Below are 72,089 nucleotides of genomic sequence, written 5' to 3'. Positions count from 1 at the left end.
TGTTTAAAAACTGAAATGACACTCTTGGGTTTTTTGCATCTCTATCACTACCCCACCCCTACTCCATCTCTCAAAACTCTCACCATCAAAAATAAAAGCCCTGCCTTGTAACAAATAAATATAGCTAAGCAAAACAAAATTCAGACTCAACAAATTCTGTTTGATAGATGTATGTATGTGTGTGTGCATGTGTGTGTGTGCATGTGTGTATGTGTGTGTGTGTGTGTGTGTGTGTGGGTGGGTGGGTGGGTGTTTGGGTGTATATAATTCTGCATCAAAAGTCCAATCATTTCTCTGCCAAGAGGTAGGAAGCATCTCTAGTCTTATGGAAACTTTGTTGGTCATTGCATTGACCAGAGTTGAAGTCTTTCAAATTTGTTTTGCTTTATAATACTATAGTGAGTGAATAATTTGACCTCTTGGTTCTGATCAATTCACTGCAAAAGTTCATACAAGTCTTCCTAATTTTCTCTAAGTCCATCCTTTTCTTTATGTTTTATGGCACAATCATATTACACTGGATTTATTTCAGTTATTCTCCAATTCATGGGCATTCACTTCACTTCCAGTTCTTTACTACAACAAAAGTGCTGCTATAAATATTTTCACATATATAGGTCCTTTCCTTTAGTTTTGAAGGTACTGCATATGCTTAGTACAGATATTGCTGGATGAAAGAGTATTTAGTTTAGTGACCTGTGGGTATAGGTCCAAATTGCTTTTCAGAATGTTTGAACTGCTTCCCAACCCCATATTACTGTTCTTGTCCTCCTACATTTCTTCCAACAAGGGCAATTTTCGTTTATTAGTCACATATGCCACTCTGAATGTATGTTTTTAAATTTTACATTCCTCTTATTATTTGAAGAATTTTTTCCTTATGTTTCGTGATAGCTTGTATTTTTTTGTTAAGAACTTACTGTTCATATGCTTATTTTTCCATTGGTAAATGGCTCTTATTTTTTTTAGCAGTTCTCTATGTATTTTAGATATCAGTCCACATCCACAGTTAAGTGAAGAAAGATTGATTTCTATTTGAAGCTAAATTTCAATGACAGTAAGGAAATGGGTAGACCAGTTGATGCTGAAGCTCAGATTTGAAGGTTGATGTTTTTCCCTTGTCTCATTTCTTTATGACTGAGGAACCTAAAGGAAAGACTGACCTAATAACTAGTTTCATTCTCATTTCAGGATACTAACCTACCAAGACTTAAAACCAGAACTAGGTTTCAATTTCCTCTAACCTCTGACAACATCACACACACCATCAGAGTTCTATAAAGAAACCCTGTACTTCTGAATACAAAAAAATACAGGATATATCTGTTCTAGCCAGTAACAAGGTACAAGCAAGCAACAAGCATTTAATGCTTACTATATGCCAGGCTCTCTGCTACAGACACTGAATCACCACGATGTGTCTAGCAGCACACTATAGTCAGGATTTCTCCATGGGCCAGGTACAGAAAAGGTGTATTTGCAATCAATGTTCCCCAAAGTTACACACAGACACATGCACACATACACACACACACTCCACATTAAAGAGGAGTTGGTGAAAACAAGAATCAGACAGAAGTAGGATTACATTGCTGGATTTTACAGGTAATGGCTTTCTGTGCTGCTGCATGGTAGCAAGCAATAGCTGGGAAGGCAGTATGAAAGATCTTACTACAAAATATTAATGATAATATGCAAAGAGTCCTCCAAATCACAAATAATAATAAAAATACAAATCAAAACAATTTTATGTTTCATATAAATAATAAATTAGCAAATACTATAAATAATAATTAATGTTATAGTGATCCTAGAAAGGCGTGCTAATATATTTGAAGGTCTTTCTCTTGGTTGCTTGCAGAATTTATTGTTTCTGAATGAAATTGTTAAATTTAACCATTATGTGTCTTGGAGTATGCAGCATAAGATTTTTATTTGGAGATGATCTGTGGATTTTTTTAGCTGGCACTTTATTTTCTGTGTTCAGAAGTTCTGGGCAGTTTTCTTGTATTATTTCTTGCATTATGGTGTTCAAGTGCTTTGACTTACCATGTTCTTCTGAAAGACCATAATCTCTAGGTCGTTTCTATATATCTTGTCATGGAGATCAGTATATTTTGTTCATATAGAGATCAAGCTTTCTTTCAGTGTTATTGCTTTTTGCTTCTTTTTTTCCAGATTGTCCGTCACTTCCATGTATTTGCATTCCTAGTTATTTTCTTTTGTTTCTTTGATGAGGCTGGTCACCACTGGTTCAAGATTTTCTATTGTGACTAATTTCTGCTGTGCAGTCTATAAATTCCGCTTTCACAGTTCCCATTTCTCTTTGAAACCACTCAGGACCATCTTGCTGTATCCATGCTGTCTTGGGAATCCATAGGGTGTTCTACCTCAGCAGGTGGCTAGGTGACACAGTGGATAGAGTGTTGGACATAGAGTCAGGAGGACCTGAATTTCAATCCTACGTCTGACACTTATTAGCTGAGTGACTTTGGGAAAGTCACTTAACTGTCTAAGTCTATTTCTTCAACTGTAAAATCAAGATAATAATAGCATCTACCTATGAGGATCAAAGGAAATAATATTTGTAAAGTGCTTAGCACAGTGTCTAGCACATAGTAGGAGCAACATAACTACGTATTCTCTTCCCTCTACTCAGAATGCACTGTATTAGATGAATTTGGGAATCTTTTTTTTGGTCTGGACTTATGATTTCCCTGGTCTAGGGAACTAAGAGTAGCTCCCCCTCTTATATAACTCCCCTAACTCGTACAAACACTGGCAGGATGAATTCCCCAAAGGGCAACTGACTATTGCTCCCCTCAGGGTTTGAAGTATAACCCTGCACAGTTGAGGTTTCTGCAAGGGAAGTATTTTGTAAATTGTAGAGTGCTGTGTAATTCAATAAATCAGTAAATATTTATTAAATATCTATTATGTGTCAGGCACTATTCTAATTGTGAGCCATTACCACTTCTACAAACAGAACATAATGAGGATAAAATGCTCATCTTTTATCTTCTTCTCTAACTTTCATTCATTCATTTCTGCAGCACGTGTAACAGGAACTGGCCCAAGACCATGCCCATTAATTTCAGCCTGATACAACTCCCCACACAAACTTTGTAGCACATGCAGATGTTCTGTATCTGTTTCCTGTCCACTTAACTCAGAGTAAAAAAAAAAAAAAAAGGTCTTTGGATTGGTTGCTGAATCAGAACTGAAGAACACTACCCAGCAAAAGCAATCCTTTATGTCCTGGTGGGAAGCAACGCTATAACTACTGTAAGCCTCCAGGTAGAGAAAGAGGCAGCAGCAGTGGTGGTAGCAGCCCTCTACTGCCAACTACCTAACTCCCCATGCAGACTGTCATGTGTCAATGAACATGGATGGTCCCATTTCTTTGTCTCTTTGTATTTGCCCTCTCCTGGTCTTAGGTGAAGTTGGTTTGGTTATAATTGTGAGCTTAGAAAAAACTGAAGTCCATGGCAGAGTTTTCCAACAATTGACCCTGCTGAGAAGCTAGAGACATCCTTAAAGGGCAAGCCACCAAAAGTCTGAGAACTAGTGTCCATTCTAGAGTTTCCCAGAAGTCTATACTGATTGAAGCCAAGAAGGAAGGACTTGTCCTTTGGCCATTCAGAAGTGATCTTGGTGGGGCAAGAGCTATGTAACAAACACATTAAGTTTAAGTCCACTATTCCAGGGACTGAGGCAATAAAAGTAAGAATGTGCCCCCAGTTCAGAGTGAATGTATGTCTACTTCTTTCTATATCTTCTCAATAACTGAAGCATTTAAGTGGTTAAATGATACTGTGGTGATAATTGCAGATAAAAGGGAGTCAACAATATAAGGGAGATAACTGTAGTTGGTGATTAATTTTGGGGGAAAATGTCTGGAGCCAATAGCTTTAGAGATACAACCCAATCCCTCAGAGGAATCCCTAAAGTCCTGTGGAGGAGGGTTAACAGTGAGAGGGTGAGTTGGGATGAAGACCTCCATACCTTATGTAGGCTACAAATACATTTATTGTCTGTAAATACATTTGCAAATACAAATACATTTATGTCTGCAAAAAACTGGGAACAAAAAAGAAAAATATAATTTCATATAGTTAAGATAGGTAAATCTAACAGGTTATCTCAGGATGGGTCTCAAAAGGTTGCAGCATATTACAACCTGTACTGCTATTAATTGAAATACGGGTTCTTCATAGAAGTACAATGTGATACTTAGCTTTGCAGATTTAGAAATGGATTTTTTATCAGTTTAACCAGGGGCAATCCATCTCTCCCACCAACTAGACTCACACAAAAAAGCTGGTATAAAATCCAGAATGTTGATTTTTTTAAAATTTGTAATGGGAGTTAAAATTTTCCAACTTCTGAAATGCTCCTGTCTCCTATCATAAAAATTGCTTTCCCCATATCAAGGTACCCTGGAAAAATCAAATGGCTACTATGGCAGCTATTTGAGGAGCAAAGGGAATTGAATGACCTTGAGGAATATTTCACCTAGGCCACCATAGAATCCAATGAAATATCAGTATTTCAATTAATAGTGATTGTTCATGATATGCAGATGTGAGGACAATTTTGATTCTGAAACATATTTAACAGTTATTCTCACCATCTTGTTTCAGTCTTTACAATAAAGTAATATTCCAGTAATACTTTATAATAAAGTAATAAAGTAATATTCCAGTAAAGAAATATAATAAAAATAAAATACAATAAAGTAATAATTTATGAGAATGTCAGTCCTTTGCAGAACTTTTCTACTAATTCATTCTATATAACAGATATCAGCACATAACTGAAAATATCCTTATTACTTTCCATACGCTTATGTCCACCATAGGAACTCTAAAGTGAGATTACCAAATATTCCGTGGGATTATCTTTCTTATTAATTTTCTGTTGCACTCCTCGTCGCCTCAGTTCCAGAGGTTTTTTTTTTCTCTTTTGTCCACTCCAACCCTAATTTCGCACTTCAACACTAATGATTATGGAAGGTTGCTGTCTCCAAAGAACTGAAACTAAGGGTCATGCAAAGGCCAATGGAAAGGTTATGTGGTGAGTATGAGCAGGCTGCAACACATTACACAAAAAAGAATTCTGAGGGACATGTCATCAAAAAATGTACGAGCAAAAAAGATGAACTGGCATTAGATAATGGACAAACAAATTATGCTCTATGAAAGAAAAGTAATATTATTGGACTCTAAGTATGTCAAAAGAGACGGTTTCAGAGGATCCTGCAAGACTTATGAGAATCAATGCCAAGTGATATGAACAGAACCAGGAGCACAATTTAATTATATTGTAATGACAAATATCCTCATAAGACTTAGGAACTCTGATCACTGCAATGACCAACCATAATTCCAGAGGACTCATGATAAAACATATTGCCCACTTCTTGATGGAAAAGTGACAGACGCAAAATGCAGGAAAAGGTACCCGTATTTTAACACGGACACTGTGAAAATTTGTTTTTCTTGACTATGCTTATTTCTTAAAGAGATTTTGTTTTTCTTCTTTTTCAAATCTGGAAAGGAGGTGTATGGGTGTGTAAGTAAGGGTGTGGGGGGGATGTGTCTGGTGGGGGGGGAGGGAGAGGGAGAGAGACAGATAGAGTATAGGTAAGGTTGCCAAACTTAAAAAAGAAAAGAGGTTCATTGACAATTTTTTTCAAGTGCACAGAAGACAACAAAAGGAAGGACAAAAGGAATCTCAGACAATCAGGACAGCTTTGAAAGTTACATGTTGAATTTATCACATACTTACAAAGAAAAGTAAGCTATACGTAATAGTCACAGTTTCATGTACAATCCTCCATTTCTGTTTTACTATGTGTGTAGAGATGTTCATTTAATTTGGCGTTTTGAGAATGGAATAGTTTTTTTTTTAAACAACAATAGGCTAGACATATGATGAGAACAAGAGATTACTGGATCTGAGTGGTACATTGCTATGCTCACAGGAGCTGTTCTTATGAATGCTAATCAAAACTCAATTTTCTTCTCTATATAATCCGGGGCTCAAACCTAGACAGCTGGAGAATGTTTTTCTTCTTTGGAGTTGGTGAAGGCTTGGGAGAGGAGAGATGTTCCTTCTTTTGGCTCAGGTTTCAAGAGACAACCCATGTAGATGTGGTTCTAGGCTCTCTTTAGGGAGAGGTTCCTGGAGGGAGAGAAAGAAAACTTTGGAAAGAAGCTAACATGTAGTAGAAATGGCACCTCAAGCATGCCCCTGACTTCCAGCTTGCCACATTAGAGACTTCAAGGGATTTCCCTTTGGGTGAGATTAATAACAATTATTATTATTATTATAGCTAACATCTATATAGCACTTAATATGTGCCAGGCACTATGTTAAACTTTATATTATTTATAATTATAATTTCTTTATAATTATAATAATTGATATTTATTTTATAATCATGTAAAATTATAATTATTATTTATATCTTATAACTTTATAAGTTTCTATTACATAATTTATAATTGTATAATAATTTATAATTTTTATAAAATTATTATAATTTTATAATTATTATTTCAGTTGATCCTTACAACAACCTTGGGAGGTAGGTTCTATTATCTCCATTTTTTATAGATGAGGAAATTGAGGCAAACAAGTTACTTGCCCAAGGTTACACAAATAGTAGTCTGAGGTCACATTTGAACTCAGGTCTTCCTATTGAAGTTCAGATAAGGCATCCTATCCACTGCTTCACCTAGTTGCTTTGGGATTAGGGACTTTGTTTATCACTCATTCTGGATATTGTTTGATATTTTGTAATATGCCTATCTTGTCTGGTTTCTGTTTACTATCTGTTTAGTTAAATGGATTTATTCACTATTCATTTTTTGTGATGGTCTCTTGTGTTGATGGTGTTTGGTGGAAAGTTAAGCTTTTGGATATAACTTGGAGCATCCCTTCATTAATTGTTTATTTTTCATTTTTCAGTTGTGTATAACTCTTCATTACCCTTTTGGGGGTTTTCTTGGCAAAGATACTGGAATGGTTTGCCATTTCCTTCTCCAGCTCTGATGGAGGAAACTGAGGCAAACAGGGCGAAGCAACTTGCCCAGGGTCACACAGCTAGTAAATGTCTGGGGTCAGATTTGAACTGAGGACGATGAGTCTTCCTGACTACAAGCCTGGCACTCTATCTACTGTGCTGTCTAGCTGCTCTTTCTTTTATCATTAAGGGATAGAAACTAGGAAGTATAGTGAAGCAAAAAAAATTAATTTCTCCTAGCAATATTTAAGGGAGTGGATAGATACAATTCTAGCCCAGTAATCTCTTACTGAGGAGAGCAGAGTGGTTAGCCTTGTGGCCTCAATGTCCTGCTTCTTTCTTGGAGAAAGCCCTGGGAGAGGGGTGGGTGAGATTCCAGAGATATGGATTTATGTCTCCCTTAGAGCTTAATATAGGTAAACTCATGTGGACATAACTTAGATGGGCAATACACACACCTTACATCTATGTCCAGTCAGTTAAGCTTTGTAAATAGTTCTGAATCTCCTCACATGCCTTCAGATAAAGGTCAGAAAAGTTGCTAGCATTCCTTACTTGCCCTTAATATTGCACATTACAAATGGATTTCATACAGCAGAAGAGTCAGTAGTTCAATCCGTAGTTATTGCTCCAGGGCTAAGCAGAAAATACAGGTTCTACCACCTCTCTAAAATTGAAACCTTTTTGTTTGTCATTCCTAAAAAATTTTTTTTAATTACTTCAGTCAGTTTTTGCCACCATTTCATTGCCTGATTCACTACTGCTACAACGTACTGAATGGTCCCCAATTAGACTGAAAAAATTAATGTGCTCCCCAAGCATCTAATATCAGCATGCAATGACTTAGGCACTAAGGAGAATATGACTCCTTTTTTAAAATTTTCCACTATTCCCAATATTAAATATAAGTCCAACTGTGTAGCATTACCTAGGGCAAAAAGTTGTAAAACTGAGTGTTGGTTCCAAAGATAGTTGTAATACATCGTAAAACTGTTTTCTTAAGAGTAGAAAGTGCTCTATCAATCAACAAGCATAATCTAATTATTTTGCTTTGTCCTTGTTAATTAACATATTACTGTATTAATAATAGTAGCAGTAGTAGCCTTGTAAACATACTCCATTACAATTTATTATACCAGACTTCCTGCCAAGACGTCTGCTCCACATTCATAAAACATGAAATTACAGAATGTGGTTCAGCCATCCCCCAATTTAAGGGCATATCTTTTGTTTCCAGCTTTTTTTATTTTAAGTAATGCTGTTATGAACATTTTTGTACCTATGAGTCTTCTTGCTGCCAGTAATCTGCCAGCATCTGTATGATTTAATCTGCCAGCCATATGATATTATCACATTGGCCCAGGGTTATAAACAACTTGGTCACTTTTCATGCATAAACACAAATTGTTTTCCAAAACAATTGAACCAGTTCTTATCACCACCAGCAGTGAATTATCATGGAACATTCAAGTTTCTGAGGTGGATTTTCTACAGGACTTATATCTTTATATTCATACAGTTGACTGAGAGATGCTGCGAATATAACATCATGCTCTATTATTTGTTGATTTATTTTTTAAAGCATTTAACCCAGTAGAATAAAATGCCACTTTAAAGACTCTCTTCAAGCAAAATGAGTTCTATGTGTATGTTTAAATAATACAAGACTTTCTGGTAGATACAACTACAATTTTATTTTTAAGAAAACACCAAGTACTAACATCAAATGAGACATAAAATACTGGGGAATGTATTCATCTTATGTGATCAGCAGCGTGACAGAGTATTTTTATATAGACCCAAAAATAGAAGTCTTGCCTACTGATACCAAGGACCTCCAAATGCTCCTAATCCCAGATGACAATATTTTTTCACCAAGTCCAAGACACTACAAAGCCTCTTCAGTGATATGCATAATTATTTGAAAGAAATTTGTTTAGACATCTACATTAGAAAAACAAAATGGATGAAAAACACATATTGCACAGAGTATGACATGCTAATGATCTGACAGCATATTGAGGTAGTGTGTCTGTCTCCTTGTCTATTAGACAGATGATTCATCTATAGAAAGAATATACTGGGTTCAAGTCTTGCCTCTGTCAAATTCTGGGCAAATCATTGAACTTTCCAGTGCACTTAGGTAACTCTAACAATAACAACAACTCTCTCTCTCTTTCAATATATACATGTACACACATATATATACATACAAATTTCCTCAAATATATATGCATATACATATGTGTATATATACATATACATGTACATACATATATATATATACATTATGTGTGTATATATATGTGTGCCCACACGCACAGTGGGGCAGCTAGGTGGCACAATGGGTAGAGTACCATGCCTGGAGTCAGGAAGACTCATCTTCTTCAGTTCAAATCTGGCCTCAGATACTTACTAGCTGTGTGACCCTGGGCAAGTCACTTAACCCTGTTTGCCTCAATTTCCTCATCTATAAAATGAGCTGGAGAAGAAAATGGCAAACCACTCCAGCATCTCTGCCAAGAAAACCCCAAATGGGGTCATGAAGAGTCTGACACAACTGAACAATAACACATATATGCAGACTTTTTTTTTAAAAAAATAAGACCTGTGATATCATTGGTATAGGAAGTTCCAATAAGAAACTCCTCCTACTAATGCTGATGAGCATCTCCTTAGAGAGTTGCTTAGAACATTGATAAATTAAGTGACAGAGGGATGGCTTTCTAAAGCAGTCTTACTAGCTCCTCAACTGAAAATTTACTATATGGCTCTGGAGCTGAAAGAGTAGCAAGAAACCATAATATGACAAGTCATAATATGGAAGAGCTAATCTGATGAAGAAAGGAGTTTGCCTTTCCCACAGCCCTAAATTCATTCTGTTCTAGGGAGAGCCCAAGGTATAGGATGAAAGTGAGACTAACAAGAAATAAGAAGAGTATTGAATGAGATATTTATGGGCTATCATGAGTCTTTGTGTTTCCTGGATTCGGTCTATGGGGTAAAATTAAGTCTTCCTTGTAACTAATATGCCTTGTTACCTTGAGCACTGGGAAGGAGAACCCAAGACATTTTTACCCACTTTAGTGGAGACCTAGACATAGCCTATATTCTGAGGTTTCCCAGAGGAAACTCTGGGTGGCGGAAAGCCAAAGACAAACAATTTGTGGAGAAACCACTTTTGAGCAATGTTGGTCCACACACGCCTAGAACCTTGGAGTACTTAGCTATGGGTTGCACCAACTTGCATGAAATTTGGTTGGGGAAAAAAGACTAAACAAAGAAGAGATTAGACAGAGTGGATAAGTCTGATTGTAGGCTATGGAGAGAAGGCAGAATTACTCGACTATTATCTTGTTTCTGTCTTCTCTGACAAGGAGAATAACCTGTAGGAATGGAAAATATAGAACCACTCCAGTAGTTCAACATTAGGAAGTTGAAATTCAAGATAAGTGAATGAGAGGGGAGATAGGAAGATAGCAGTTAGCTGACCTCATTGAGTTCAAATCACCAATCCCTGATGAACTACATCCCAACTCTACTGAAATCAATCAAGCAACCAATAAACAAATACCTTCCATGTGCCAGACACTGTGCTGAACACAGGTTACAAATACAACTCTCAAGTAGCTTACATTCTAATGAACTAGAAAAAACAACAACAACAACTCATAGATACAATCGGGAAAGCCACTATCTGTGATCTGTGAAAGGTTGTGGAAAATGAGAGTGGTGCTATAATACTAAAGATGGGCAAATGTCCTGATATCCAAATAAAGGAAGAAAATGAAGTCTGCATGTTATAGGTCAGGGAGTTTGATTTCGGTTGTAGACAAAACTCCAGAAGACATTTTTAAATACTCAGAAAGGGAAGCTTGCAGAGCTAGCATGGCTTTATCAAGAGTAAGTCATGCCAGACTACCATACAAGAATATGTTGAAGGATTAATTAATCAAGTAAACATGTATTAATCATCTGCTATGTGTCAGGCACTACACTAGGTGTTGGGAATACAAAGACAAAAACAAAATAGTCTCTGTCCTTAAGGACCTAACTCCACCATGTATGAGTAAGTAGCAACTGCTCTGTTTCCTCTTCAGAGCAAGGAAAGCTCATCTCCACCTCAGAACTCTAGAGGTACACCTGAGGGGTTGGAGGTGTCTTTCTCTAATGCTATTGAGTTGAGCCTTCATTCCAGCCAGTTCCCCTCAATTGTTAGCCATCAATAATTAGCATCATTCCATTTAGCCAATGAACAACAATAAGCTTTTACAAAGGGATATTTTACTGCACAAATATAGCAAGAACAGAGGTATAAAGGTCCCCTTCCCTCTACCCCAACACCTGGAGGCTCATTTTCTCCTATGCCTCCTCAGTCCCTGAGAAGAGTAAATTCAATCTTAACACAATTTCTACATAGCATAGGCCCCAGTAACTTTATTTCCAGATATGGGATAGACATTGAAATAGCCCAAGTCTCAACTACCACTAGGCTGAGTCAAGAAGATCAATCCACAGGTCCAAGATACTAAAGACCACAAGACTCAGCATGGACTCCACTCCTAGACCTCATGGTAACTCAGTCTCTGGTATTTTTGAAGCTCATAAGCTCAGTGATATGTCCAATCTTCACCTAAAAACAGAAGAATAGACATGACATCAACAGAAGCAACAGGTGGACCATATACTTATAGGATATATCATGATGGCCCTGGTGGGAAGATAAAGGCCCGAGGCTTCTCTCCCCACCTCAGGCTTAGTCCTTACCTTCTCACTTTGAACATACCAGGCAGAAATACCAAGAGATAAGCCCTGGCCTTTTCAATGAACCCCAGTTCAAGCTACTCTTCACCATGTGGATAGTGGGCCAGAGTCAGTTATAGAATACCTGCATGTGTTCCAAAGTCCATATGGGAATTGTATCAGTTGAACCATACACTTGTAGAACCATACTTCATGTAGAAGTAAATATAATCTATATAAACTTTAAAAAAGGGCATCTTTAGATAAGAAAAGGCATAGAGATAGCAGGATAACTGACTTTAGGGTACTGAAGGATTTTCATGTAGAAGCAGAATTTGTCTTGGTCTGATTGTCCCTGTAGGGCAAAATTAGGAACATTGGAGTGAAGACGAGGGTTAGGGTGATAGTTGCATAGGGAGAAACATATTTCTGAATGATATAAGGAAGAAACTTCTACCTTAAAACACAGTAGATTCACCCTTATTGGACCTCTTCAAGTGCAAACTGGAAGACCACTTGCTGACTGTGAGAAATTATTCATTTGGATCCCACTCTATTTCAATCAGTATTAATCAATTTGATATTTTACATAAATCATATAGAAATAATTAGATAAGATAGGATCTTATAGTAGGCTTTTATAATGGGCCTTAAACTTTAATGTAATGTTCACTACTTGTTTACCAGTTATGAAGCTCACTTGCACAAACACAAAAATGATGATATATCTCCATCCTATTTTACTCAAATTTCATGTCCAAATCCAGCATGGGTGGAATACCTTGATGCTTTGGAAAGTCTTCCAACTTTTTTGGACCTCTGGATCATTCTCTCTTGTCCAACATGAGCAGGTGATCATCATAACCACTTAGTGGGTAGAGATGCTCCATGTTTCACCAAACCTGTGACCCCCATTGCTGATATGTCACTTTAGGCTGTATTTTACCATTCCTCTTTTGCATATTTGGGTATCAAGCTCTATAAAAACAAAGTTCTGGAAGAAGGGGGCATCTGAGATCCTGAAGATCCTGAAGACCTGAGGTCCACTTCATTGGAGGGGACCATGGACCCTTTCACAAAGTGCCATTGGATCAGAACTCTGCCTCAGTGGTTTTTGTTGCAGATTGGGCAATTATAATCTCCACATGACTATGTTTATAGAAGAGATTCCTATATAAGTACATATTGGAGTAGTCAACTCTGAGGGCCTTCCTATTTATGAGATTCTTTTATTCTCAATCACATGTGATGCTGACTCAACAGATTATTATAAGAATGTTGGCAAATCACTTCCATTTTGCATCTATTTGTTGTCTTTCTTCTAGTTAAATGTATAAATGTTCTTGGGATACTATGCCTTAGCTATATCTCAAGCCAACCTCTCTGAAGGCTCAATTCCTCCAGTATTTCATAGGGCAATAGTGCTCATCGTTTTTACATAGTATTTTGAAAATCAACTAGCAATATAAGCTGATGCTGCCCTTGACTGTCATGTTTCTGCATTTGGCACAAATAAGGAGTACTTGCTAACTAACATGGTTTCTGGGTTTTATCAGCCTAGTTGTGATGTCTGCCTTCTCTCACTTAGACTTCTCTAGGAAATGGTTATAGAATCAACATCTTTATTTCTTGCCAATGCCCATTTTGCAGTCAACAGGTTATTAAATCAGGGTGGGTTGGAGCTGCTATAAACCTGCACAGTGGCTTCTCATCGTTCTCTTTTCTTCTAAGATGGTTTTATTGTGATGCTTACTGCGACCTTATGTCGGTCACATGTTTAAGCCGTTTAAGATATAGTCAATTTTGTTTATAATGCCATTTCTTGCTCTCTACATGTGATGCCTCTTCCATGATCTTCGTGTTCAATTCCTAGACTCTCTTCTTAAAGTGTCCATGATATATGTGTAAGGCTATGAAAACTCTTTGAATTCTTTCTTTTCTTGATCTGAAGCAAGATTTGTGTTTTGTTTTATTTTTAGCAAGGCATTGAGTTCTGAGGTATATGCTGACAGTTTTTAGAATCGCGTTAAGTTTTTCAGTCAGCCAACAAGTGTTTATTAAGCACTCAGCCAGGCGCTGTGCAAAGAGCAGAGGAAATAAAGAAAAGCAAAAATAGTCCCTACCCTCAGGGAGCTTACATTATAATCGGTCAAACCAAGTGGAAGTAACTATGTACATACAGATAGAGAGTGCAAAGAAGGCAGTTTCAGAGAGGGAGGAACAAGCAGCTGCAGTGGGGGCAGGGAAGAGTATTAGGGGGAGGGGAGAGAAGCACAAACGATGCTGTTATAAGCCCTAACATTAAAAAGAGGGCAGTTTGACCTAGTGGGAAGAGCAAACAATTGGGAATCACAGGACCTGGCTTAGAATCTGGGCTCTACAATTAGCTAGGGCTAATTAGCTGGGCTCTACAATTAGCTAATGATGTCAGCTTTCAGAGAGGTCTACAGTGAGGTGCTGCAGAAAGAAACTTGGTTCTGTGCTTGTTAATGTTTTTATCAATTACTTAGATTATCACATTTATAAATGGCAAAAGTTAGGAGGGACAGCCAACACTTTGGAGGACAGAGCATCTAAAATGTTCTGAAGGACTAGAATGATGGGACAAATTAAATATTAGGGACAAATATGAAAGCCTACACTTGTAAGATGATTTTTGTGAACACAGAACAGAGTGGGGGAAGCTCCCTTTAAGCCACCTGGTTGAGATGTATTTCTTTTCTGATTTTTTTTTTAAGTTTGAACATTTGTAGTCCCTACCCATTAAATTCTAGGCTTTAGGCACTTCTGATAGGGCCTTAAGTTTCCCCTTAATGGTGGATTTATGAAGACTTAGAAGGGGTAGGTCAAATGAAAACCTCCTACCTTTCAAAGCCAATCTCCCAGCTGTCAGATCTACCTAATTTCCAAAGTTGATCTTATCTTTCAGTTTTATTACATTCCAAGATCCTTAAGCTTAGCAATTTTTAATCCACCATAAGAGATCTTATCTGCCACATCCCCATCAAAACTTGTTTTTCTCTTATTCTTTCAAACTTTCCTCCACCAGGTTAGTTAATAATGAATGGATAAATAAACTAATCCTTGCTAATGAGCTAGATAGCTAATAGTACTTCCAGGTAACAAAATAGTTTAACTAATCAATTTGCCAATTTTGCTAGAGGTTAAGGAGTAAATCTACTGGTAGAAATTTTAAACACGGGTGGGGGGGAGAAGGGAAGGAGGCAGGAATGAGTAAACAGAATATACTTTTTTTTTTTTGCTAGGCTTAAGTGACTTGCCCAGGGTCACATGGCTAGTACGCATTGTGTGTCTGAGACCGGATTTGAACTCAGGTCCTCCCGACTTCAAGGCTGGAGCTCTCCACTGCGCCACCTAGCTGCCCCTCTAAGGATTTTTCATCCCAGGCAATAATAATGGAGTATTAAATAATTTAAAACATTAAGTGCTTAGCTCAGTTTCCTTATCTGTAAAATGAGAGAGTTAAACTAGATGACCTCTATGATTCCTTCAAGTTTTAATTCTATGATTCTATAATATAATTAGTTATTGAAACAGGTTAAAGTATAAAATTATTTTTGAAACAGGCAATGTAAATACTGAATTAAAGATGTAAAGCCAGTACTTAAAAAAACAAACAGTGGCCACATAATTAGTGTGGATGCTCTCTGCAGATCATGGTCTCTCCAAGGTTTAGTAGGGAGTTTTATGAATTATGGGAGAAAAAAGTGTCACTTGATAGCCAGTCTTCAGATTACGAGCCTCTCCTAATGTGGGTAGTCCAACTGTCCTCAGGCCCATAACCGAAGATTTTCCAGCTTGGTTGAACTTGCTGCCAGAGCTCTAGTTCTTTGAGAACCTTGCATCACCTCAGGGCAATAATGAGGCATTTGAGTAGTTTATTAAATAGCTCATTTGGGGGGTTTCCTATTTTCTTCTTTGTACTTGAATATTTTAAAATAATTGCTTAGTAATTCACATGATAACATTTTCAAATAACTTTAAGTCAGGTTTGCCTCCAACAACAGAACCCCCCAAATTACAAATATGTTGAGGTTGGAGAATCACTTAAAAATCCCTAAGGAAGCCTCAAAATGGTATTTAGAAATGGAGAATCAGGATTGAATGAGACTGTGGAACAATACAGCAACACTTTAACTAAAGAAGATGTAAGATAAGTGAGATTCTTATCTACTCTTCACAGCTGTGGTTTTCCACATTTATGGTTGGCCTAGTTAGATGTGGCATTTTAAGAATATGCTATACAGATACATCTATGTTCATGTCTATGAAGGTATATGTATTACGTCTTGTAGCAAGAGTCTCCCAAGTATCCCAACTGACAAAGGGTGTATCAATAGGTCAATTGCCTAAGCCTACTAGCTGGGGATTAAAAAAACGCAAAAGATAAAAAAGTCTTTGCTCTGAAAAAGTTACATTCTATTGGAATCTGTGGTTTGCATTTAGCTGTACATGAAAATAAAAGCATAAGGCAAAAATACTATATATACTATTGGTAGTCAAATCTAGACTTCTCAGTTCTATCACTGGTAGATATCTCTGATAAATCTCTTGGCTTATTTGTTTCAGTTTTTACCATACATAGAGTGAGAATTATCAGTAGTAATCATCCCTTAGCATTTATATAGCAGAAATCATTTTTGGAGAGTATACTTTAAAAAATGAACTCACTTCTAATTCAACTGGAAGAAACCAGGAGAGTTATTTTTGGAATAAAATTTATTCTATATAGTGATCAGAAGTTATGGTGGAAAAATCACCTTTAAAATTAAAAAAAAAAACTTTTTCCAATTACAGGTAAAAACAGTTTTAAATATTCGTTAAACATTTGAGTTCCAAATTCTCTCCCTCCCTCACTCCCCTCTCTGCATCTTGAAAAGGCAAGAACTTGATATTGATTTTGCATGTACAGTTGTGCAAAACATATTTCCATATTAGTCATGTTGTGAGAGAAAACACAGACCAAAAAAAAAACCCAAGAAAAATACGGTTTAAAAAAAAGTATGATTCAATCTGCATTCAGACTCCATCAGTTCTTCCTCTGGTGGTGGACAGCATTTTTCATCAGAAGTCCTTTGGAACTGTCTTGGATCATTGTATTGCTGAGAATAGCTAAGTCATTCACAGTTGAGCATTGCTGTTATGGTGTACAATGTTCTCCTGGTTCTGCTCATTTTACTTTGAATCAATTCATGTAAGTCTTTCCAGGTTTTTCTGAAAGCATCCTGCTCATCATTTCTTACAGACAATAGTATTCCATCACAATCATATACCACAACTTGTTCAGCCATTCCCCAATCGATGAGCACTCCCTCAATTTCCAATTCTTTGCCACCACAAAAGAACTGCTATAAATATTTTTTGTACAAATCTGACAGGTGTGAGGTGGTGCCTCAGAGTTGTTTTAATTTTCATTTCTCTAATCAATAGTGATTTAGGGCATTTTATATGACTATAAATAGCTTTGATTTCTTCTTCTGAAAACTGCCTGTTCATATCCTTTGACCATTTATCAATTGGGTAATGAATGACTTGTATTCTTATAAATTTGACTTAATTCCCTATATATTCAAAAAATGAGGTCTTCATCAGAGAAACTTGTTATAATTTTCCTTCCAGTTTTCTGCTTTCTTTTTAATCTTGGCTGCATTGGTTTTGTTTATGCAAAACCTCTTAAATTTCATGTAATCAAAATTATCCATTTTACGTCTCTTAGCATTCTTTCTTTTTTAGCCATAAATTCTTCCCTTATCCATAAATCTAACAGATAAATTATTCCATTCTCCCCTAATTTGTTTATAGCATCACCCTTTTATGTCTAAATCACGTAACAATTTTGATGTTATCTTGGCATAGGGCTGAGGTGTTGGTCTATATCTAGTTTCTGCCTAACTACTTTCCGGTTTTCCCAGCAGTTTTTGTCCCAAAAGCTAGGCTCTTTGGGTTTATCAAACACTAGATTGTTGTTTGTCCTTCCTGCTCTAATAGGACCAAAGCGGTCAACATAGAGCCCTGCTGTGGATGTTTACTATGGTGTATTGTGTACTTAATCTATTCCACTGATCCACTATTCTATATCTTAATCAGTACCAGCTTGTTTTGATGATTACCATTTTGTAATAGCTTGTTATCTGGTACTGGAAAGAACACCTTTTGATCCTGGGCAAATCACTTAATCTCACTAGGTTTCAATTTCCTCATCTGTAACATGAGGGAATTTAGCTAAATAATTTCCAAGATGGTCTCCACCTCTAAAACCTATTATTCTTAAGCTGTTTCGTCTATGCAGAAATATACTACTTGAACAATGAAAGGAAATGTTGTTTGGGTTGAAAACCTATACACATTACACTGCTAGTTGACTTGATGTGGTCGCTGCAAACAGTTGCTATTATGTACATTTCTTCAGCAATAAAAAAAATGTGGATCCTCTCCCCCCGCCCCAAATGCATATTTCTACTACATCCACGGCCTGCTTCAGTACTAGGTCTTAAGATTTCCCTTTACTTGCAACTGTGTAATGTTAAAATTGAGTTCGGAGGGTCATAGATTTAGGGCTGGAAGGAGCCTTTAAAGTCATCTAATTCAACTCCTTTAATTTACAGATTTAGGAAACTGAGGCCCAGGGAGGTTGTGACTTGTACAAAGTCACTCAAGTAATAACTGGCCGAATCAACATTCGAACTCGCGTTCTCTGACCCCGGCAGGCCAGACCTCATAAGCGGCCCTTGGCTTTTGCGACACTCTCATAATTAAGGGTTTGGGGAAAGCTGGGTAACATTATTCTGTGTGGTCGGGGAAACTTGGGCTTCCCAGGTATTTTTATTTTCATTCCGTTGTGGTTGTCATTTTACTGAGCCGTCTGGCGTCCCGCTGGCGCTCCATAAACACGAAATGAATGAAATAAAACGCAGTTTAAACAAAGCCTCGGTGACAACCCCAGCGCCACCCAGGTAGTCTGCCAGTGAATGTGGGAGGGGACAATAAGGTTTCAGGAAAACCTGGTGCTTTCCGAAAAGCCTATTTCAAAGTCCAACCAAAACACTTAGCCAGCGGATGACGAGGCCGGGAAATTCCCAGGGGGCTTCATCTGCCCCAGCGCTAAGCCACTTTCCGGCACACTCGGCCTCCGGCCGCCTCCACCTCCACCCCTCTGACCGCCAGGGCCAAGGCCGGAAGCCCAGCCCACGCGGGCCCGCATCCTCCCCGCCCCTCCCCTCCCCTCCCGGCTGCCCGGCCACAGCTGCGGCTCCGGCTCCGGGGCGGGGCCGCTTCCTCAGCCTCCTCCGCCCCTCCTGCTCCCTCTATAACTCGGCGCTCCCTGTCCTGCGCCCAGGATCGCGGCCCATCCGGGGCAGGTGAGAGCGACACAGCGAGCGGGAGGCGGCGGGTTGGGGCTACGCGCGTGCGTGCCGCGCTCCCCGGGAAGCCGCCGGCGCTCCTGCCCCGCGGCTCTCACAGCGCCCCCCTGCGGCGGCGCCCTTGGCTGCCCTCAGCAGCGGCTGGGAGGCGAAGAGGCTGCGACGGCAGTGCTTGGCCCCGCCCCTCGCCCAGGACTCGCCCAGGACCCGCCCCAGCCCCGCTCCCGGCCTCCTCCTCCTCCGGCTTTGAGGTTCTTTTCTCCGCTCGGCTCAGGGACGCAGCAGCGGCAGGGGCTGCGGCGGCAGCGGCGCTTGCTCGGCTCGCCTCGCCTCCTTTGTGCTCGGCCAGCGGCGGCGCCGACCCCGACAGCGCCTGCTCCTCCTCCTGCTGCTGCTCCCTCTGTTCCCACAGCCCCGCTCCCGGGCCGGAGGCCTCCGTCGGCTGCGCGGCCGGCTTTCGATGCCCGGCGGCGGCTCCCGCTGAACTGCACTTCGGCCACCGCCGCCACCGCTGCCGTCTTCCTTCCCCGTGAGCGGAAAGCCATGTCTGCGGCTTCGGGAGCCGGCTCCGCCGTCGAGGCGGGCTTCTCCAGCGAGGAGCTGCTGACGCTCCGCTTTCCGGTGCATCGCGCCTGCCGGGACGGGGACTTGGCTGCGCTCTGCGCCCTGCTCCAGCACACGCCTCGCGCCCACCTGGCTGCCGAGGACTCATTCTACGGCTGGACGCCCGTGCACTGGGCCGCACACTTCGGGAAGGTGAGCAAGGGCGGGGGGCGGCAGAGACCGGCCGATGGAGCAGAGCGAGGGCTGGCTTGGCAGCCGCACGCGCCTTCCCGGGCTTGAGCGAGCGGTGAGGTGCGGGCCGGGGCGGGGGGGAAATGTTGCTTTAAGGCGCCATTTTCTATAGTTCCGAGCTTTTTTTTTTTTTTTTTTAAATTGCCCTTCAGTGAGGAGTGATGGGGCCCGAGTCGGAGCTACAGAGCGCGGGCTGATGGAGCGGCCGGGCGCATGCGCGCAGCTCCTTCCCCGGGCCTCCCCCCGCCCTGCCTAGCCCGGGAAGCCCCTGGTGAGAGGGAACAGTGGCGGTGGATGGGCCGAGGAGGCGGGCGATGTCGCGCCTTGTCTCTAATGGCAGCCTGGAGCGGATGGGAGCGGGTGGACGCTGCTGGGGAGGGGGAGGGGAGGGGATGGCGCCCGCCGGCTCCTAGGGGATACTGGGGGAGGGGAGAGGCAGTTTCAAACTTGGGGCGGGTTCCCTTGGAAGCCAGCTTTTTGCCCTCCCCTTGACCCTGTTGCGGGGAAGGGGCTGATCTGTGGGCTGGGGGGTGCCGGTAAGGAAGGCTCGGAGGGGAGGGGCTGGCGATGGGATCCCAGTATGAAGTCCTTTTGAGGCACGGCACCTGAGGGGCGGGGTGGGGGAGGGGAGAGCAGCCTCCTTCTAACGGCTGCCGGATGGGGGGGGCGGTGGAAGCGGCAGCGGCGCGCGCGGGTTCGCGCGGCCCCGGCAGTCAGGCCCCGTGCGCGCGCCTTCTGCATGGCTCGGCTCGGCTGCTTTGTGGCCCTGGCCCGGTGCAGGCGTCCCGGGAAGGTCTCCGCTAATAGCCCCGTAATGGAGGCGCCTCCGGGGGTTGTAGCGGGGCCGGGGCCGACGCTGACGCCGAGCCTTTCAAGTGGTGTGGGTTATTGCCCAGTAAATATTTTGTTAAAGCTGTCTAATTTGCAGCTTAGAAAATAGCCCAAGAAGCTGCTTTTGGAGAGCCTGGGGTGCTTAAAATAAAGATTTGAGGCGAACTTTTTGTAGTAATGCATCTTTCGTCTATAAGAAAGAAGTGCATTGTGACCCCTGCTCTCCTCTGGAAAAGGCTTTACAGCAGCATCAGATTGACTGTTTTTCTGTTATGGCAACTAAGTGTTAGGCGTTGTAATAGACAAGATTCCATTGTGTGCCCCGGATATGGTCCCCACGGATTCAAATCTTCGACACCAATGGCTGAACAAGTTTATATGTATAACTATGGCAACACGTTTACTAAATTAAGCTTATTGTTTTTAATATATTAAAATTCCTACCTGAAAGGGTTGTATATAGTTACTGTGACTAAATAATAAGTAGTTCAATACTTTGGATAATAATCTCATGTTATTAATGGTCCCTACCTTTGTAATGAGATTTTATCCAATTAATGATATAAGCCATACTAGTTCAATTATGTAATGAATGCAAATTTAGAGATGGAAAGGGAACTTTAAGAGTTCATTACTTATGTGAAAACTTTGATAAATAACGTGGATAAAGTCCTATTTTGAAAACTTAAAGCTCTCTTGATATTACCGTAATGGTGTAGTATAAAACCGTTTTTGAAAGTATAAACTAATGCTGCTTATACATTCTAATCTAACAGCCATTTATCCTTAATTACAGCAGACTTGATTTTCTCAAGTTAAAGCATAGTGAATATTCTGTTGTGATGTATTCCACTATTGCAGGGACCAAGTTTAGGATCATAACACTCATAGTTGGAGGGGACCTTAGAGATCATCTAGGCCCAAAGAGGTTAATTAAATGACTTGCTCTTGGTCACAGGTAATAAGTAAGAGAGTCAGGATCCAAATCCAGTATTTCTTCCACTATACCTGAAGTTCCTAATGATCAGTTAGATAAGATTTGCTGATATGTGTGATAAAGTTTTCTTATAAATCTAGTAGACTAGCAAGAACGTTGAATTTCGAGTCAGAGATCCTGAGTTAAAAGAAATGCTTCATTTATTTTGCATTCCCAAGGACTAAGGTATTCCACATAATTCAAATTTTCCAGCCAACTAAAGCTTGCTTCTCTTAAAAGTGACACGCTCTTAAAACAGTTTTTGAAGAAAAACTCATCATCGGCCTTTTACTACACAAAATACGGAACATAACTTACTTGTATGTGCCTGATTCAGGATCATTATTACGAATATCCTAACTGTTCCGCTTCCGATCAGTATGACCTTGGACATATTTAACCTTTTTAAAAAGAGGGAATTGAACTAGATGTTCTCCAGTGTACCTGCCAGTGCTGAGAACTTACTATACTATGTGACCTAATGCAGGGGTGGCCTCAGAAGCTGTTAGTGTTCGTATCTGAAACTAGATTGTTGAAACCCAGATTGTTGTGTTTTTGTAATTGTGATTTTTGTTATTCTATCCTTCCTTTGGTTAGCTGTGGAGCTGATTAAATGCCCTTCATGAATCTAATCTGATATAAATCATTGTTACATGAGTTTTATTATAGCTATTTTCCTCTCCTCAGAAGTCTTTCAGCTGTTGATTGGAGACTGATCATATGCAGGGTTCTGGATTCCTAGTACTCTCAAGAGTATAAAGCACTGTTTTTAATTGTAACCTTGGGCAAGTCACTTCATGCTGAGCTGCAGTATATCTGTAAAATGGAGGTGGGGAGGGTGGAGGGGACAGGTCCCTTTCAGTTCTAAAACCCTTGAGATTTTTTACTGACATCCAGTTTAGTGGAATATCCAATATGTATGTATTTCTGGGGGTTGGTCTGGATCAGTAAATTTTAGTCCATGTGAGAGAACTCCTAGAAGGGAAACTTGCTTCACTGATGGTGATCATTAACTTATACCTCCTGCTCCTGTTTACTAATGGTTACATAGCTAGAGAGTGACAGCTCGGGAACCCAGGTGTTTATGACTTAAGGACTGGCTCAGCTTCTTGCTGCATATTAAATGTAGAAGGGATAGAATTAAGTGGTTTTTTTGTTTGTACATGTTTCCCACTTTAAGCCCACCAGATATTTGACTATTGAGGTTTATGAGCAAGATAAATTATAAGATTCTCTAAGCTTCACTTCAAAAGCTAAACTCTGAATATAAAAGTGTGAGTGTGAAAGTGGCAGCATAGACGAAATGATTTCTAAGAGTTCTTCTAGATTATTCTGATTCTATACAAATTTTCTGTACAGAATCTTGCACAGAGCAGCATAATAAATACATTTTGTAATAGTATAAAAGCAAGAATTTAGTCAAAACTGTAGGGTTGTGACTACTACTTACCTAAGTGTGAATTATGTTTAATGATTTTATTTACAAAAAATCAAGTTACAACTTTCTGAAATCTGTTGTGAAAAGTGATGTGAGCTTGTAACTGAAGTGTTTTAGGTGATGAGGTTTGTGTTGAACTAGGAAGTGGTAAAGGCAAAACAAAATATTTGTTACCTTTGTATATAGTATGAAATAATGAAACCTAGTTTCTTTTTAAGAAGGACTAATGTTCTATTAACTTTTTTGTAATGCCTTCAGTTACCGTTTTTTGTAATGTCTTTAGTTCATTTTATGATAGCACCATCTTAGTAACTAATTGGCTTATCATTTTTTATGAAGTGACAGATGACTTGAAGATACCAAAGGGCATTGAGATTGCAATTTGGAAGGAAGCCAAGTTAGTCTCTTAAGAGGAATGCTATGCTGCCTTGTCAAACCCCTATGGGCATAAATCACTGGAGATGTGCTACAGCAACTCCTGGCAGGGCACATTGAAAAGTTTTTAAGAATATTTAAAGTTTTTGTAATGCTACTTGTGAAAAGTATATTGGTGGGTTTTTTTTTTTAAACAGCATGTTAACGTAGAGTATTGAATAGAGATAGAGCTAGTGGCCTCAGTGAGAAAGACCTACCTGAGCAAGTCAAATAACCTTTTGATGCCTGAGACAACTCTGACGATCAAAAATTGCTCAGGAGCTGCTGATCTTCATTAATAGAGAAAGTTCTCTCTAGGAGTTCCCAGTGCCATTGAAATCGTTAGTTCATTCAAAAAAAGTATCTACTATGGCTAATCATATGCATCCTAACTTCCAGTATTGTCTTTAAAAAGACAGTCTAATGATGCGATAAACAACATGTGCCTGTCTCAGTGGAAAGAATCCCCATGCTGACAGAATTGCTGATCCTTGAAGACTCTGTGTTTGTCACACATTACTTGTTGGGTGGGGGGGCATGGGTGAACCAAAAATTAGTGTTGTCAAGATCACTAGCCTAGGGTAGCTATACCAAGAGACCAAATAAGTTGATTTCAGTCAGATTTTTTTTTGCTTTTTATGATTGCACCATACCTTGAATGTTTATCATTTGCAAGGCTTTTCTAAATTTAGTTTTGCTTTTTTGTTGTACTATTTTAAAATGACTTTTTGTCACTATTGGTAGAGAAAGTAGTGATAATAAAAGCTCAGTCTTCACAATAACTCTGAGGTAATGGTAATACAAGTCATATAAGAAGTATTCTTCTTACCCATAATTTACTGCCTTCCCGGATATTTAAAGCATAAACGTATTCTATTATTTATGGATTATGCAAGATTTTGAATAGTGTATAAGAAAGCACTGCTCTCTAGGTATTAAATAAAAGCTGAAATGTGTAAAATATCTTTTTTTGTTAATTATTAAAAATACATTTTAAAACAAATGTAACCTGCTATATATCATCATATTTATTTTTTCAGATTGGTGATCACTGGTACTTTCATTATGAAACTCTTTATACTTCCGAGACTCAGTCAATGTTTTAAGGTGCTAAAACAAGTTTTTTTTTCTTTAACTTCATCTGTGCTCATAAGTATTTGAAAAGTTCTTTTTAGAATTAACCTTTAAAATCAGCCTTCTGGAATTTTTAAAAGGTATTTTTCAAATACTACATATTTAATATTGTAAAGGGGGCAGCTAGGTGGTGCGGTGGATGCAGTACCAGGCCTGGGGTCAGGAAGACTCTTGCTGAGTTCAAATTTGGCTTTAGGCACTCTTAAGTCACTTAACCATGTTTGCCTCGGTTCCTCATCTGTAAGATGAGCTGGAGAAGGAAATGGCAAACCACTTCAATATCTTTGCTGAGAAAACTCCAAATAGAGTCACGAAGAGTGACACACAACTGAAACAACTGAACAACAAAAATATTGTGGAAACTATAAACAAAGACATAAAATAGGAAAATACTTTTATAAAGAAAAACAGTAAAATACCATTAAAACTTAGTATTCAGTTTCTGTATTTAATATATTGAATAAGGTAATGCTTTAGGCACAGTGGAGACTTCATCAAGAAATGTCTTCCTCGGGCAGCTAGGTGGTAAAGTGGATAGAGCACCAGCCCTGAAGTCAGGAGGACCTGACTTCAAATGTGGCCTCAGACCAAACACTTGACAGTGACTGTGTGATCCTGGGCAAGTCACTTAACCCCAATTGCCTAAAAATTTTTAAAAAAAGAAAGAAATGTCTTCTTGTCACATTCAGGCATGTCCTACTCTTTATAACCCCATGGACCATAGCATGCCAATCAGTGGCCAAGAGGTTTTTCTTGGCAAAGATACTGGAGTAGTTTGTATTTCCTCCTCCAGTGGATTAAGGAGAACAGAGGTTAAGGTACCTGTCAGGGTCACATACTAATAAGTCACATTACCTAGTAAGTAAGCCATCATATCTGAAGATGGATTTGAACTCAAGTCTTCCTGATTTCAGGCCTAGTGCTCCATCCATTGAGCCACTAGCAACCCCTAACTTACTGTCCATAGGAGTAGATCTTTGGTGCATATGTTAATAATGGACAACTTTTATGGAACTTAAATGGAGAGGGTCCAGGAGACAAGTTGACTTGTCCTTAGAGGCAATTGCTTAAAGACTTTGTCAGTTCTCTCATTTCTTGTATGTGTTAAATTGTGATCTGTTCTTACCATACAGTAGTACATTAGCTATACTCCTCCTTTGAAAGAGCTGGGATATTTCCCTGTAATGCCATTTGACTGATTTCATATGTGCCCCCCAAATTAACTGTGACAGTTAACCTTTTAAGAATGTGAAATATCATTTCCTCATGCTAGTCTGAGCAATACAGTGTTCCAAGACTATTCTAAAGGACTCAGGATAAAAAATGATATCCACATTCAGAGACAGAACTGATGGAGTCCAAATGCAGATCAAAGCATGGTTTGTTTGGTTTTTTTGTGTGTGTGTTTGTTTGTTTTCCTATTTTTCCTTTGGATCTGTGTCTTTCACAACATGACCGATGTGGTAATATGTTTTGCATGATTGAACACATATAACTTATATCAAATTGCTTACCACCTCTGGGAGGGTCAGGTCAGAGAGTGAGAAAATTTGGAACTCTTTTGGATTTTGAAAGACTCTTTTTTTAATGATTGGTTAAAAATTGTCTTGGTTGCAATGAGGAGAAAAAATAAAATATTTTTTAAAAATTTCAGTTAATCATTGCCCTGTACTGTGTGCAAGAGAATGTGCACTGGGTACAATGACTCATATTTAGATAAGAGGTAATCCTGAATCTAATTGGTGTTTATATTGCATATACACAAATAACTGTCATACAAGGTAATTCAGGATAAGTGCAAGATAAGTATCACATCCATAACTTATTAGACTGTTTTGACCTTGAGTCAGACACTTAATCTCTCTGAAACTCGGTTTACTCTAAAATGGGAATGGTTTACCAGTCTCCCAGCAAAGTGCTTTGTAAATTGTAAAGCATTTTATGACATGAGTTGAAGTGGGCTTTAAGATGATGGTTCACCCGAAAGAAGAAAGGCAATTTAGAAATAGGGAATACTGTGAGCAAAGGCATAGTGGCAGAGATGTGAAGATAAGAAATAGCTCAACTGAGCTGAAATGTAGAGCATGTGATCAGTGATAGCAAAATTCTGACATTTTGACTGGTGCTGGATAATTGAGAGTCTTGAATGTTGGCAAAGGGCTTTGAACTTATTTTTGTAAACAGTAGGTAGGGAGCCATGCAAGAGTGACTTGAGCAGAGCAATGCCTAAGGAAGCTTAGTCTGGTAAGTAGTTTGAAGGATGAATTGTAGTGGGGAAACAACTGGAAGCTGGAAGACCAATTAGAAGACTAATGTAGTCCAGATGGTGAGGAAGGCTGGATCTCGGACTGGGTAGTTCCAGTGAGAAAAGCCTGAAAGGGACATATGCCCAAGTGATATTGAGGAGAGTGAGAATAAAATGAAGGAGGCTTGACAGCTGTGTGTGGGAGATTTATGAAAAGGGTGGTACCATTTGAAATAGTGGCCAGTCAGAAAGTAAAACAAGATTTTCAGGAAAGGAAATGAAATCTGAATTTGGATTATGTTGTGGCAGCAAAGCAAGATGATTTTCTGTAGGCTGTTGGGAATGTGGGTGTTTAGAGTTTGAGAAAGAGCTCAGAGTTAGAGATACATAGATTAGAGAGGTTTCAATGCAAGCCTCGGGAGTATATACAAAAAATTTCTAATTTAAGAGTGTACCAGTTACAGAATGGAGTAGGATATGAACAGAGTGCTAGACTGAGGGGAAACTGCCCCTTCTTTAGAGATGACCATTTGTAGGGGCAGCTAGGTGGTGCAGTGGATAGAGCACCCACCCTGGAGTCAGGAGGACCTGAGTTCAAATCCAGCCTCACATACTTGATACTTCCTAGTTGTGTGACCCTGGTCAAGCCACTTAACCCCAAGTGCCTCTTTAAAAAAAAATGATGTTGTGAAGGAGATTGTTGCTCCAGAAAAGGTTAGATCAATGATCTTTGAGATCTCTTCCAAGTAGAAGAGTCTGATTTGGGTGTTTTGTTTTTTCAATGGGACTCATCACTAATTTTGGGGGCAAATGTTTAAGTATATTTAGTAGTACAATTAATATAAGTGTTTACCTTATTCTCACTGCTTTTCTTAAAGTTGGAGTGCTTAATACAGCTGGTGAGAGCTGGTGCTACTCCGAATGTCTGTACAACACGATTTGCCCAAACACCTGCCCATATTGCTGCTTTTGGAGGACATCCTGAGTGCCTGATCTGGTTGATCCAAGCTGGAGCCAACATTAACAAACAGGTATTAAATATGACTGGATTTAACTAATTTTTTTTTTCAGTTGTAACCAATTTGTACTATGGCATTTAGAATTGATATTCTAACCAGAATTTGAGTTTTATTTAAAGTGCTAACTGGGATTTATTTTAGTTGAATTATTTTGGATGAGTGCCATTCATGAATTGATTTGTAAATACAAATCCAGGTTAGGAAATGAGATATATCTAAGAAACAAGTACTATAAGCTAACATAACCAGATTTACAAAAGAGTGTGAAAGGAAATTGGAAATATTCTGTGGTTCATTTGAAAACTGGAAAAGATAAAATGACCACGATGTGTGTGTTTGTGTGTGTATGTCATGAAGACCCATGTCCTTACTCTTAAAGGGCTTTCTTTCATCAAGATAGAAAATATAAATTTTTATATCTGTGTACAATTCCTGTTTGTGCTTTCTCATCTTTTATTGTTTAATATTGTTTAAAACTAATTGAAAAGAAAATATGAAGAAGAATGTTTGGAAGAAAATAAGTGAAGGAATTCAAGCTAGTGGTTTAAAAGTTTATTATCTTGCACTTATTTCTGAGTAGGAAGAAAAGCTATCCTATATCTGGAGAAATTTAATCCCTGGTTTGACTCCAGTGTTAGCCCTATAACCTGGCCAGTGGAAGGAATAGGCAGTCTGTCACTTGATGCAACTGACTGGCACCCAGAGTAGTTGTTGATACCATTCTTCAACTAATCTGCTTTCTTTTTTCTGTTGAACCTATCTTATTTTTCCCTTTATTTCCCTTTTCCAGCAGTCTCTCTGCATCTTGTTCTCGGCAGTCCCTCTTTTTTCTCCCCATATACACATTTGTCCTTTCTTGGTTCTCTAATTCCTTATTTCTTCTCCAAAAGCAACCAGTACTTAATCCTTCAGTGTTTAAGTAAATGCATGATCTTATCAATATAGATATTCCATTGCAGATCAAAATCCATTCATACTTCCTATCTCTGATTCTTGTCCATAGTCACCCATAAACTCCCCATAGGATCTACCAATGTGCTAGAGATATTCTTCTAGGTCTATTTATGTTTTGTGAGTACTGGTGCAACTGCTTTTTGTGGGTAGGTCATTGTTGGAAATTAGCTGCTGCCTACTTGGCCCGTTATGTGTGTCTTCATTACCCTTTGAGTCCCTTGAAACTTTGATTCTTCACAGGTAGTAGTGTTCAAGATTTGAAGCCACATAACATCAGTCTCTTTTCAGATGGCTTTATGCTGATTTCATCAAGCTATAGAACATTACAGAGCCTCCTTAGTGAGATGCACAATTGTTCAAAAAATTAACAATTCATCCAAAAAACCCAAATTAATGAAAAATGCCTAGCACTCCCTTCCATTATTTTATTTATTTTGTATATAGCTTGTATTTACTTATCTTTGTATATGTTGAATCTTTTCAGTAGACTATAACCATCTTCATTAAAGGCAGGCATTGCCTCGCTTTTATGTCCTTAGCAACTAGCATAATCCCTAACAGGTAAAATCAGTAAGCATTTTCTAAGTGCTTACTATGTGCCAGCCACTGGGATATAAAGAAAAGGCAAAACAGCCCCTGCCCCCAAGGAGCTCACATTCTATTGGAGGGAGAAAATGTACATAATAGGTATATACAAGATATATAAAGGGCACGTGGAAGGTTTTAGAAGGCAAAGTGCAGTGGCAGCTAGTAGGACCAAGAAAGGTCTTTCACAAGGTTGCATTTAAGCTAAATTTTGAAGAAAGTCCAGGAATTTGTCAGGTGAGACAATCCCATGGAGGGAGGACAGGCGTTGCCAAGGCACAGGAGGTAATGGAGGGAGTGTTACGTGTGGAGGTCAGAATGGCTGGACTATGCAAGTTAGGAAAGATAGGGGCTAGATTGTGAAGAGCTTCAAAATGCCAGAACAAAAAGAAAGCAAAAAATACACATTTTGATAAATGCTTGTCAATTTGTTTTTGTTTTTTAAAAGAAGCAAAGTTTTTTGTTTTTGTTTTTAATTTCTTTGTTAACTCAGTTGTATTTTTCTTCTGTAGGTTAGTTGCCTTTAACCCCTACACCCCAACAAACAAACAAAACCTTACACCTGTGCTTTATATTTCTTTGTCTCCTTGTAAATGATGTATGTGGTGGACTTTCACTAGTAATATAGCCCCAGTCTTCATTAAGGATTCAGTTTTCCATTATTAACATGTATCTAGTGAATGAACATTGAGAAGTAAAAGATATGTTAGATAAGGTTTAGAGAGGGTTTTAGTCAGCCATTTTAAGTTGTCCATGCTAAAATCTTGAATATTTTTGGAGTAGGATTAGTTCCTTTTTCTTGCTTTCTGATATGTATAGGCATATTTTTCTTTCTCTGTTACATGTTTTGCCTTTGGGTTTTTTAACCCAGAGAACTGAGAACTGTGAGAGGGCATTGTCAATTAGAGTAGATTTCCAGATTTTTAAAACTGTATCCTTTGAGTTCTGATTGAAGGCTATAGCAGTAACATGATTCTTCTAGTTGCCATAAAATAACTATTTCAGGAGGTAACTAGCTCACAGAGAGTCAGTATAGCATAGTGGTGAGGGAGTTAACCTCAGAGCCAGAAAGAGAGAGATTTAAGTCCTGCCTCTGACACATAGTAGCCTTATGACCCTGGGCAAGTCACTAAACAGATCTGCTCTAGACAACTCTCCATGATTAAATTTCAGAGAAGGTTCTGACTTGCCTTAGCTGAGGCAATTTCCTTACCTGGAATTCCCTATTCAGTGAAATCACAGGTGTATTTCCTCTCCCTGTTTAACTCATGTTTATCACAGAAAGCTTGTTCATAAATCTTATTTTACTGAGTCTTTTTTTTTCCTTATTTGAGAACTGTCTTAAGTGATGGAAATTTATACAGTTATTTTTTCCACGCTACTGGTGACCCAAATCTTTTTTTTTTTCCCCAAGGATTGACATCTGATAAAATGTACATTTAGGATTTTGTTTTGTTAGTTTTTAGAAAGATTGCACCTAGGTTCATTTTTCTTGCTTTTTAAAAAATATTCACAGTGGGTAAATTTTTGTATTCCAACAAAAAGATTATGTTCTTTCTCAGACTTATATTTTTGTCTTCTTTAAAATTTGGTTAACAGCATTCTCATTGCAAAAGCCCGCTGTTTATTGAATGAGTATAAGAAAAACAGTTACTCAAAGTGTTATTTTTATTTGCAGGATTGTGAGGGTGAAACTCCTATTCACAAAGCTGCACGTTCTGGTAGTATGGATTCTATAAGTGCTCTTGTGGCTAATGGAGCTCAAATCGAGTAAGTGTGTTTTTTGTTTTTTGAACTGTGAAATGGAATAATTCAGAGCAGACTAAAGAACCCTAGAATAGACACTTAGTATTTTAAAAGTGCTTCTTGAACAGTTAGATTGATTTTTTAAAATTTTTAATTAATTATTATTATTGTTATTATTTTACCCATTAACCTCTGACACAGAAGAAGCAAAATTTTCTACTGTTAAGCATTAGCAGACAAAAAGTTTGGCATTGTTTTAACTTCACATACAGTTCTATGGTGAGAGGCAGTGTTAATGCAGTGGAAAATGCACTGGGTTATAGAGTCTTTAGATCTGCATGACATGCGGCCTTGCACAATTTACTTAATATTTCTCTCAGTTTCTTCATCTATAAGATGAAGAGGCTGGATCTAAGGCCTTTCCATCTCCAAACTTCAAGATTCTAAGTCACATAACTTCTCTGTGTCCTCATCTTATGAAATGAGGATGATATCAACTTTAGGCTTTGAAAAAAGGCTATTGAGAGTTTTAATTTTCTTTTTTCAACTCCTTATAGGAGCTGTATGGATATGTATATTTACATATATACATAAACACTCATAAAACTTACTGGGGTATTGACACAATGGTAGCATTATGATTTTAAATTTGAATACAGCTACCTTGAAGGTCCTGGTAGAGAAATTTTGGTGCTATAGTGTATCTTAAGATACACTGAGAGCTTTTGATTTGTACACAAATACTGTTAGGTAGCTTTGCATTAGTCATATATTTTAGGTGTTGACTACTAGTATATTTGCATTGTATTAACTTTTTGGAAGGTTAATTTTTTTTTAATTAAAATTTTGTACTTCTGCAATTTACAGCATTAACAAAATGGATACAGCTGTCAACCTTAGTCAAATGTGAGCTATATAGCTTATAATAACCAAAATAACTGTATTGGCTTTTCTTTATTATAATTTACTGAATTAGTTAAATATATTTTTTGTAAAATTAATTTCAAACTTTCCTAATTGGAGACATGAAAATTTGGCCTTTGAGTGAAATAAGTTATATACATTTATCTGACTTCATTTAACCCTTTGGTTTCCATTTTACTCTTGGCTCTGCCTCAGTTACAAAGATCTACCTTAAAGTAAATTTTGCTGTGGATGTTGTCAGGAAAGCAAAACTACATAGTTTAGTATGGTTTATGTTCTAATACCAAGGACTGTATATATATATGTATGGTATTTTCTTTCACTGAATACTGTTTATAAAAGCAGGGCATTGAAATGAGCCTGGGAATCACAGAAACTTTATTAATTTGTCATACTGAAGTTTGACCTGCAGTTATCTGCTGCATAGAATGCTACATTGAAAGAAGGCTTAGCTATTAATACACTATCTTTATAATTTTTTTCTAAAGCAATACATTTCCATGAAGTCCATTTTTTAAAAAGTCCCCTTTAAAAACAACAATTTTAAAAGGATTATTTAAAAGTTATAGTTATGGCTAAAATTTACCTTTCACCAGGTATATCTAAGTTTAAATGCAGATTCATATGCTTCTTCATTGTAATTTTAGAAATAATGTTAACTGAGGTGGAATCTATTATGGTTATAAAATAATTTATAGAAATAAACATTTCTGTAATATAGTCATGATTATTGAAGTTATTTTTTATAAAACCATTTGATGCCTTTGGTTTATCTTTGAATATTTTTATTTTGTAGCTTTTGGCATCTTATATTTTAATAGATAGTTTAATCATTTGAACCAGTAGCACCATTATTCTTACTTTCAGCAAGCATTTATTTTTATCTATAGATTATTCGCAGTTTTGTCCTTGATTCCAGGAACCTCAGGTGTCTTTCTTTCCCTTCATTATCAACATAGTCTGATTGGACATGCCTTCAACTGCTAATCTGTTGTTTTTTTTTTTCCTTCTCACTGTGAAACCTTCATTATAGTGATTCCCTTGATTAAACTCTTTTTTAAATGAAAAGTATTTAATCTAAATGAGAAGCTATCCCAAAATGATTTTTCCTTAGAAGTTTTATGGCATGATGATATTTCTGGGATTTTAATTCAACATAATTCCTTAGAATAAAACCTTGAAATTCTCATATAATTCTTTAAAATATTTTTATCAGTAAGTTAATTTGGAAATTATTTATTGATTTTCATTCCTCATTTTTTTTTTTTTTTTTCATTTTTGTAGTTTATCTCTCAAACATAGCTTAGTGAAACTCCTGTATCTGTTATAGGTCTACTATTACATATAATGCTACTTAAACATATACAGATTAAAATGGGCAATTCATTTAAATTTTAAAAGCATTAGAATAGAATGGATTTACTTGGGAGCCTTTATTTAGTTACTTTATATTTCCTTACATACTGGACTAAATTACATTTACTCTTTTTCCTTCACTAATATTTAGGAAAGTGTTTTAGGTCTTATTTTTACATGGAAAAAGTAAGTTTCTTTTGTATTTATTTCATTCCAATTTTGCTTTCTTGTAAATATCCAAGACCTTTAAAATTATGTGCTTTACTGATCATCATCAGGTAGATTCCCATAAGGGCAAGTAGGAAACTACCAAGTACTTGTGGATAGAATGTTGCTATATAACTTACCTGTTAATGTAGGTTGCAACTATAAGATAACGCATATCAGCTGCTGTGCATCGTATTAAATTTTCTAGCACCACACGTGAGTATGTTAATTGGACTTTATTTTTTTTATTTGCTTTGTTAATTGTAACTTTTGGTGCCATGTTTTCTTTTAACTTTGAGAAACTTTTTTCGTGCTTAAAAAAATATAATGAGCTTAACAAAGATATTTTATATGAAATTTGTACAATTTGGGCATAAGGGGTTTCCTCACTGGAAGTTGCCTGTACCAAAGAAATTACAGAACCAACCCCCTCCTCCCTATCCCCTTCAATATTATAATGTAACATTTTTACATATAAATTTAGAAATTCAGAATCAGATAATTTTATAATGATGTTTCTGTTTGTATACTTTAAGTTAGGACTTCTGCAAGAAATTTTTATTACCATTTAGGTTTATGTTTTTAAGTGCTTAGCATTTATATTTGTTTGATTATGTATATAGGGTTACTTCAGACTTTCTAACTACAGCTACCATTTAAATATTACTTGTTTCACAGAATATATCCTGTAATAGGGAGATTGATAAGCTCAAAGCATCTTTTTCTTTGTTCTCTGATCTTTTCATAAGACTACTTTTAAATAGTTAACCTCTGGTAATATAGAGGGAAAAAGTTAATACCTTTTGAGTGTCCATAGTTTTAATAAAGTACAACCAAATCTTGACTATCTTTTCTTTTCTTCAGGAGGAAACAGTCATTCTACTGGCTCTGCTTTTTTTAGGTTTTCTGGATAGAAATAAAGTAGGATACAGCTGAGCTTATAGGACTCTTGTTTACTCATGCATCATGGTTAGCCTTCCCTATTATAGAGTAAAACACTCAGAATGGACCATGAGGCACATTTTATCTCATCTGAGTCTTGTGAATTACATGTTTGTCAGCTTTGGCTAAGCCATAAAGTACACCAATTACAGTTGAGATAGCTAAACTTTGATCATGTAAAGCTAAACTGTATTTTCTTGACACTAGTAGATGATTGGTTTAGTGTTAAAAATATTAATGGAATATGGGCATAAACCATTTTGTAAAACAAATACTTTAGAATTATTTTTCCAGGTGACATAATGCAAGTAGAATCCCAATAAAACAAACTTTAGTGGATTGTCAGTTATTGTTTTAGAATTTTGTTGATTTACACTTTGCTTAAAATAAATGGGTCATTGGTAGAATTGGGGAATACTCTGTTTTAACATGACTTAAGAGACCTGTGTTGTAGTACAAAAATCTTGTCATCTGCATTCAGGTCTTTTAAAATGCTATGTTTTTAAATATTTTGACATAATCTGTTCCAAATTTGTATCTCGTAGTTGCAAATAAAAGTAGCTATAATTTAAAATGAGAATACAAATTATGTCAGCCTCATTTCTCTTCTACTTGATTTTTTTGGTTTTTGGTTTATGGATTTTCCAGACATTGTAAATAGTCTATAAGAAAGTTCACTTGGAGCAAAGGAAACTAAAGCATTTAAAGATCTTTTATTGTTTTAAAAATGTTCCATGTGTTATGAAAAATTGTAGTCTTCAACCTTAAGAGACAATACTTTATAACTTCAGATGTATGAGATTCCAGATAGCAATGGCTATTTTTTTTAAATTACTAATTAATATAGCAGGTATGCACTGTGACAGAAAACAAGGATTTGAAATTTTAAGAATTTTTCTATCCTATGTTAATACAATTAAAATGACTGGCTCCAATTGGTTCTGCCTAAATTGGCTGGGTAGTTTAAAAATTTTAGATGGCCTACATTATCTAAAAGTTTGAGTGTTTGAGATATAGCAGCTCATTTGTAAAATGACCATTTGCTTATTAGATTTTTTTCTTCATTATTTTAAATTCTTAACTCTTCAGTGAAGGACATTGATGGTTTTGAATAAAAGAAATGTCTCTTGTGTAACTTTTGCCTGTGCTCCTTTAGGTTCAGTATTTTAGTGATTGGATTAATTTTTATCTAATGTACGAGGCACTTGAAGATTTTTGCAGTGATTTACTCAATTAAATTATGTTTCCTATCAGATTAATTTTGGAGGGAGGTATTAACTGTTTATCCAGAGACATGCATAGGGCCATGCCTTTTACTTTATAGAGATGATTGAAGTAATTAGCTGAGTTTCCTACTTTTTTTTCTTCAAAAATCTAATATTAGCATCCATTCTTTCCCATTTCTTTGTTCCTGTCTCTAAGAAGGAGGTGGTCTTTCTCTTTTCTGAGGCCAACCCCTCTACCTTATGTCCTTGGTCCCTTTCACAATATCTCCAGGACCTTTACTCTTCAGTCATTTATGTAATCTCCATTATTTCTTTGTGCTTCAGGCTGCCTGGTATAAGGTAAGAAGGGAAACTTGAGTTTGAATTCTGCTTAGCAGCTCTGTGACATGGGCAAGTAATTTTTTTTGTCTGAGCCTCATTTGTGAAGTAGTTCTGTACCACTGGCACATACCTCAGGGGCTGTTTTGAGGACCACATGAGATAATGATTGTAAAGTGTTTTTCGAATTTTAAAGTACTATATAGATATTATTGTTAATAATAATAATTTATTGATGCCTAAGAGCATGTTCAGGGCTTCTAAAACCTTGTAAAAAAATCAAACATATTTCACTTGACCTTACTATCCCTCCAGCTATAGTCCTATAACCCATGTCTTTTTAACTAGTAAACTCCTCGAAGTATCTGGACTTGCTGTCCCCTTCTTTCCTCATTCAGGCTTCTAGCCCTACCATTCAACTGAAATTGATCTCTTGATCATTACCAATAATCTCTTAAACTGTGAAATCTGGTGGCCTTTCTTCAGTCCTAATTTTCCTTGACCTCTCCTCAGCTTTTGATACTGTTGATCAGCACCTTCTATTGTATATTTTCTCCTCCATTGGCCTGTGTGACACTGGTCTCTCCCTACCTATCTAACTATTCCTTCTCAGTCTCCTTGGCTGAAACATCTGATTCCTGCCCTCTCTTCTGTTCTCTTAGTACTCTTATTAGCTCCCAGGGATTCAAGTAGAATTTCTGTACAGATAACTCCTCAAGTTAAATTCAATACGTTATGTGTATAATACACGTGTGTATGTATGTATATGCACATAAGTTTATGTGTATATACATATAAAACCTTCATCTCTCCTCTGAACTAGCTACATGCTGGTCATTTTTACCTCTACTTTCTGTCACAGCATTTCAAATTTATCTTGTCCACAACTGAATCTTCTCCTTCCCACCAAAGCCACCCTTATTTCTGTTGGAAGATGACATCCTTCTAGTCACTCAGGTTTGCAACCTGAAAATCATCCTTGGGTCCTGACTCTCCTGCTTCATTCCTCCAATCTCAAATTGTCAGTTGTCAGTTTTTGTTGATTCAGGCTCCACAATGTCTCTTGTATCTGCCCCCATTTCTGCTCCCATAACCACAATTGTAGTTCACCTCTAAACGAGACTGTTGTGGTAGCTTCTTAAATGTTTTCCCTGCTTTCATTTTACCTACTCTCTAATCCAACTTCCCTATAATTGCTGAAATAATCTAAAACACAGGTCTGACTGTGTGACCTGCTTAAGAATGTTTAATAGCCTTTAAGGAGGAAATCGAAACTCCACTTGTCATTTAAAGTTTTTATTCCAGCCTCCCCTTCTAGACTTAGTTAATACTACTACCCTTTATATACCATCTCTATGTCTGGATTGTATCCTGTCTTCATCTCTCTTCAAGTTTCTTGTATTTGTGTTTCCTGTCCCATGCCTCCCAGTAGAATGCAAGTTCCTTGAAAGTTAGAAGACTGGTATATTTGTGTCTGTGTCTGTGTAGCCAGATTCTTAAACATGATAGATGCTTAAATAATATTTCTCTAATTGAACCCAATTGTAATTGTGATTATTTCCAACTTTTTAAAAATTTCCCTAGTTCTGATTTCCAGACTCTTTGAAGATTTTATTAGCTATCAATGTGAAGGCATGCATATTAAGGAATTATTTATTTAGGAGTGAAGACAGAATCTATATTTACATGCAAGTTGTGAGAAAAGTAGGATGATAATCTATTTATAGTTCAGTTTAGGCATTTGGCTTGAGGTGGAGGTTTTTCCCCATAATTTTCTGGAATAATACACATGTTTCACTTTGATAAACATTTTTATGTCTTGCGGTTTAAAAACCCTGAATTATGGGATAGAAAATGCTACTTTATACCTGTCGCCACTGAATTATCCACAGCAGTAGAAATAATCAATCTGATTGTTCTTTTAATTAAGTAAAATTTTAATATCTATGAGCTTAGGCATACAATGTTGGTAGACAGGACCTCTGCACTAATGGAATAACAAATCCTTCAAGTATTTTAATGTAAGCAAATGTAACTTGGCTTCAAACAGCTGCATTACGAAATCAACTTCAGTATCTCAAACTTGAAATGAAAACTTGGCACCAAGCGTCTTTTAGGTAGAAACTTTGTAAATGTGTAATTTCTTCTTATAAACTGTTAACCTACAGAATGTGTGTATAAGAAATTCTTCATACCTATTTCAAAATTTTTATTTGGATACCAAAGGGTTAAAAATATATATTTATATACATGTACTTTTCAGATTATTTTACTGAAGAAATTGAACAGTATGTTATGTTTGTACATAATAGACATATAATGTTTTGATCTTTTTTTTAATGATTCCATGTATTTGCTTATTTTTGTCTAGGAATAGTTACTAATGTATTTGAGATACAGCAAACCAAATTATAAAGTTACCAGAATCGTGAGTTGACTAATGGTTTTTAGTCCATACTGTTAAATTTTTATCGGAATATTGACAGACTTAAATTGGCTTCATGCTAAAAAATATCGTTATAAGAAGGCAGTGTCCTGTCACAGTATCTCATGGTTAAGGTGGTCACATGACAATGGCTTAAACGCAATGAATAATGTGCTCCTGCACCTTATGTATGTATATGTATTTTTTAATCTAAATGTTGCCTGCAAATATGTGATCCCTTATGATATAAGTTTCCTGTTTTATGAACCCTTGCCCGTTTTAAATCAAACAGAAGATTCTGAAACTGTAAAAACTACACATGTCAATGTTTTACAGCTACGTAATTCGAATTGACTTGATTTTTTCAAGTAATCCTAGAAAGGGGGAGCATTCCATATAGAAACTGCTGAAACTGCCACAGGTGCTTCTCCGAAAACCTTACAGTTGTGGCATTGAATGTTCAGTATCGCTTCCTTTCTCCACACAAGGCATACTGTTGAGGTATTTGTTGCGGTGATTGGTTTTAATGCTAATCTAGGAATTCAGATATAGAATCTTTAGATTTGCATGCTTTGCTTACCCTAATTTATGATATCTACCTTTATTTGTAAACTAAACTAACAATAGTTAAGTTGAGATCAGTATTTTAACAGAAATATTACATTGATATTCAAAGATGTGGTTTATTATTTTATATTGTCGCATGGCATTAACAAAGAAAATCTGACTGAAGGTGATGTGAAACTCAGGTTTCAAAAAAAAATTTTTTTCAGTAATTTCCTTGTAAACACTTGAGTTTTTAAAAAACTGGTTTTTCTTTATAGAAAAGCCTATTCATACACTACCTTTATTCCTGTGACACTATAAGTGGAAAATATAAAGAAGAGTTGCTGGCAATATATTTCTTTGAAAGGGACTTATTTAAAATTACTTAATGCCCTAACACCCAATTTTGAGTGAACAAAACCTTGTTTAACTCCTGTTAGATGTGTCCAATAACAACTTTTCCTTGTAAATAATATAAGTTAATACAAAGGAAATATAAGTCTGTCCTACATAAGTAAAGGAAATATAGTCAGTACATATTTTTTGGTCCTGAAATTGAGCAGTGCATTTAATCCACATATAAAGTTGTTAATTTCATGTTTTTCCTATTCTTTCATAGAACAAATTCAGAGACGTAAAGAAAGCTAAGTGTAGGGAGAAAGTGGTTGACCTTGACTAAAATATTTCTTCAAATAGTCCATAATATGTAAGACCATACCAGTCTTAGTAAAAGTATATATTCACAATAATCACGAATTTGGATGGATGTACTGATAAAATGTGTACATTTCTATTTGTATCTCAAGCAACTATCTCTAAAAATTTCTGTTCTATTCCTGTTGTTTATCTTAAAGTACTGTAGGACAGTTACAACCTTAGGACTATTAGATGTAGTACTTTCAGTTATCTAAAACTCAAAACAGCCTATTAAATACAGTTTTTAGGTTTTTATTTTAATGCTACATAAATCCAAGGCAGATTGCGTTTCAAGTCTGAGGTGTTTCTTTCCCTCTCTTTCTATTTATTTATTGGCTAGGCAGTGGGGTTAAGTGACTAGCCCAGGGTCACACAGCTAGCAAGTGTTATGTTCCTGAGGCCGGATTTGAACTCAGGTCCTCCTGAATCCAGGGCCTGTGCTCTATCCGCTGCGCCACCTAGCTGCCTCATGTTTGTTTCTCTCTAAATTTTTTGTCTTCAGAGACCTAGTTTCAGAATAGTGTGTCTAATTTCATTATCACTTTGGTTGTCATTAATGATAGTTCTTGGAAACTTTTTTTCAAGCTTTTGTGTAGTGCTGTGGCTCCAATTGCTTTTAATTTCCCTTTGTGGAGTGCCATAATATATACATTCTGAAACAATAATTTAATTCAGTAGATACCTCTTTAGAATTTAAGAGTATAGACATCAACATCATCTTGGGATAGTTATAAAAAATTATGAAACTTAAAGACCTAAGTGCTTTTTTTTTAAAAAAAATGAAAGTTATTCGGTAATTCTTAAAAGCAGAAGTATTGGGAAAGAGTATCTTGTTAAGCCAAGTTTAAATTTTGTTAAAATGAATCAATCTTGAGTTGCTATTTGCTCTCTGTTACCAGACATTGGATCCAAAAAGACCCTTTATTTTCTTGCCAAACTGTCTAAAGTGTGAGGGTGTTCTAAGTTGTGATGTATTTTCATGACAATATTTCTGTTTTAGAGTATTATCTTTTTAGTAGAGAAGTTATTAAAAGTGGATATAGATTCATTATAGAAGAAATACATTGAATACACAAAAAGTATACTTTTTTTTTTGAGACTGTTTTAAGGGGGGAAAAGAGCATTTCAAAAAACAAGAAAGGAACTGGAGTCAGGCATGTGCCCAGGTCCTGCTTTCAGCTCTGCTGCTAAGTCCCTTGGTGACCTTAGGCAATTTATTTTACTTCTTTGGACCCTAGTTGCCACACCTGTAAAGTGAGGAGTATTGGATTAGGTGATTGCAAAGGTACGATATTTTAAAACTTTGGCTACTCATTTCAGATTTTTTTTCTTTTCATCCTATATAAAGTGATATATTTGAATATAACTACTACAGAAATATCTTAAGAAAGGAAATACAGTTAAGACAGTTTTTGCCTAGTTTATTTTAAAACACTGTTAATACAGAATGATTATTAAAGTATATATTGAACCACTCAAAAGTTTTTAAAAGAAAAAACCCCCAAAAAATATGAATCCTTAGTACTACCAATAAATATTATTTGTGTTGCCTCTAGACTTCTGGGGTATTAAAGATTATAAGCCTCTGACATGATTGAAGAATTGAGATTGTAAATTAGATTTGCAGTTTAACCCAAAAAAAGTCATTACATAACCTTTATTAAAACACATAGTTAATATAATATTTTTTTAACTGCATATTCAGTAAATACATTGTGTGCTCAGTCCCATGAGAAACAAAAGACATGGTCTTTTCCAAAGGAGCGTATAAGCTGGTTGGGAAGACAATACATACAAATGATAATCAGTGAACAAGATATTCTATTCCCAATTAATTACATGCTGATATAATAAGGTGCTAAGTTATGAGAACAGGCAATTGTAGAACAGGACATTTTGTGATAAAGTGCCATTGTCAGTACAGATTAAGGGCAAAGAGTTAAAAAGTTGCAAAGAAGAACTAGGTATGTATTAATATGTATAGATTGTCAAATACAAACTAATAATAGTTGACATTTTGAAGTTTATAGAGCACTTTCTGTATGTTAATCTTCTTTGAGTCTCACAAACCAGTGAGGTAGGTACCACAGGTGGTATTATTCTGTTTTGTAGGATATCTTATAGATGAGAAAACTGAGTCCTACAGAAGCTACATTGCCTAGCATGAGATATGCTTTGAAGCTGGGTCTTTCATGATTCCAAGACCAATACTCTTTCCGCTGTACCACACGCCTTCCAGCCTGAAAGAGTACAAAACAACGAAACTAACAACATTATGGTTGATAACGCTTTTATTGAACATTAGAAGTAAATCGTGAATTGCGAAGTTCTAATCAAACTAATAGAGAAGGTCAACAAACTTATATCATCACCAGTCAGTACTTCTGAAGTACTAGTGCTATCTGTTCTTGGTTGGGGAAATTTAAATCTTCTAAATAAAATTTTAACCTTTTTTTCCTAATTCTTGGCTTGTGTAGCCCATTTATTTTTGATTAATATTCTTTTAAGTCTACAAGTATTTTAGGAACCAGCAGAACTCTGTTTAATTCTATTAATTCCTTTGCATTTTCTCATCTTCTTAAAGTTTAATTTGGTGAGAAATCAGAATGCATTTTAAGCTTTCTAGTTGGACTTAAGTGACTTAATCTTATTACCTAAAATAAAGGCTAATGCCATTCTTTGTGAAAATTATGTAAAGGCATGTCCTTTACCTTTGAAGGAGAAAGGGAACTATAGGAAAATAGTCCAATAACCTTTACTATTCTGCTCTTTCATCCCAAGTAACTCTTTTCTTCCTACAGTAAACTTGTTGGGGCTATTTTCTTTAGGATACTAAATTTACTTAAAAGACTATGAGAATTACCGTACTAGGCTAACTCATGATCCATCCAGCCCACTATTCTGTTTGATGAGGATTGAAGACTATTTTGTAGGCAGATGGTGTTTCCTTGTATCAACTTCAGAATTCAAGCATAGCTTCAAGTAGCTTCTGTTTAACCTTTGAGATAATTGAAATCGTTTAAGTTTGTATTTTCAACATTTATAACTTTTAGGGCATATGTTCTCAAAACTTTGTACGCCGTATAGTAACCTTTAACTTTTTCTCCTAAATTTCTATGTCCTCAGGTTTTAGAGGGGAGTGGCACATTGTTCTTGTATTCCTGGATCTGGAGAACAGGCCAATGTTTATAATATTTATAGGCTTCTTATACAACTTCTCCAAGCTGGAGTCTTAATCTTTTTTTATTATGCATTTATACATTAGCTCTCTTACATTCTTGGTCATGTTGCCCATCTTTCAGCCTTTCCTACCTAGGGCTAGTGTATTACGATTTTGAAGTGCAGTCAAGCACTTCATTTTGTACGACTCCTTTTGTACAAACAACCCACTAGAATATTTTGACCTAACTTCGTTTTCTTTGTTTATCCATTTCATACCTCAAATTTAGGTGTTAGTTAAATTAATAACATTCATCAGATTTTATAACTTGAATAGTTAGTGAAATTGTCAGTGATACGCCTCAGGAGTCATAGACATGTCTAACTTATTCTCATTTGTAAACCTTTCCGTGAAATTGGAGAGTTTTGTAAGTTGATTTTTTATTTTCTCTAGAATTCTTACACCTTCTTTAGCTAAAGTTTATCCTTGAACAAAACTGAAGAGGTGAAATTCCTCTAAAGTGTTTCATTTTGATATTTAAATTGATCTTAAGTTTTTCTCATCTAATCTCATATTTGAGGAAAATTATTCCATTACTTTTTTAATTGTTTGAGCTCCAGACTTTCTTAGAAGTTTGACGGAAGAAAAATACAAATCTTGTGGTCATTTGTGCACGTGAAATTCTGTTTTGTTATTGAATCTGTGGCTTTGGATTACTCAGCCTCAAGATGTTTCTCATTCTTATTAGTGACTCTAGGAAATGATTTTAGATTAAGAGCTTTTAAATCTTTATCTGAAACATTTAAAATTGTGGCACTTAATCTTTAATTGTTCTTTTTAATCATGCCACTATTATGTAGTGAATAGATAGGGAGAATATTTAGTTTTTTGCTTATTAGATACTTTTCTAATTAATTGGCCCTTCAGCTAACTAATTTTTTGCTTTTTTACAGGTTTTTTTTTTCTTCCACAAAGCAATATGTATTCTTATCTTCCAGGCAAACTTCATCATGGAATAGCTTTCTCCCTTAAATTTTCATTTGCTATGAACTGCCTGATATTTTGAAATTAATTTATACTTGAAAAAATTAGTCATATTATTGAGACCTTCATTTTTATTGTTTCCACTTCAATCTTAATTTTCATTACTAGATAACTTAGTGTTATCTTTTAGTGTTTTGAAGAAAGTATCAAAGTCTTGATTCTTTTAAGTAATACATATTCTATTATAGAGAATTATTTATAAGTGAGTAAGCAGACTTTCCAAAGGGAATTCTTATTCAGACAGTCTTGGCCAGCTTATCTAACCAAGTAATCATCTATGCAAGATTAGCTTCTAAGTAATACATAAGGTCTTATAATAAAATAATTAGAATACCGAATTTAAGTGTCAAGGTAATCCCCCAGCTTTCCACTTATAGTGTCACATATCTGAATAAAATCTGCTCTGAGCAGACCTAAACTTATGAGTAACTTTTTTTTTTCATTAGGCAGAATAGTGATTGTTATATGAATGCCATGGACAATTACTAGTATATGTTTGTTTTGATTATATAATTAACTTTTTACTCAAGATAGAATATTGGATTATAAAATAAGTATAGGCAGATGATAGAATGCAGGATTCAAGCTTAGTCTGAAGTTAGTATAAAGTTCTGATTCTTCAGATTGAGCGTTTTATTATGCTATTTGTGTTAAATAGGAATATAACTTCTTAAAGGGAGTTTAGAATAATGATTTTTGTCTTCATACACTGTCTTCCAAATCTTGCTTAGAAACGAGATGTATAAGAGCAAAAGTTAGTTAAAGAACTAAGATGATTTGCTTATTCTTTAACGAAAATTTGCTGTAAATTTGTATAGTCTTTCTCTCTGTCTCTCTCATATCACCTTCAGATAGTTAGTCAGTAAGAACAGCAGGAGCAGCAGCCAAGTTAAACTGCTAATGGAATGTAATTCAGTTTCTTTGTATTATGCAGCTTAAGAAATGCCAGTGGCCTGACAGCAGCAGAAATTGCACAAACCCAGGGTTTCCAAGAATGTGCCCAGTTTCTCTTAAACCTCCAGAATTGTCATCTGAATCGTTTCTATACTAATGGCACCTTAAATGGGGTTCATCAGAATGCATTTCCTAGTCATGTTAGTGGTGGGACAAATCGAAAGCGGTCCTTCGAAGATGTCGAGTCTGCTGGAATAAAGAAGGCTAGAACTGAAGGTGAGACTGCTTTAGAGGTGGGGAAGAAACTAGTTTTAATGAACACATTCCCTTTTTGCATATCTTACTTATTTCAGCCATAAAGGCTGAAAGCTCCCTTATAGAGCGGTGAGAGCTTCACAGACAAGGAGATCATACACCAAGAGACATACTCTTTTGGTTACCTTCAAGTTTTCTTCTGTGTAGCTGTGAAGACTGGCCTCTTAAGAAAAGGTGGGATAAGAGAGAAATTTTAACAGGCTCAAAACATGCTGAAGAACAAATGTTAAATACATTCTTGCTACCACTCAAGTTTGCTTGGGCATCGTGATATAGATTATAGAAATATTTTCTGTGTTGTACTTGTATTTGAAATATAACTATTAAAAAATTCTGCCATTGTGCCTGATTTATTTGGTTTTTGACTGTTACTGAGCTTGTGAAAAAAATTTCTGTTAGTGTGGTTTTATGGCTGTTTGATCCTCTAGTAGACAGAAGTGTACACCCTTACATAAATTGACCTGATCTTTCCATGGCACACTATGTGTCGTTTTAACATAGTGTTCCATGCGTAAGGTAAGTAAGCTTATTTCAGTTGTGAGTGGCCTTTTCCTCTAAGACAGTGTTCTTTTAATCATAGGTATAGTTTGCAAGCAGTTTACTTAATTTTCCATTCTAAACCTCCCTTTCAATAGTTTTATGTATGTTGTCCTGCTTTGAGAGATGAAAGACTTGGTTTGGGTGTTTTAGCCTATATAAAAATAGCATCCATGGGTTAGATAGTGGCTCTGACTTTTTATTAAACATAAACTTATTAGCTGAGTTACTCATTTGTAAATATTACCACAATTAGGAAGTAAATAACTAATAATTTAATTATAGAATAAGAATTCAAAAATACCATGTCGTGGTAGAACTATGGAAAATCAGGAAGAAGAAATAGGTTTAGCTGCAAAATTCTGCATGTAATTAACAAATTAGTTGTGTAAGTGGAAGATCCACATATCTTAGCTGTAAGATCAATACGAGTTGGCTAACAGGGTGATACTTGCTCTAACAGTTAATGATACCTCAAGCATCATTAATGGTATCTAGGCACAGGGAGGCACATCTGCATATTTGTAATGTTCCAGGTGCCACATTTTGAAGGGGACATTAACGGGGGAGAGGAGATTTACATAACCCCGGTATTTTAATTGGAGTTAGGTCTTTGTCTGGTACAATGTAGTGGACGGAAAGATGACCTGTTATCAAGTCCCACCTAAGTCACTAGTCCTATGACCCCAGATAAACTATTGAGTGCAGCTGTTCAGCGAGTGTCCTCATCCCTGCCTTTTGTGTAGTGCTGGAGAGCAGAACCAGGATCAGAGAATATAGGTTTGCAGAGAATTTCATAATAACTAAGACCACCACCAGGACCTTCATCACCTCTCACCTATATTATTAACATAGTTGGTCTCCCTGCATCCAGCTACTCCATTCCTTCTTATACTGAGCTTCCAAATTGATATTCCTAAAGCATGTATCTGACTGTATCACACTTCTCTACTTAGGAAGTTTCATTGATTTTCTGTTGTCTCCAGAAAAGATAATTTTCTCTGTAATACCTTCACAACACAAATCCAACGTTTTTTCCTAGACTGGTTTGTATCTACTTATATATTTGTTTTTGCAACACGGAATGGGAGAGAGGCAATCTCAGCTAGGAAGACCTGTTTTAAAGTCCTGCCTCTAGTAAATATACCCTGAGACCCTAGAGAAGTCACTTAGCCTCTCCCAGGAACCCTATAAAATTGTCAATTTCAAAAGAATTGATGATCTACCTTCATAAAGGGAGTTCACTACACCAATGAATCTGAAATCACAGGTTCAAATGACAAAAAAAAAATTTACTTAATCATGTACAGGTTTCTTCCCACTAGAATGTAAGTTCCTTGAAGATAAGAAATATTTTGATCTTGACTTTATATTCCCAGCATCTAGCATAGTAGGTGCTAAGACTTAATGATGCCTAAAAATCTATTTTAAATACAGCATGGATTATAGCTAACAAATTTAGTAAAGCTTTAAATCATTTAAAAACAATGTGATTTTGACTGCATACTCTAAGCCCAGAGGATGGGGCAGTGGCTGGTTAGGTTGTGGATAAGTAAAAGGAACATTTTAGTTTGTTCAGTTCATCTAAGAAATTACCATGAAACAGGTTTGTTAAGGTTTAATTATCACTTAAACAATGAATCTGATACATACATAAGAACTCAATATTTTCCATTACTATTTGAAAGGTCACCTTGTATTGTAGATCAAATCAGTGTACTGAATCAGAGCTATTTTTCTCAGTTACAAGTGTTTTCCTCCACTAAAATCAAGGATTTGACTTAAGTTCTGCCCATTTTAATTCTTGCCTTCAGCAGCCCAGGCCTCTCCAAATTAGCATTTCTATATCGAATCCATACCAGTAGTAGCAAAGGAAATGGAGAGCAAACCCATGTACAAAATTTGGATGTCCAAGTGAGATTTAAAAGGTAGATATTGCAAGTGTTGAAATCTGCATCAGATCAACAGATAAAGTGGTAGTTTCAAAGATGGTTTCCTAGCTTTCTGCTTTTATATTCGGAAGGACCCATCTCTAATATGTTTGTTAGTTTTCCTCAATTCCCTAGGAATTCTAGGAGTTGGAGAAGTGGGGTATTTCCCATTATGCCTTTGATTCATCTTATGACTGATTTGGGGTGTGGTCTCAAAGATAAGGGTCTTAAGTCTGTGGCTAGGATGGAAAAACTGAGTTCATCCCTCTTTCAGGTGAATATTGACTCAGGTAAGCTGAGTGGCAAAACAGTGGTGCCCTTATATTTGTTTATGGCCCGTTTTTCTAATACAATTCTTTTAAACAGTTGATACTCTCTTAGGATGTCTTGTTCAGTACTTCATATCCTGGGTGTTAGTGAAATAGACCAGCAGGTAATTGCAGATGTGTATATAGGTAAATGTTTTCTAGCAAGCAGTGTCAGTTGACAGAATTCACAGAAGAAGAATGGCACTTTGTGCCCAGAACATAATAAGCATTTAATAAATGCTTGATTGTTGTTACAAAACCCTAAATAACTATATCCTCATGCTTATAGTCAGCAGTCACGAATCAGACATGAAGAGAATAGTAGCCATCAGAGTTTGACTCTAACCTCTCTTACTTATTGGTTAAAGTACTCTGATATATTTTTTAATAGAAGAAACCCTACTTTTTTGTTTTCCAGTAGTTTCTAGTGTTCGTTATGTAGTTAGCACATGCTAGAATCCTTATTCTTGTTCTTTTATTGTCTGATCTCAAGCACATTTTTGATTACAACATTCATTTTTCAGTCACCATCCAACATTGTCAACATACTGAAGCCACAATTTAAAAAAAAATTATTTTGATACTTTAAGCTGCAATAGTTCTCCGATGATAACTTGGGGTATATTCTTCATGACTATTTTGCTTCGTAAAATATTCAGCCTTGATTCATACAGATTTATTGCCATGACACAATTTTTAAAATAAAAAAAATTCTTAGTTGAACACTTTTAATATCAGGATTTAGAGATGTCAAGTTAGCATGCAATAGAATTAGTCTCTAAACTGAATTTCAAGCCAAGACAGAATTTATTTCTGTCTTATTCCTATTTTTAGTTATTTAGCCATTCAACTTTGGGGTGGGGGTGTATTTTGAGACCTTAGTTTCCTCTAATTCTGATCCCTCTCTATAAATGAGTGTTTAAAATTATTTCTTACAACTAAGTTGACAGATTTTCAAGAATGACCAATTTTTAAAAACATTTAAACACGTGCAAAAAGTATTTACTGTGGAGAAGAATCAGATTAGTTTACATAGCAAATATACGCTATAAATTTAAGGATTTTTGTCAACTACAGCAGAATTGTTCTTTAACTTTAAAAAGTATGTATCACAGGATCATAGATAGAGTTCTGCTTCCAACTCCCTCATTTTACAGATGAGGACAGTGAGGTTCAGAGAGGTTAGATTGCTCCTCCCAGACACCTAGGTTATATGAAGAAGCAGAATAAAGATGGAATCTGGGCCTCTTAATTCTGGAATCAAATACTCTTATGTCACTACCTTTCTGAGAATCCTTGAAATGACTTCAGAAAATGTGCACATAAAAATACATAGCACAACACTGAGGCATTTAATGGCATAGAATTTTAGAAATGAGAGACCTCAGAGGGCATTTAGTCCAACTGTACATTTTATAGGTGAGGGAACTTGTGGCTTGCACAAGAAAGTACAAATTGGGGACAGTGAGTAGAATCTATCAAATATAATTAACCCAATTGAAGTGGTTTTTTTTGGTAATCTGTGATGGATTACTGATTGCATATTTTTGTATGTATGTTGACTCAAAATTTTTAAAAAACAGTTAACTATGATTTGTTCCCAGTTTTTCCTCAACATCTTTTTCAAAAAGCTAAATAGAATACCTTATTTCTTAGTATTTTTTTTTTTAGAGCTGTTGCTGGATGAATGTAAACTTTAAGTGAATCAGGACCCGTTTTTATAGCACCTTAGCAAAGGTTCGACTTTATAAGAATTTGGCCAAGCATCTCAAATGAAAATGTTTGTGATTCTGTCATATTTAATGTTTCATTGTAAATACTGTAGAAGTTAAGTTTCAGATCTTTCATCTCCATTTTTTTCCCCTGAAGACTTTATTTCTCTAATTTTTAAAAGGTGAGTTTTTATATTGTAGACCTGGAGTTCAAATAACTGCTTTTCGAATAGGCTATTTTGTAATAGTCCAAAAGAGTTATTATTCTATACTTGTTCCAAATTCACTTATGTAATGTAATATACATGTGTAATTTACATTGTGGAATACTGCTGCTGCTTGTTTTTATTATACCTGTTATTTTGGTTTTTGAATTATTTGAAATTTCCTAATTTGCCTCAGTTTTTTAATTTTCTTTCAGTAAAGTCAGGTGTCAGGTATAGAGGAAGGAAAACGAAATAATGGGGATTTTTACTGTGTTCTCTGTGTGCAGATGTGTAAAATGGAGATTTGAAGATATCCAAATAAAAACATTTAAGTGAATTTTAGGAAATTTTATCTGAAATACCCAGATTATTTACTCAAAAAACAAACTTAAAGTGTATGCTCCCAGAGTTTTTTTTTTTCCAATATACTCTAACTGAAATTTTGCTTTCATTTGCCATTTGAATGCATAAGGATTTTATTGTGGTTATGTTTTTTCTCATTTTAAGTTACTTCCCATTCTTATTCAGATTGGCTGTTGGTGCTCCAAGTTGATAATTTCATATTAAATATAAGAAGCTTCCATTTTTATTTCACATGCCAAGAATCAATAAAATTTCTACATGTATATTTATAAAGAAATTAACCTTGTATATTTCATATGAATATAGGTCATAATTGCTTTTGAGTTATTCTAGCATAAATGAAAAAGGAAATAGTATCATATTAAAGAATAAATATTAAGTTCCTTCTGTCTTAGACTATTGGAATCAGTTTACGTAGAAATAACATTTTCTGTGTTTTGTCAGGTCAGGCCAGTCTTGAAATATCACCTAAAGAACCCTACAGAAATGAAAAATCTCCACCTTTACCCCTTGCCCCCAGAACTTAATACATTTTTCATCAAAATTCTTTTTTCTAGATAGGTTTGATAGTATTGATATTTATGGTATTTTAAAATTTTAATTCTGAAAGGACTCTAGGAAAGTCAATTGGCCTTTTGTTCTTTAGAAAGTAATACACTTAAGCTATACTCAATATTCAGACAGCTATCTTATTTTAGTACTTCTGAATGAGAATGAGATTCTGTTTAAAAGAGTCTTTGTTCTCCATTGTATAAATACGTGCCATTTTGGTAGTAAGATGTAAAGGGGAACCTGGGCTAAACTACCTTTTGAAGGGAAATCAGATAACACAACTACCATTTGACGACATATTCTTGGTTATTGCATTACATTATCACAGATGTAATCCTGTTTGTGGGATAAAATAAAATTCAGAGGCCTTTCAGAGAAATTACTCTTACTGGCAAGTTAATTTTAGTCAAATGTTTTCCTCTTAAATGTATATCTATTTGGGTATTTCAGATGGTTTGAAGACAAAAATATCTTTTCCACTGTTTGTTACGTTGCCTTATTGACCAAGAACTTAGGATATCCAGAAGACAGCTGAACCCTCTTCATATAAAATTCGGGATATGAATGTGGAACAAGTCTTAATACATTCTGTCTAGGTGGATTTCAAAGAAACTGCTGCCAAAATTAACAAATATTTTAGGGAAAAAAAACTGATGTTTTTCTTTATCTTTGGAAAATAGTTTTATTTCACTAAATCAATGCTTTTCCCAGAGTTTTGAGAGTTATTTTATTCATCACAATGTCTGACATATTGAGTTGCAAAACTCTCTCTTTACCTCATTAGATAGTTTGAGTAGGTAAACCTTAAAAAGATAGAAACATAGGAGTCTAAACAGTTAGATATGATAATTGATAACTACTTAACTTGTTTGCTTATAAGTGTTTGAAATGAGCTCTAAGTAATAGTTTTGTACAAATGCTATATGTTTTTAAACCAAAGACTAAACTAAAAATTATATTTCCAGGACAACTTTTTTAGTGTCTGTTTCAAAAGTAATGGCTACCTATGATTTCTTGGTTGAAGCTTTAATTTATAACTGTTTTCCTTCTGCTTTTGTACTTTGTTTTTAATAAGAGTATTCCAAAGCCAGACTTCAATTATACAAAATCATAAATGTTACAGTGGTGTGTATCAAACTGAGAGGGCACACCTTATTATGATGCATGCTCAAAAGTAGCTTTGTTTAAATGCCAAATCACCTTTTCATATAGATTTTTCTGCTATTTTACTTGGACATTATGTCTCATCTTTTAGGTAGTTAATTTACTTTCCAAGTTGTGACAGCTTACAAAATAATTGATGCTTCATTTCTTTTTTTCCCCATTATTTTTATAAGATAGGTACATCACTGACTTTAAAAGAATTTTTAGCTTTTTTTCAAAGGCAGATTTAATTTAAATAGGAAAAAAACAACACAACTTTCCACTCTTGCATCATAAAAAGGTTGAAAGTTAACTTTATGAACCAACAAATTCTTTTTTCCTTGTTTCTTGAAGATAATAGTTTCATTTTTGTCTTTTTGTATATTGCCCCTAACAATGTTTGGCACATAGTATGTGCTTAATGTTTGTTTATTTGTTAGTAGCTGGTGGCTTAAGCTTAATGGTTTATGAGATTTTCACTTCTTTATTTTATAGAATTATGCCCATCTTAATGCATTATTATGTTGAAATCCCTCTTAGTCAAATATTCAGTGAAAAAAATTACCCAGTTGTATATTAAAAGGAATCATTTTTCTTTTAGACACGGTGATTTTAATGTAGAAACAGATGGATATAATTTGTTTTTAATAAAAATTTAGTATGTAATGGAATAAAAAATAGTAATCGCTTTGCAAAGACATTTCAGAAATTTCAGGGCTACCCTAAAAACCTTAAGTTTAATTACATATGTATGCTTTTGTTTATTTCCAAAGAACAGCAAATAATGTCTATTCCAATGCAAAGTAGGATTCAGAAACATTAACTTCATTGACTCATTGATTCTCATTGATCTGGTAAAAATATTTGATGTATTGTCTCCTATTTTGTGATATTCTCCATACATAAAGCCCTGGAATATGCTGATAATTAGTATGAGTTACAAAATCCTTCCCTCCTAACTATATACACACAAGAAAGATAAGTGGTTGTCCAACTATAGCATATATTTTATGAGCCTCATAAGGGATTATTTCCTTGTCAACATTTTAAGATTGAAAGCTCCTTTCCCGAGTATGTTTTATAGCTATTGTGATTTTACTGTGACCTGAATCACAGCTGTACTATATATTTAAAAGTCATGGAGTCCAGAATGTTTTTATCTTACACAGGAATTCTAAATGATACATATTCAGGTATCAGACAACTTTTATTGTAGTTGTTTTATTTAGGACTTTTAGATCAGTAGCCATGCTACCTGCTTCTTTGGTATAGGTAAGTTTGTATTTCTTAAAGCTCGTATTCCCTTGTAGGTTCAACTGCAGTAAGCTTTGAACTTAAAAGTAATATCCTTACATAGACATGTAACTGTAAAAAAAAATAATAATAAAGATGGCCTTTATAAAGAATTATTTTGGCTTAGTCTTGGATTGATAAACTAGAAAAGTTTTTAGGTATCTTCTCCAATCTCCTTATTTTGGAGATAAACAGGCAGCTTGGTGTGGTTGATGGGACATTGAACTTGAAATCAGGAAACTGAGTCAAATCCTGCCTTACTTTATGTGGCCTGGTTAATTCACCAGTTTCGTATGGTGAATTGATTTCCTGATCTGTAAATTAAGGGTTATGGAATTGGTGACTTCTGGGGCCTCTTCAACATTCAAAGCTAAGATTTATGAATTTTAAAGAAGTCAGAGTCATAGGTAGAGACTTGAGGGTCAAAGAGGTAGTTAAGAGATGTGTCTGCATGTAAGTATGCTTGGCTTGTAACCAAGCATTATGCTAATTGCTTTGCAAATATTTAATTTTATCCTCCCAACATCTTTGTGCTACATATAGGTAGCAGATTGCTAGTTATGTTACCTGCTCCCTAATAGTAACTAAAGATGCCCTCGATGCTATTAATATCCCTCTTAAGTACCTGTTCTGCCAAATGCTGTGCTCTAGGAGCTGTGGATATAAATGTGGAAAAACCCCTGCTTTCGAGGAGTTTATGTTTTACTAGAAGGATACAACGTGTCCACAGATTTTTAAGTGAACACAAGACAGATATAGTAAGATACACAGCATTAACCACTGAGGGCATCTAGAAAGGGCTCTTGAGGGAAGTGGCACTGGAGTGCTTTAGCTCCTGGTTGACTTCTAGATCTAGAACGTACTTCATATCTCTTAGAATAATTTCCTTCAAAGCTCAGCTGAAGAGTCGCTAGGTGGCGCAGTGGATAAAGCACTGGCCTTAGAATCAGGAGGACCTGAGTTCAAATGTGGTTTCAGAGACATGAGACCTACCAGCTGTGTGACTAGGCAAGTCATTTAACCCTGATTGCCTTGCCAAAAAAAAGCCAAATTCCTAAAGGTCAGCTCAACTACTACCTGCTGTGTGAAGCTTCTGATATTTTCAGCTTGTTTTTCTTCTCCCCAAATTACTTGGTGGGTTTGTGTTTTTTTTGTTGTTTTTTTTTTAATATATGGTTAACTCCTGAAAGAATGGTGATTCGTTAAGAGAAGAGACTTTTAAGTTTTGTCTTAGTATACCAACATATAGCAATTTTATAACTGTATGGAGGATGGATTAGAGAAGAGAAGGTCTGAATGCCAGGAGGCCATGTAGGCCCCTTAATAAAAAAATTTGTTCTGTGAGGTTTGGTTTCAGTCAAAGGGCTGTACTGGGACCTAGAGGACCCATGTGGCCTTGAGGCCGCAGGTTCCCCACCCCTGGTTTAGGCTATTTCAGTAATCTAAGAGAAGGATGGTTTTGTTAGCAGTAGAGAGGAGTCAAACGTAAAGAGATGTTGAGGTAAAACTGACATGTGGCAATTGATTGGTTAGGAGGTTGAAAGTCAGAAATTAAGAATTTCTAGGTTGCAAAGTTCAGTGACAGGAAGAGTGGTGGTCCCATTTAGAAGAAATTGTGAGAGAAGTCAGTTTAGGAAGAAAGATAATGAGTTCCATTTTGATATGGCTAGAGTTTGAAGTCCATATGGGATATCTAGGTAACAGTTGGCAAACAAGCAATGGAGGTGTGATGAGAGATCATAAGAGATAAGGACTGAATATACAGATTTAGGAGTCATGCATAGCATTAATAATTGAACCTCAGGGAGTTGATGAAGTTACCCAGAAAGATGGCCCAAGACTCACCTAAGGGTTGGCAAAGTACGCTTTTTATTACTGCAGACTGCCTTGTTCTGTGACTTGGTGATAGGCTCTTGTTTTTTGTTTTGTTTTGTTTTCTTCTTGGTTAGGTGTGTTACAAGTAGCATTATCTTTTTTTCTTAATCCAAAGTTCTCAAGCTCGCATATGTGCCAAACAGTTTAGAGTATTACATTAAGAGGACAGTATATTTTAAATATTGCCCAAAAAGCACATACTTTTGCTGCAGCTGTAGCTTATTGATCCATTCTCCAGGAATTCCTGAACTCATGTTCTTACACTTATTCATCCTGAGATTGCCCTCTTGTTGCCTCCCTTAGTAAAAAGTGAGAAAGAATAAAAAGATACATGTGATCGAAAATGGATAATGGACAACGGAAGCGAAACACCAATTATAATTTTATATGGATTATTCAGAGAAGAAATGGTGGCCAAAGCAACCCTAGTTTAGAATATGAACTTGTTCATAAAATCTTAAATATATGATCAGTATTTCTGCCTAAACCAGAAAAAAAGCAATAGTAGGCAAAACAGGGTAAAAGAGTATTCAGCTCTTTCATCTCCAGAACTCCTTGGGCCTGTTAACATTGGATAAACTTTATCACTACCCAATTGGACCAACTTCCTTGCTGCTGAACACACAGACCTGAGCCCCTTTGCTTGTAGCACTAATTAAATCAATACTGCCATTGTTCCCAGAAATGTGCTCATTTACTCACCTATATTTCCATCCACTAAAACCATAACTTTCCAAACCAAAATAGACGTCTTGTCTCTTGCTATATGAATGTGTCTTAGAATTTAAGCTTTTTGAGGGTAGGAGTTTTTCCCCCACCTTCAAATCTGTAGATGCTTTAAAAATACTTTTTAATTTTAAGTCAGGCAAGAGAGCCAATGAAGCAAAGTCATCCTGAGGGCATTTAAAGATGGAGGTCAGCAAACAACAGTGGAAAAGGACCTGTACTTTTTGCTTTAATAGCTTTTCACCTTCCAGGATAGTAAAGCTACCACATACACACAAATATACTTGGAGATGTCAATAAAGAGAATGAAGGTGGGGAAAAGCAGCTGTATTGGAACAAGTACATACATTGCCATGCTGGCATTTTGAGACTGTATTAAGGGGTCTGAAGATTAAAATGTGGAAAAACATTAATACTGAAAACGATGACCAAGATATCACCAAGTATTGACATGTATACTCATTTATTTATAAAATGTTTTTGAAACATTTCCCCATGCATTGATGGCATCTTTTAGTTACTATTAGGGAGCAGGTAATATCACTAGCAATCTGCTAGTGATATTACCTGTAATTAAAATAGGTGGAAAATGGAAATAGGTCTGTAATTAAAATAGGTGGAAAATGGAAGATTTTAATTATAGAGAAATAACTTGGTAGAACAAAACGTTACCTTAAAGATTTTCAACTAAGGAATTGCTACGTCTGTATCAGTTAAGATTCCCATATATAAGAAATAACTTAAGTTTATTGACATTATGGTCATAAACATTAGGCCAGAAGTATTTAAAAAGAAAGACATTTGCCACTGTGATGGAGATCTAGTATAGAGTGCAAGTTGAAGAGACTTCTCTGGTAGATGATGTCCAGTAGTTACTGCTGTTTGCAGATGACTATATTCTTTGCATCAGGCCCTGGAAGATTGCCTAGCCTCTTGGAAGAGATATAACAACTCAGGAATGTCTTATTGCCCAAATTACAACATGCAGTTGGAGACAGCTTAGAGATTGTAGGTGTGTGTATATGTGTATGAAAATCGGACAGCTGACATGGATTTGGGCCCAGAATTAAAAAGGAAGAGGAGTGCATTGCTCCCAGAAGTGCAGTATCCATCTACTGCCTTATTATTTCCAACTAACCCCATAAAAAAGGGTGAATTGCCTAAAATATATAACTAACCTTTAGTGACCTCACGGTTTCTTCAGAAATGGAGGCCTATCTTTTCAACACTTGTGCCAGTGTTTTAATTCTATGAAACAACTCTAGAATCTCCAAGGAATTGCATATCATACAGAGGGCAGTGGGAGGCTATAAAGTAGATATGAGCAGGGTACAAAGTAATGAAAGAAAAATTTCAGAAATAACAAGTAAAATATGTCGATATTTAGGATAGAAATAGGAGATGAGCTGCTTCACAGGTTGAAAGTCTGCGCGCTTCACTTGTCTCTTTCTGATTTAAGAAGTTAGAGCCTCTAGCAAATTGTGTGGCAGATGCAGGGTAGATAGGTGAGTCACAGGAAAGATGGGTGGTCATTGCAGTCAGCATCATTGGAGGGAATACCCAAATTGGAGATGAGATTTATTTGGGTGTTGCTTTCCATGCTTGTCAATCCAGACAAGTATTCAACTTAGAGCATGTGTAAGATTCCTTAGTCACTAATAATAGCTGGTATTTATATATTGTTTTAAGGTTTATGATGTACTTTACACTTGTACATATCTCGTTTGATCCCTAAAACAGTCCTGTGAGGTGGGTGCTATTTTCTGTATTTTACAGATGAGGAAGCAATGACTGAAAGGTTAAGTGACTGTCACCCAGTAACTGGAGTACCTAGGTCTCCTTGACTTTAAAGTCTGGCACTCTACTCACTATAGTATGCCACCTCATATCAAATTATTGCTTGTGCAGTTAAAAAATACAAAGAAGTTTGTTTTCAAAGTACCTATATGAAATACCATAAATTCCATTGTTTTTATTGTTAGGTCTTTTAAAACATTTAGAGAGAAAATCTTGGTTTTTTTGCAGATGGTATTTACCTTCACATATAACATTTAAAGTGATTCTTCTGGGGGGATAAATGAACTGGGAATCTTGATGCTTTCCCAAGATTTCTGAGAATTAATCTAATTTTAAGATACATCTTTTTTGATGAAATGGTATAAAGCATATTTCAATGAGTAGAGTTGGTCTCTCTATATAAAATATATATATATATAATATAAAATGACTGGGGAAAAGTTAATGGAAACAACTAGTTCAAATTCTGCACTTTGATATTCAAATATATATATGATTTTCATGCTAGAGTGGTTTAAAAAATATACTAGAAGCTTGCTAGAACTTTTTTTTAAATAGAGTGGTATACAGTAAAAGCCTAGGCCTTTCACGTAAGAAGTACTTGATATGCATGCTAGTGAGTATTGAAAGGGGGTGGTGGTGACAAGTACATATGGTAGAATTTCCCAGTATTGACTCAAGACCACATGACTTCTAAGGGAGTTAGCATTGTCAAAAGTTGATTTTAAACATTTTGTATGCTTCCAGCCTGAAACTTTGTTAAAATTTGAAAGATCAAAGTGTAGAGTTGAAAGATCATCACGTATTTTAATCAGTTAACTAGAAATCCTGTTGCTTAGCTTGTGACTATAAAGAAGTCAGTCTAGGCTAGCCTAATTCATTGTTCTTAAAATGGTACCTAAATTTTACCGGGACCTTGTCTATAATTTCTTTACATAGGTCTCCCATTAAAAATTTTCAATCTTACTGCAATTATTTTATAAAAATAAGAAAAAACTATGTATGTACTTCAGTTGTTAGCAGTACTTTGATATACATATATTCCATTATATAGCCACACTACTGCCTCTGTTTCTGAGGCTGTGTTTTGCTTCTTCCATTTTGAGTTATTCTGGAAATTCTGTCCATTCTTGTTTAGGAAGTAGCAATTTTTCAGTCTTAAAGGTTTCAATGGTAATTGAGTGATTATATGTCATTTACCTCTTCAGATTAAATTTTTGTTGTATTTGAACTTTTTTTCTTTTTAAAAACTTGAGAAGTAGAAGATAACATATTGCTCTAAATGCTTGAAAAAAATAGTTCTTGATTGTTAAGTAAAACTAAGATGGACTAGATTTAGATCTTAAGAATTCCCAATTTGGAAATTCAAAGAGGTGGGGAGGGGCATTAATGCTATGTCTAGGTCTAGGCTATGAAATGACTTCCTTTTTGATGATTGAGTTTTAGTGTCTTTGGAATGAGCTTTTGGCATGATACTAATCCTCAGTTTTATTAAAATGGAAATAAAAACTAATTGACATTTTTCTAAAATTACGCATAGCTTTATAAAATGTAGATATTTACACAGGTTGCTTGGATTTACAATATGATTTATCGTAATGCAAATGCTTTATTCAAGAATGAATAGCCATTATGTTAATAAAGTATATTGTGTCAGACACTTGGAATACTTTATTCTCCGGGACCTGTTGTTCTTCTGTTGGGGATGGAAGGGAAGAATAGTGTGGGGGAGAGAGCTTCAATTTGTAATTAATTTTGGTCTTTAAAAATATTTCAGAATGTTCTGTATCAATACAAAGTTAATTTACTCTTCCCACCCCACAACTTAAACATAACTGAAATTTTTATTATTTTGAGCAGTTTGCAAATTTAGGAATAATATCTTAACTTTCTCCCCCTACCATTACCCCATTTGGGTATTCATTGAAGCTCCCTCTGCATCTATCCCCTTTCTTGTTTCCTTGATGTAATCATACACAAATCTTTTATTCTGATTCATTAAGACTGTTTGCACATTAACTTCACTATCACTGATTTTAGTACAGGCTTGGGAATAATTTGAAACTATTGTTATTCTGCTGCCTATGCTTTGCTTAACTGATTCATATGTCTCCAATATTACAACAACATTGCATATGTAAGATTTTTTCCATCCCACATATTTTTGAACCTTCTGTTTTATTCCTATATGTTAAAATTTGTTTTTATTGATATCTTTTGCTTATTCATCACTTTCATTTGTCAGCATTCTCTTCCTCTTCCCCCTACCCAGAGAGCTATCTGGTATAACAGAATTTAAAAAAGAAAAGGAAAAAAATAATTTGGCGAAACATACCAATGTATCAGTCAAATCTAAGAGTGGTTCCACCAATATATTCTCCTAACTACAAAGAAGGGAGTAAGATGCCTTCTCATATTTCTTCAGGGTCAAGTTTGCTCATTATGGTTATGTAGCATTTGTTACTGTACTTTATAGAAATTCTGTTTAACACCAAGAGTAGTTAACTTTTTTCATGTGGTTTATATGTAAGAAGTTGCAGTTCTACCTTTATGTTCTTTACTTTTCCATATTTTGCTAGCTTCCAGCTAACTTTTATAGATCAGAACAGTTGTTTTCACACATTTACATGTGATTTTCATGAATAGATTGAGATCCAACCAAGAAAGGGAGGCACTACTAGGTGAAAGGTAGCAGGCTATAATAAGCATTGGACTGAGAGTCAGGAGAGACTTGGGTTCAAATCCTTCTTATGACATTTAATAGCTGTGTAACCAAAGGAAAATGGCAGTCTGTCTTCTCAGTTTCTTTATCTGTAGAATGTAAGATGACAATACCTGTAGTGTTTCTCTCACAAGGTGTTAGTGAAGCTCAAAAGGAATAATGTATCTAATGTGCTTTCCAAATGTTAAAGTGGTACTTTTATAAATGCTGACTGTTATTGCTTCGTGACACCTTTGTACAACCTTGATTGAAACTCAGTAATCACTTCTAACCATTGACTCAATTGCAAGTTTTAGCTGACTAACTCCTCTTCTTCTGGATCTCCCAGTTGTCTCAAATTAACAGGCTTATAACATAAAAGTAAAAATATAGGAACTTAAAAACACTTTGTACGTATCATTAAGTAATTGTTGCTTGCTAGAAATTTTCATTCATTTCAATGATGAGAAAACAGTGGAAACGTTTAAATATATCACCATTTCTGTTGAATGTTTAAAGTTATGCATGTTTCTCTTGAAATAAAAGACTTAGAATGGAAACACAGTATGCTTCAAATACCATATCCCATCAAGTAGAACCCAAATGGGTATTACTACTTCCAAGAAGTTTTAAGGTTCAGTTATAAAATTATTTGCTAAGAAAATCTGATTTGTGGTACAGATTGTTGACTGCCATGTAACCAGCAGTTCATGTGGATTTCAGGAAAGAGGGCAAAGTACAAGATATAAAGGGGTGAATGTGTGTGTGTATAAAATTGTTAGGCATTAAACTACTGAATGCTTTGAAAATATGAAATCAGAGTATTTGTCTTAATATTTTCTTTTATATATACAGAATAACCTAAGATCACGTCCTGTTTTGTTGGGGTTTTTTTTGACAGCTCAGAGCTTTGTTTGCTCCATACCACAAGTGAACGGAGGAGCTGATGATGATGCTGACAGTATGCACATTGATAGAGAGTTTGCTGTTGTATCAGGTGGGAGTGGACAGTTTCCTGTTAACTGCAACAACATTCAAATGGTTGAAGACATCAAACAACAGGAGAGTGGTTCTATTGGACCAAAAGAGATAGAAATTTATACAGTTACATCAATGCAAACCCCTTGTCGTTGTAAGAATCAGTATGCATATTATTTCTAAGATACAAAGGTTTCTTTGAATTTTTTGCACATTGTTGTCCAGTGTCTTGGAAACTTGTATTACTCCAATGCCCATTCTTTTGGGTGTTTGTAGACACAAGGAAACATTTCTTGACACACTTAGTGTGGATATATACAATAATTATGAAGTCACTCTTCCTATTATTCTTTGAGGCTTAAACTTAATGTGCCTTCTTTATCTTTTAAAGAGTTTTTAAATTTGTTTTTTTAACTTGGGAATACTTTTTGCATCTCACACATAGTGTACTGTTAGTGTTTTCAGAGTAATATGTACCTTAATACAAATAGTTCTAAAGATAGTTATGTTAATAGCTAGAAATTACCAGAGATTTGTAGTTAGTGAAAAAGTAAAAAATGAAATGAACATATTTAGCTTTTGCTAAAATATATACCTAAGTTTAAAAAAAGGGGGGGAAACCTTAAGAAATATTTGCAAAACAAGTTTTTTATGTCCAATTTCATAGGCTTAGAACTGTTTGTAGTAATAGTTAAATATTCACATTTTGAATTTTCCAATAGCAAGAGATTCATTTCTTAATAGTATTCTAGAATATTTTAAAAATGAGTTACCACAAATATATCTTGTTATATTAGTTTAATTAAAAGCTCTTTTCTCAGCCTTTCCATGTATTTGAAAGGTAAAGATTATGACAGTTTTACTAATGTAGTGTAATGCTTAGAAATGGAAACTGATTTTTATTATTAATGTTGTTTTTCTATATTCCAAGTGCAACTTTGGGTATAATAGAATAGATGTTTTGTTTTCTGAATTAACATGAAAGCCATTTTAAAAAGTAAACTTTAAAAGGAAGCATATATATGCATATATATCTATATATATCTTTTTGGAAATGTAATATAATATTTCTAGTATATTAAAAAACATTAAAGGAAAGCCATACAAGTATATTAGTAAAATTAGTAAAAAAAAAAAAAAAAAAAAAAAAGTGGAAATATCTTGTTACTAAATAATCTAAAATCCTAGGAACCTTTTTTTTTTTAAAAAAAGAGTAAATAGGGACTCCTAAGTGGAAAATGCTTTAATTAAAATAGTAGTCAAGTTTATTTGCAGTTAAGATCTATATAACAAAGCAGATGTATAAATACCACAGCTACTCCGTAAAGCAAAACTTAAAATAAGAAAAGCAGTGGGACAAACTTGTAAGTCAAATATATTGGCCTTCTACTGTTCCGATGGGACTTCCTAGCAGTTTACTATGTTGAAATTATAAATCATTCTCATAGTTCAAGCCCATTTCAGAGTAGAGACAAAAAACCTGCTCAGCTCTCTGTGCCAGTAGGCATGTTATTTTTTTTTTATCAGTTGTAATTATTAGCCTCTGACATCTTTTAAAAAAAAAATCCTAAAACAGGAATGTTTTGATTTTTCACTTTTTTTTTAAGCAGTAATTAGTTTTTTAGTTATCCTTAATGTTTCAGGGACTTGCCATTTAGAAAAATGAACCAAATCCTGCCCTCTTATTGTAATTTAAACTTCCAGCTAGTCTCATTTAACTAATAAATTGGCCACTTGAAATGTCTTCTTTTAATGTTTATATTTTTAAGTATATTCTACTTCTATTCAGAAGCCTTGCTAGAATGCTGCCCTTTAAGGGCTGTGCCAGTGGGAATGTTACAGATCTACCTCACTTTATGCAGTAGATGAATGCATTCCTGAAAAGTGTATAAATCAAATTTTCACATTTTAAATTGTTGGGAGGGGCTGAATATCTGAAGGAATCTTACTGTGAATCCTTTTTAAAGCAAATACTTGCCCCCTAATTTATCTCTTTGTGTAAATCTGGATTTTCATATATTGGGTTGGCTTAAAGCGAGGTACACCTGTATAGGTGAGACCCTGCTATAACAAGATCACTCTGGTACAGGTGGGCCCCGCTTTTAGATGCCATGCATTCCTGGAGGCTGCATCTTAAAGCAGATCCGCCATAAGGCAAAATCCGGGCTGTGTATGTGCTGTTGCCTTCGTCTGTTCGGACATCGGTGGAAACTGTGGAATGAGCAGGTAAAGGCAGCAAGAAGGGAAGTATAGGTCTTTATTAGGCAGCATTAAATGAGCAGAATGGTATGTCAAGTGGCAGATTTGGGATTGACTGTACTAACCAAACCCTTTTGAGCAGGATCTGAGATGGTCTTGTCATTACATTTTATTATGTTAAAGCAAGATTCTGGTGGGTTTACAATTTTTATTTCCCTTCATGATAGTGTTATGAGGCTGTATTACTTGGCTTGGGCTTTTTTAGGTTGTTGATCCCTGGAACTAATTTGCTTTAACCTAGCTGCTTGAGAAAAATATTACTTCCTTTGTACCAACTTTTAATTCCGCATAAATTATGAAAATAGGCTGCCCACCTTCCCCTGTGTTCTTCTTTAAAAAGTATATCAGATCAAAGTAAGCTAGGTTTGAAGCAACACACCCAATTCTTTGAGTAGTTGACTAGCTATTTTAATTACCTTTGGGAACCCAATTACACTGTCTACTATTTCCATCTCTTTAAAGAGATTTGGATAATTAATTGGACACATATACTTGAACTGACAAGGTTGTTTTTTTTTTTTCTTTTTCTCTTATCTTTCAAGTGGATACTGCTGCCCCATAGCCAGATTTTATCTTTAAGGAAAAGTTGTGGCTTTGTTTTTGAAAAATAGAAATTACATAGTTGCTACCCCTGGGGTAAATGGCCTGGGGATTTGGGATTTTTTTGGTGGTTGTTAAAGCTTTTTATATTACTTAGCTTAGGTCACTTCTCTTGAATTTAAGTAATAACAGCTGATATTTACATTATGCTTGGCTGTGAGATATGGAATGAAAATATTATCATCCCTATATTATGAATGAGGAGATTAAGGATAAGGGTGGTTATGTCATTGGTCCTGATCAAACAACAGAAATGACAAAACTGGAACTCAAAATTTTCATTTTCTAACTCCAGATCCATTGTTCACTGTTGTCTAAGACACTGGTATAGGTGCAACTTGAAAGATCAGAGAAAGTATCCATTTTCCTCCATTTTAGCAGATTTTATGGAAACCATGCTCTTGGTTAATGTATTTTTGCCTTTAAAAAGTTTATAAACTTGTTGCCAGACAAAAATTGATGACTATTGGAACATTGTCAGCTTTTTTCATCCTTCTATTTATTTATTTATTTTTTGAAAGGGGTGAGATGGGGGCATGGGTTGAAGATGAGGGGAAGGGAGAATGAAGATGTAGCATAAATGTGCAATGTAGAAAAGTACTTAGACTGGAAAAAATTAAAAATATGCACTTTGATAGGGCACTGTTATACAAGGGTAATAAGGTATGCATCAAATGCTTTTATATGTGAAAATCTATTAGAAATGGACTCTTTGAAATGGTCATTGTAAGACTACATTTTATTACAATAGAGCAGCACTTTAAGTGGCAAGCCTTACTTAATAGTCCCGGATTAGAGGCAGTTTTAAACTACTTATTCTCTGTATTCATGTCTACATATACACTTTTGAGTTAAAAAGTACAGAACTGTAATATGTATTGGTCTATCCCAGTACTTGTAATGGGTATTTTTTCTTTATCAATATTTTACTGAATAAATTTTTGTCTTAAGCTTCAAAAATCAGTGTTTCCCCTACTTATTTTTTTAATGTGGCTGATGTATCCTAAATATAATAACTTTAATAAAATTCAGAACTAGTCATTCAAAATGACCTTTTGCATGAATATCATTAATTTCCATGTTTTCTTTTCGTAAGCAAGCATTCTGGTCTGTGCATTTTGCCAATTCTGTTTTCACCTGGCATTTTGCATATGGATTATGTCAATTTTTGAATATTACTTAAAGAAAACTATTCCTATAAAATTTGCATATGCGCTTTCCTAAATTATTAGTCTGAACTTGCTTTAGAACACTGCATTGTCTTACATTCTTATAAATAGCTTCTGTAATTAACTTGCTTCAGTTACTTTATGTACTGTTTTTCTCAATCTTGAATGAAGTGTTACACTTCATTTTAATCCTTTGTGAAAACCATTTTATATTTTTTTTTCTTGGAAGGGGGAGGGTTAGGTCCTGTGATTTCGTAGGCATTGGGAACCCTTAGGTGAGGTAACTCCAGTTCAGATCTGCCAGGATTATAGTCTTAAAAGTTGCCTGGGCATGGGACTGGGTTTGAACCCTGGTCAAGGCCTCCCTAGTGAAAACCTGAAGTGTATTTTTAAAAAAATCAAATTTGTTTTTTACTTTTGAGTCTGATAGAATTTACTTTGCTAGGAATTTTTCAAGTATAACTAGGAATGACTCAAAAAACAATTATTTTGAAAACTACAATAAAAGTTTAAAGACTTCTTTGTAAAGTAAATAATGATAGCCTAAGTTTCTCAGTTTGGCCCCACATCTTTTAAATGCCGAGTTAAAATCGTAAGAATCAAAACTATTTTGTCATTCATTTTTAGACACACCTATGCCATGTATCTTGAAAATTGATCAATACCTTACAGAAGATCTAATTGATTTTGAAAAATAAAAAAAGGTTTTATTTAAGTATAGCCAAATTTTTTATGTTTTTTCCCCCCCATTGATTCTGAGTTTTGGTGACAGGTGTATTTCTTAATGCAGATATGAATAGCAGTAGCTCCGTTTTGAATACATTGACAAGTGGATATGCCACCAATGGACATTTGGACTTCCCTTCCACGACACAGCTCAATGGGATGGAAAACAGGAATGGAGAATGCTTAACAGCACCTAATGGAATTAGCAGTGGATTAATTCCAGGACTGACTTTTGCAAATAGCCAGAAAACTCCCTCTGTTAATGGTGCTGAAGAATCAGAAAAGACAATGAACATTTCACCTGATATGTGTGGCTCTCTCCATCTGAATGGAAGTCCAAGTAGCTGTGTAGCTAATAGACCTTCCTGGTTAGATGATATTGGAGATAATTTGCACTATGGACATTACCATGGGTTTGGGGACACAGCTGAGAGCATCCCAGAACTTAATAGTGTTGTTGAGCATTCCAATTCTGTTAAAGTGGAGGAGAAATATGATAATACTATCTTGGGCACAATGCACCTTTATCATGGTTCCTAAAAGTCAATGGATTTTCTTCATTTGAAGCACATTGATTCATACTGTTGACTGACTTTTTGGGAAGAAGTATCCATGTAGCATTAATTTGGAGAGGAATGCCACAACTATCATTTTTTACATTTTGATTTATTGGGAAAAGTAAAGCTTCCATTTGGCGGTTTCCTAAAGTGAAGTCTTAGTTTGTTGCATGAGTAGGACTTGGTGATTAGGTATTGTTACAGTGGGATGCTCTTTGAGAATTAAGTTCCTTTTTAACATTTATTGGTCACCAAGCCCAATACTAGCACCAAAAATTGGTATTTTTCTTGTAAAAACTGAGTAGAAATTGAGAGGCCAAAAATGTGTCCTAATTACTTTCCTTAGCTTATTATACTTGGACATAGCTATAAAAAAACTTTCATTTACTTTTCTAGTTGAGCCTATAGTAAGAGAAGACCCATGCTTTCTCTTTTTATAAGGTCTGAACTATTTCAACCTTAGAATAGATTTCTCACACCAATTTGCATTGTTTATATGGAGGAAAGGACTTTTGTCTTGAGTTCAGTGATGTTTGAAAATGAGTTTTCACCTTTCATATGGTAAAATTTACAATTGGATATGTATAGTCCATTCTTTGGTGTCAGTTACCAGATAAAATATTTGGCTTATGACTTGAATGAAGTAGAATGGGTCATAGCCCAGTGTTTGATTATAAACAGATAACAGCCTGGAGTTAGTCCTATGTTAGAATAGTTTTATCTTGCATTTTACTTTATGTGCTTAATACTTTACCATAGAACGCCCACTGAAGGGATGTTAGCACGGTTTACTTTATATGCAATGAAAATTACTGTTGTTTGTAGAATTTGTTAGGTCGGAGTATTTCAATTTGACTGTTTTTGATACATGTTGGATTTCCCTTCCCCTCCTCCACTCTTTGGGAGTATATTCTGCTTTAGACTTCTTCTGCTATGTATATCTAGCCAGTTGAGAGACCCTTGAGGGAGTCTCATGCTGAATTTGTATGTTTATAGTTTTATACAAGTCAACATTGATGCAGCTAGTAGCGACACTGTGCAAGTATTGTAATGATTTTCTGCTTTGGTGATTTCATAATGAAGAATGGTGTGATGGAGAAAATGTCAAATGAATAAACCAGTGTCCTAAGAAAACTATACCATCCTTTTTTTGTTTGTTTAAAAAAGGGACCTTTGCAAATTGAATAAAAAATAAATTTCTTATATGCACAACTTTCCATGGGTTGCCTTTTATTTTCAGTGATTTTATTTTAATGAGGCATTTTATCCTGCAGGCCACCAACAGGATTCATGTTAATGCTTGTTCTCAATCTCTGGTGCATTTGACCATATTCTTAACCCTTCTCCTGCAGATATAACATTTCTAGGAAGATCTCTTTGATCCTTCAGCTTGTTAGATAAGATCGTGTATGTGTTGCATCTCAGTTTTTATTGAATCGTTAACAGGCTCTCTTACATTATAAAAGGTTCCCTGATGAAGAAGTATAATAAACTATCAGCAGTACCACACCTGATTCCACATTTGCTAACATCACAGTTATAAGTTGTCATTTAAACCTTCCTAAGTCTGTTTCCTTCTGTGTAAAATGGGCATAATGATGCTTGTACTTCTTACATCATGGAAACGTTATAAACAACACACTTTGCAAAGCTCTCTATAAATGTTTATAATTACCCTAAATGCCTGTGCAGGTATCTAGAAAAATGCAGATAATCTTTGGGATTACCAGTAAAATAACTTTCTATTGCATTCTTACATATATTGTTGAAAGCATTCAGAAGATTTTTATGAGACAAATTAGGATGTAATTCCTTGGATGAAGAAGATTTAATATTTCTTGAATAAAAGGAATATGACCTTGTTAAAGGCATTGCAGAGACATAAAGACCTTAACCTTCCCAGAATTTGCCATTTTAGTGAACTATTTGAAATGCACTAAAGTTCACAACACTTGAATCTCTGTTTTCAAGATCATTGGTCAGGACAAGATTTTTCACTTCTCAGGGGAAAAAGTAGTGATAAAACAAATTTTGTATACAATACTGAATTGATCATTTAATTGGTCATAATTGTTGTATTCCAATAGCTCTCTTAGCTTTCTGTGATGCTTGCCATTTGATGTTTAGCTCTTTTGCTGACATTTTATTCTAACTATAATGTATGAATTATGGTTGAATTCCTTTTTGGCTACCATTGGTATATATGAATGTTACCATGTTTTAATTTCTATTTCTATTATCCAGGCATTTGCTTTTAGCTATTATTTAATGATCATTAGTATTTTCAAATTTTTCACAGATATTTAAGAAATAAAGCATTTATTAAGCACTGAGAATACGCATAGAAAAAACAATTCTCTGGAAGCTCACATTCTAATGGAGGAGACAAAACATCAGAAACCTTTTTTTTTATGTTGCAAATACTCTTGGTAAACTTTAGCATACAATGTTACTTTTGTCCTTTTTTCTCACTGTGCAAGAATCTATAGCTCCCAAGTTTAATTTAATAAAATTGATCTCTGTAGTTCCGAGATTCCTGTGGGATCTTTTCTTTCCCATATATAATTCCAGAAAAGCTTTTGAGTTATAATTTAACAGTAAGTTGCCCATTTAATATTAGTCAATTAAGTTTAAGAAACAGTTCTTCTCTTACTAAGGATTTTATGAAGCTGTACGACCTTGGGGTTAGAAGAGTGGTGACAAATTTCTAGACTTGGGTATTGTGTGGAATAACAATATTAGAGTTAATCTAGGCATTCTTTCCTGTTTTGAAGGAAAGGAAAGGGGCTACACACACACACACACACACACACACACAGCGTAAGTAGAAGTTCGTTTCAGAGGGAAGACAGTGAGTGGATTTTGAAAGCCTCCTAAGAAGGTGAAAGTGATCTGAGTCTTGAAGGAAACTGGGAGAAGCTGAAAGGAAGAGGTAAGAATGGCATTCCACTCATGAAAGCCTGTAAGTGAAAAAAGCAGAGTTGGGCAAAGAAGGAAGAAACGCATATATTATGTGACTTAATAAACAAGTGTTTATTACATTTACTATGTGGCAGGGCCCTTTGCTAGGTGCTTTACAAAAAATTCGTTTGATCCTCACAACCCTATATTATCCTTATTTTGCAGTTGAGAGAACTGAGGCAGACAGGTTAAGTGTCTCACCCCCAAAGTCACCAGGCTAGTTAAGCATCTGAATGTAGTCTACCCCCAACCACCTATCTGCCCCTAGCAGCTAGTGGGGGGATGGATTTGGAGGGTTGAGGAGTGGAATTTACTCTGAGAAAAGGCATGGAGTATTCTGTGAAAAGGAGGAGGGAGAGTAAATGGAGAGGAGAGGGAGGAGAATAAAGAATAAGGCAGGAACAATAGAAAGGAACTACATTGTGCAGAACTTTAAAAGCCAAACAGGTTTTATATTTGATTAAGGATTTGACTGAGAATAAAGTAACCACTGCAGGTTGGGGGACATGGGTAGAGGAGTTAGTCAGGCCTACCCTTGAAAACTCGCACATATAGTTAAATGAGAGCCAGGATTCTGTCTCACACTCGAGAGAAAAATCTCAGCTAAACATAACAACTTTTCATCCCAAGGTCATCATGCTCCTTATAGGTCTTGCCCAGTGTGGAAGTGGAGAAAGTCAATCCAGTGGCCATTTATTATTCACTGGCTGTATGCAAAGTACTGGGCATAGGAAGGGGAAAAAAACATACCAACTCACAGAGTTGACCTTGGGCTATGGAGGAGTTGGTGTGGGGGTCAAAATGTACACAGATAATTGAAAGAAAGTAATTTGAGCTAGAGAGGGAAGGGCATATGGAGAGGTGGGGTGTGGGAAGCCTTCATGGAGTAGGAGCTAGCCCCCAAGCTTCATGAAAGACAGGTTCTTAAAGACTGAGAGGCCATTTTGGACATAGAACCTTGTTCAAATGTACCTGCTTCTAACGTCTTTTGTACAGTCTTATTCTGTTAGATGAGCAAAGTCTTGTCACCAGCAGATTTTTTTTTAATACAGAATTTTAAACATTGCCATTTTTTAAACAGCATTCCACCCTCCCTTTCCACCAGTAGATAACCTTCCATTCTGATTACCTGTTTGCTTTGACTTTTTCATACCATTTAAGAAAAACATTAAGTAGTTATTGCCCAAGATAACTTAAACCAGGTTTGCAAGAACTATTACAGAAAATACCATACCAAATGCTTTATTAAAACCTAAATTTGCAATGGTTCCATTGTTGCCTGTTTCCAACAGTTTTGAAATGTTCTCCACAAGAGAAAAATGTATCAAAAGGCAGCAAACAGTACAAAGCACTTTTCATTGCAAACAGCAGGAAATCTATTGCTTGGGGGTGGAGGTAGGGGGAACCCCACATACACACAAAACAGGATTAGAATAAAATCTATTGAAGTGCTCTCTATGGGTTATGTAAAAAGAACAAAAACTTACGAATATGCTCCAGTAATAAATACACATTTGCATTCATTAACTCTTGGGGGCACTTGGAATAATAGCAATGAACAGGATTTTGCTACAAAAGAGTAATTTAAAACAGAAGAGAGAAAAAACAATTGCAAAATGTCTCCTTAAAGCCACAGTATAATCTAGCTGCCTGGACAAAGTTAATCAAGCAAGGACTGCACAGATAGAGAATAATTACTGAAATGCTAGGTTACAGAGGCCGATGAACACCTTGGTTACTCAAGCAACTGCAGCAAGGAAAATGGATAAATGAAAAAAAGCGTTTATTAAGCACTTAGTATGTGTCAAGCTTTTTGCTAAGCTCTGGGAAAACATGCAAAAGTAAGACATTTTATGCTGTCAAGCAGCTGCTACCTTCTGTATGTATCAACACATAAAGGGGATTTGGTAGCCCTGCTGTTTTCATCATTCATGTATAGTGAATAGAGTCTTAGGAGAGAACTGATTGAAATACCCTTTCCAGTGTCAATGGATGTACTGATTTGATTACAATATGAGAACCGGAAAGGGGTTTGGGGGAGGATATTCAAACATGGTTGGCTAGATGTCAACATGGCCAAGGTGGAATGTTAAGGAAGCATATGGCATAGTGGATAGAGTGCTGGGCCTGGAGTCAAAGATTTGAGTTCAAATGCGGCCTCAGACGCTTAGTAGCTGTGTGATCCCAGGCAAGTCACTTAACCTTTGTTTGCCTTAACCCAGTGAAGAAGGAAATGGCAAATCACTCCAGTATCTTTGCCAAGCAAATCTCATAGATAGTGTAGCCCACAGGGACACAAAGAGTGGGACACAACTAAACAACTGAACAACAATAAAACGTGAATGGAGTC

At 35.9% G+C, this 72,089-nt stretch overlaps 1 protein-coding gene across 1 annotated transcript; it reads left to right on the top strand.

Moving 5' to 3' along the window:
- The first annotated feature begins 19,683 nt into the window (after nucleotides 1–19,683).
- Nucleotides 19,684–67,915, top strand: LOC114046157 (ankyrin repeat domain-containing protein 10-like). Its single transcript, XM_027866406.1, has 6 exons — nucleotides 19,684–19,911; nucleotides 27,867–28,019; nucleotides 31,225–31,316; nucleotides 45,071–45,306; nucleotides 61,391–61,486; nucleotides 66,286–67,915. Exons 1-6 carry the CDS (start codon nucleotides 19,699–19,701, stop codon nucleotides 66,759–66,761), a joined length of 1,266 nt encoding a protein of 421 aa, XP_027722207.1. The 5' UTR covers nucleotides 19,684–19,698; the 3' UTR covers nucleotides 66,762–67,915.
- The last annotated feature ends 4,174 nt before the right edge of the window (nucleotides 67,916–72,089 follow it).

Source organism: Vombatus ursinus, unplaced genomic scaffold (assembly GCF_900497805.2).
Source record: "Vombatus ursinus unplaced genomic scaffold, bare-nosed wombat genome assembly UNPS02014781.1, whole genome shotgun sequence".
Lineage (NCBI taxonomy): Eukaryota > Metazoa > Chordata > Mammalia > Diprotodontia > Vombatidae > Vombatus > Vombatus ursinus.
The sequence above is the reverse complement of the archived record's forward strand: the minus strand, read 5'-3'. Positions and strand labels throughout refer to the sequence as shown.

Excerpts from the sequence above, each read along its gene's own strand:
- LOC114046157 (XM_027866406.1), top strand. The coding sequence starts at position 19,699 with ATGTCTGCGGCTTCGGGAGCCGGCTCCGCCGTCGAGGCGGGCTTCTCC. Across the intron at positions 28,020-31,224 it reads GAGCCAACATTAACAAACAG|GATTGTGAGGGTGAAACTCC; the intron begins GTATTAAATATG and ends TTTTATTTGCAG. Across the intron at positions 45,307-61,390 it reads AAAGAAGGCTAGAACTGAAG|CTCAGAGCTTTGTTTGCTCC; the intron begins GTGAGACTGCTT and ends TTTTTTTGACAG.